Source organism: Apium graveolens, chromosome 5, assembly GCF_009905375.1.
Source record: "Apium graveolens cultivar Ventura chromosome 5, ASM990537v1, whole genome shotgun sequence".
NCBI classification, from domain to species: domain Eukaryota; kingdom Viridiplantae; phylum Streptophyta; class Magnoliopsida; order Apiales; family Apiaceae; genus Apium; species Apium graveolens.
The window spans coordinates 253,570,393-253,642,481 of NC_133651.1; the positions used below are offsets into that span (position 1 = coordinate 253,570,393).

The following is a 72,089-nucleotide window of genomic DNA, read 5'->3' on the forward strand; positions in this document are numbered from 1 at the left end:
GTTTTAAAGGTCAAATGTTCAGTCATTGAGAATGTTGAGAATAGTGAAATTAAGAATGTTGTTTTGCCTGATAAAGGCCAATTTTACAAGTATGCCGGACCCAGCCAAGCTTGGGTTCCGAAGAAGTTCTAATCCATTTGTATTGCAGGGCATTAAACAGGTACAACCGGTAGTGTGGATTCTTGACAGTGGATCGTCAAGACATATGACCGGAGATAGAGCCCTGCTATCAAATGTGGTTGAGAAAGCTGGCCCAGTGGTTACCTTTGGAGATAACAGCAAAGGTTTAACGGAGGGATATGGCTGTTTGCAAGCTGGAAATGTTATCATTGAAAATGTATATCTTGTGCAAGGACTTGAACACAATCTGCTTAGCATTAGTCAGTTCTGTGACAACGGCTACAATGTTTTATTCGACAAGCTGAAGTGTCAGATTCTGCACAAGAAAAGTGAAAAACCCTCCTTAATGGGAATACGGAAAGGAAATCTATTCGTAGCTGACATGAACTCTGGAAGCAATCTTGAAGTCAATTGTTTCTATGCAAAAGCATCGTCAAATGAGAGTTGGCTATGGCACAAGAGACTTTCCCATCTCAATTTCAAGACAATGAATTCTCTTGTCAAAAGAGAATTGGTAAGAGGTCTGCCTCAGCTGGAATTCTCTCCAGAAGGACTATGTGAGGCTTGCCAGAAAGGAAAGTCAAAGAAAGCAAGTCACAAAGGCACTGACACATCTTCCATAACTGGTGTTCTGCAATTATTACACATGGATTTATTTGGTCCAGTTAATATCCTTTCTATGTCAAAGAAGTGTTACTGTCTTGTGATAGTTGATGACTATTCCAAGTATACGTGGGTTTTATTTCTTCACTCTAAGGATGAAACACCACAAGTTGTGATTGATCATATCAAGATGATTGAGTTAGATTCTAACGTCCCTGTTAGAGCAATAAGGTCAGATAATGGAACAGAATTCAAGAATGCACTTCTAAATGGATTCTGTACAGACAAAGGGATTACCAGACAATTTTCAGCTCCTAGAACCCCTCAGCAAAATGGAGTGGTAGAAAGGAAGAATCGTACATTGATTGAAGCTGCAAGAACGATGTTAAATGAATCAGGTCTTCCAATGTACTTTTGGGCTGAAGCTGTCAATACTGCATGTTATACTCAGAATCGAACTCTAATCAACAAAGACTTCATGAAAACTCCTTATGAGATTTTGAATGAACAGAAACCTTCTATCAAATACTTTCATGTATTTGGTGCCAGATGCTTCGTGCTCAAGGATGGAGATGATCGCCGTGGTAAGTTCGAGGCAAAGGCATATGAGGGTATTTTTGTTGGATATGGAAGAAGATCATATAGAGTGTATATCATTGATCAACACAAAGTAAATGAAAGTGTCAATGTTACATTTGATGACACTAAACTCCCTAGTATCCAAACTGAAGATCCTTCTGAGAAACTGAAGTTTGATGATACGTCAGATTCAGAGTCAGAACATGGTCAAGAACCTGAGGTTGTTGCTGTTGAAGAACCTGTTAATCCTGATAATACTCAAGGTAATAGTGATGGAAACTCTGGAAACAATGGAGATACCACTGCTACTGACGGAGAATCTTCAAGTCAACATGGCAACAACTCAGGGGGAGATGCTGAAGGATCATCTAGTAGGACACAACATCACAATGAATTTCAAGGCGAATCATCAAGATCAAATCTTCCAAGACAGACTGTCTGGAATAAAGCTCACCCTTTTGAGTTGATTATTGGTGATCCAGATGTTGGAGTCAGAACTAGACGTGCTACTCAAAATGAGTGTCTGTTCTCAGGATTTCTTTCTGAGATGGAACCTAAGAAAATTGAAGAAGCACTAACTGATCCAGATTGGGTGATTGCTATGCAAGATGAACTCAATCAGTTTGAAAGTCAACAAGTCTGGAAACTGGTACCTAGACCTGTACACAAGAAAGCTGTTGGTACAAGGTGGGTATTCAGGAATAAACTAGATGAAGATGGTGTGGTTACAAGAAACAAGGCAAGACTGGTAGCTAAAGGGTATTCTCAAGCTGAAGGTATTGATTATGATGAAACCTATGCTCCAGTGGCTAGACTTGAGGCCATCAGGATATTTCTGGCATTCGCAGCATTTTCAAACTTTAAAGTTTATCAAATGGATGTCAAGAGCGCCTTTCTGAATGGAAAGCTGGATGAAGAGGTATATGTAGAGCAACCTCCTGGTTTTGAAGATCCAGATCATATGGATTTTGTCTTCTTTCTTTTCAAGGCTATCTATGGGCTAAAACAGTCACCAAGAAAATGGTATGACACTCTCTCTGAATTTCTTATTGAAAATAGCTTTATTAGAGGTGTCATAGACAAAACTCTCTTTTCTAAAAAACATAAGAATGATACTATATTAGTCCAAGTCTATGTGGATGATATAATATTTGGGTCTACTAATGATAATCTCTGTAAGAGATTTGCTAAGTTAATGCACAGCAAGTTTGAAATGAGCATGATGGGAGAGCTGAAGTTCTTTCTTGGATTACAAGTAAATCAAAGGTTAGATGGAACATTTATTTGTCAATCCAAGTATCTCAAGGAACTCTTCAAAAAATACAATCTAGAGGATTCTGCATCAGCAAGGACTCCATCAACTACAGCTGTCAAGCTTGGACCATGTGAAAACTCCATTAAGGTAGATGTCACAAGCTACAGAGGTATGATTGGCTCGTTACTCTATCTTACTGCAAGTAGACCAGATATTATGTATGCTACATGCCTATGTGCAAGGTTCCAAGCGGATCCTAGAGATATTCATCTCGTTGCTGTTAAACGAATCTTAAGATATCTTAAGGGAACACCAAATCTAGGTATTTGGTACCCTAAAGAATCTGGTTTTAACCTTGTCGGATATACAGATTCAGATTATGCAGGAAGTGTTGTTGATAGGAAAAGCACCTCAGGAAGTTGTCAATTCTTAGGAAGCAGGCTAGTCTCATGGTACAGCAAGAAACAGCAAACAGTTTCCAACTCAACGGCCGAGGCTGAATATATTGCTGCTGGAAGCTGCTGTGCTCAGATCTTGTGGATTAGGAACCAACTACGAGACTATGGCTCTGTATTGAACAAGATTCCTATTTTATGTGACAACACAAGTGCAATAGCCATCACCAACAACCCTGTGCAGCACTCGAGGACAAAGCACATTGACATCAGGTATCATTTTATTAGAGAGCACGTCATGAATGGTACTGTTGAACTATTTTTTGTTCCAACAGAAGAACAAATAGCAGATATTTTCACTAAACCACTTGACGAATCCACATTTACCAGATTAGTTGGTAAATTGGGCATGTTAAATAGTTTTTGTGATTAATTTAATTAATATCTGGAATCTGTTCTTGAATGAATTTACAAATGAATTTTTCATAAATGAAAAATTCATTTGCAAATTTATTTTATCATTTTATCATATTTCTTACTTATTTCTATGTAATATATATTATCTTATCTATGTTATTTACTCTACTTGTTAATTTAAAATATCTCAGAATATTGTATTTCCTCTAAAAATATTTTTCTATGAATTTTATTTGCTAAAATTCAACAGAAATCTATTTTTGGAATAAAAATAATTAATTCTGAAATATTGTCTTTATTTTCTGTAAAAATTTTAAGTATTTATTTCAGTTTTACTATTTTGTAATAAAGTTTCAGTACATTAATAGTTGTCTGTACATATTCATTTTGTTTTTCTACTGCAAAGACAATCGACAAGACAATTAAAATTGTCTTGCTGAAAATCATTTCAGTAAACATGTAAATATAAATCTGTTAATGCTTATTTTATCTTATTCTAGAAAGACAATCGGCAAGACAATTGAAATTGTCTTGCTGAAAGTCATTTTAGTAATATTGATTGCTTATTTTAATATCAGATTAATTTTATATCTGGCAAGACAATCGGTAGGACTATTGATTGTCATGCCAGTAATAAAATTAATATCAGAATTATATTGTTTTATTTTGTACTGGTATGACAATCGGTATGACTATCAGATTGTCATACCAGTTGTTTATTTTTATTTGTTTCTTTTCCTTCTTTTGCCTGGTATGACAATCGGTATGACAATCCCGGATTGTCATACCAGCTGTTATATAAGGCTTTTGCTGTGTTATGTTAAATCATTTTCAACATAACAGTTCATTTTCAAGAATTTTGAACAGTTTTTTCACTCTCTTTTTCTCTCTTCTCTCTCCTCGAACAAGAACCAAACCAAAAACCTGTTATTTCCTTGCTCGAGTTTTTACTCAGCAAACTTCATCATCACTTTAGTGATATATACATATAAGTATATACATAAAGAAGTGCTGTTGAATTTTCTGAAAAATAAAAGTTATTATAAAAAACGCAAAAATCAAATTAAAATCAGTTTGCCCCTTCAAATTCCATTTTAATTTTAATTTCTTATTTGTGTCTTTTGGTGTGTCAAAACTGTGTTAGTGATTTAAGAATTTTAACGAGATACATTTCGGTCTAAATTTTTCGATTATAATTAATTTAATTCGAATTATTAAATTAATTTAATTAATTCGAATTTTCTTAATATTATTCTTAAAATTCTGAAAAGCTTGTGTCTTATTATTATTTTATAAAAAATGGCTCTCAATTTCCAAATTGTCGCGCATAATCAAGTTGGTTATTTCAATCCGGAAAAATGTGATGTTGAAAAATTTAAGCCTTGGATTAGATTTTTAAATGATCATTCGATTGTTAGCTCTGCTATTAAATCAAATGTGATTTTAAACGTCGATCTACTTAGACTGATTTGCACAACTTCTACTGTGGCCGATGATTCAAAATCTTTTTCATTCACCATCGCAAACACACAGTATGTAGTTGATGAAACAGTCGTCAATCGTGCTTTAAATTTTCCACTAGACAATTTCTGTAATTTACCCTCTGAAAATGATATCACAAATTTTTTCAATGCCATTCACTATCAGGGGGTGATCAATTTAACCAAACTTTCTAAATCGAATTTGGTGTCTGAATGGGATATATTCTTCGATACACTTTCCAAAGTGTTTGCCAACTGCACAAAATCTAATTTTCATAACATTACTTCCACCCTGCAGTATATTGGTCTTGCGGTTGTTTTCAATCAAAGGATCAATTTTGGCAAACTACTTTTTCCCATTCTCTTGAGACGTCTAACTTCTGCTTTACGTGATCATTCTACAAATCGTAGGGTATCATGTTACTATGCTCGTTTTCTTATGCTCATAGCAGATCATCTACTCACCCCTGAACACAAAGCACTTTTTGCTAACTCTGCTGTAACCGAACCCCCACCAGTTAGCAAAAAGATTTACACTCGCCAAGACACAACCTTCAAATTTATGCAAGTACCAGTACTTGTATCTGCTTTCATGGCCAATTATATTCCCTTGCCTATTTTTAATCTTCCCGGCCATGAACAGCAACCTCAACCTCCAGTGGTTCAAGCCACCCAGGCTCTTCCATTACAGGTAGTAACTCCTCACTCTCACTCTCTTCCTACTTCTGTTAACAGACCCTCAGTGGTTGATAGGGCTGACCATGAAGTTGTAGAACCACAGCTTCAATCCCAGGTCATAGAGCCAAACACAGAGTCTCATTCTATCTCACCCTCTCCCCCACTGTCTAAAATGTTACCCAGAAGATTACTAGGAAGTAGTACAATGTCAAATATGAGTGAACCCTCAGCTCTGCCTCCTCCTAAGAAAAGAAAAACCTATTCTGAGGCATCTGAAAGCCCATCCTTGTCCTCCCAACAGGACATGGACTTTGAAATGGCCAATGAACAGTTACTAGAGGCATTCTCTCAACAGGATGCATCTATTGAAATTCGCCATCGGGCCATGGCATCTTGTACTGAGTCAAGCACAATTCCATTACTCACAATGGAACCATACACTTCCCCAGATAATACTCAGGACACCCAGCGAGGAGTGCACGTAGAGTCGGTTACAGTGCCTGCCATAGTTACGGCAGAAGAGCAGTCACATGCTTCAGAGGGAAAATCTGACTCTCCGCCATCTTTAATAGAGTCATTTTCTCCCCTCCCAGATCCAACAACTCTGGCTCCCTTATGGGATTCTCCACTCGCAGATTTATCTGGAGAAAGTGGAGGGCAACTCGGTCAATCTATCCCTGAAGCAATTCAACATCTATTCCAAAAGATTTGATAGCATTGACTGAGGATCGGGACTCGCGAATTCCCATTGCACCACCACTGACCTCTCTTGAAGAGGCTAGGGTGATTTTTAATGCAGGTACACAAGAACAGCAATTGGAAGACTCCTCACGAGCAATCATATTGAGAGAAACACATGCACGAGAGATGAGTGAACCAAATACGAGTGAACTTCAGGTGAGAGCACACACAGACACTGATACTGTCAACCTGTTAGCTCAGATTGCTGCCCTGAAAGAAGAACTTGCTAAAAGTCAAGCTGAAGCTCAAGCATTCAAAGCACAAGTGGTTGAACGGTCTTCTTCTTCCACCTCTGTCGACAATCAGCTTGCAATCATAAGGAATGACATCTCAGATTTAAAGACTACTGTAATACCAAAGCTCAATTCTATTCAGGACACTCCAAATTTATCAGCTGATGACATATCCAACTTCTGCTCCCTACATACAAGAATGACTTCTCTTGAAGACCTCGTTGAGATGAATCATTCACTGGACAACTCAAGATTTGTAAAGATAGAGACGGGCATGGAACATCTAAATGAAGGCATGAAGCACTTATATTACATGATCAAGAATTCTCATTGCCCTAATGAAGATCAAAGAGCTTATTTTGAAGGACCGTCTGGTGGAGGATCAGGCTCTGGAGGTGGTGGAGGTTTCAGAGGAAAGTCAGCAGAGGATCCCTCAACTAAGGGGGAGAAGAAAGGGAGTAGTTCCAAAGGGAAAGAAAAAGATACTTCTGCTGGAGATAAAGGAAAGGCTGATGATGCCTACTACAGTGGAGAACAGGATGACTTCGATATTTTTGACATTCCCACTGAACCAGTTCAGGAAGATAAAGATGGGTTATTTGAAGCTGAAGAAGAAAGTGATTTTGAAGATTGGGAAGAAGAAGATACAGTGGATCCTAGGTTTGAGAAAGAATTTCAGAAAGAGCAGTCAGAGATGCAAAGAAAAGAAGCTGAACTCAAGAAGGTCTCACAGATCATTGATAGGAGAAAAGACATACAAAGAACAGAAACTCTTCAAAAGCAACGTCTTCATGACATTAAAGCTCAAGAAAGGAGAAGAGATGTCAGACTGAAGATTGGTGGAAAGTGGGATGAAGCTAGGAGAGTACTCGATATGCCTCAGCTATGCACTAACAATGATAGGCAGTTCTTACATCTTCTTGACAAGCTGGAAATCTCAAATCCTAACAATGACATGTACATGAATGCTATCAAGACTGAAGTCTCAAGGATCACAGCTGCTTTTGATAGATCCCTAAATGAGATGAGCATTTTTGTATATTGTCAGAGTGAAGGATCATTCAAGGTGTCACTTCATCTATTTGAGAATCGTTCGTTGTCAGAGATTTGGGTTCTTTTAAACAAAGTGAAAAGAAGCTCAGAGTTGAATGAAGTTCTTCGGGAAAGGCTTAAAGAGTTTGCCAGCAGGGCTAGTCCTCAAGTGGTCAACAATCCTCATCAAGTGAGATTCTTTAAGTCTGATTGTCTTCAAATCTGTCAGCTAGATGTACAATCTCTTAAAGACTACTCAGCTAAGCATCTGGTCTGGATGGAACATCATTTGAGAACTGCTGGATATTCATCCATGTTGAAGACTCAAGCTGCTGACTTGATTCAAGCTTATTGTGAGAAGAATGTTAAAAGGTACAATCAACTCAAGAATAAGTTGAAGACAGTTGGAGTTCAACCAGTCAGACCTGCAAGCTTCACTTCAGAAAAAGATCGTATCTTTGACAAGGAATTGCTTCAAGATTTAGAAGAAGGTGAAGTCAGAAGAGAAGACAACTAAAGTCAATTAGCTCAAAACTCAATGTAATATGATTAGAGCGTTATGAATCAAGATAGTCTAATGTAGTTATATGTTCAGGCTAGAGGAACATCTATCTTGTATTCACTTGTAAATTTCATTTGGAATCTGGAAAATGTTAAATATAATCCAGAACTTTTCTGCTATTTACTTTACATTACTGTTTATATCTTTTTCTTATTTGTTAGTTGAGTTATCCTCTAGGTATTTGTTGTTATTGTCTAACAAGCAAATAGGGGGAGATTGAAAGGCATATGTCATAGCCTACTCGTTTATTCGAGTATTTAACTCAACTCAAATAAGAATGTAATAAGTAAATAGTGGATCAAGCATCAGAGAGATCTCACAAAGTAACATCTGTCAAAGAATAAAGAAACATTGTTCATCTGCAGACTTGAAGATTCACTGGAAGAAGTTCAAGAATTTGATCATGCCTCAGTGATATAAATCAAGATCGTGGATTTAATCAAGTGACAGAGATCTCGTCAAGGTATCATTTATTACAAGGATTCAATCAGAACAACAAAGTCAAGACATGAAGAAACGTCACGAAAGTTAGTCACTCATGAACCAGACAGTACATCGAGTGTCAGCATTGAAGTGACGGAATTGATTCATAAGTCTCAGAGACTTTCAGAAGATTGTCAGAAGAATGGATGTTGCTCAGGGATAGTATTAATTCACTATTAATTAATTAAGTCATATAATTTAATTAAGAGAATAAATTAAATCTGCAAGGATTAATTTATTGATTAATTGAATTAAATTGATTAATTAATTTAGAATTAATAATGAGGATTTTCAGAATGTTAATTGATTAAAATCTGTGATAATTCTAAAAAGACAACTGATTGTACTAGTATGACAATCGGTATGACAATTGATGGTCATACCGAATGTCTTGCTAATTCAGTTGATTGTATTGATAGAATTTTCAATTAGATTAAAATCAATTATGTATTCAGAAAAACAATTTCAATTGTACTACTATGACAATCGGTATGACAATCAATAGTCATACCGAAAGTCTTGCTAGTTCATTTTAATTGTCTTCCTAGCTCTAATAGATTGTCTCACCGAAAGTCTTTCAAGCTCAAATAGATTGTCACACCAGTTCAACAACTTAGGCTGTGATTGATTAAAAGAAAGCAGAAGACAATATCAACTTACAACTCAGAAAAAACAGAGCAGCACATACAGAACAAGAAAACACAGCAGAAAACAAAAGAAAATATTTCATCATTCATCTGCTTATTCAAGATCAAATATTCTAGTTTGTTAATGTTAAATCCAAACCACTAGAATTACTTATCTTGTTCTTGTATATCAATCTAGCGGATTAAAATCCCTAGAACTTAATCTCAAATCGCTTTTAGCATTTGATCTTTTAATTACAAAAATAGAAAAAGTTCATGTCGAATTTATTCTAAATTTGTAATAATTGATTTGAGATTAATCCCTTGTAATCGATACCGTAGTTGTAACACCTTTCAAGTTTAATAAAAGTTTTATTTAACTTGAATTTTGTTTCACAATTTTATTCCGCATTTTATTCGACGAAACGGTATTGTTTGCATTCAACCCCCCCTTCTACAAACAAATTGGGACCTAACAATTTCATATTTAGGACTTAAAAAAAGAATTAATGCATTTTACCCCTTAAATTGATTAAATCTTGCATTTTTAGGAATAAAATGCCTAATTATTTCATATTTAGGAGTTAAAAAAAGAATTAATGCATTTTACCCCTTAAATTGATTAAATCTTGCATTTTAGGAATAAAATGGATAATTATTTCATATTTAGGACTTAAAAAAGAATTAATGTATTTTACCCTTAAATTGATTAAATCTTGCATTTTTAGGAATAGAATCCCTAATTATTTCATATCGAGGACTTAAAAAAAGAATTAATGCATTTTACCCCTTAAATTAATTAAATCTTGCATTTTTAGGAATAAAATGCCTAATTATTTCATATTTAGGACTTAAAAAAAGAATTAATGTATTTTACCCCCTAAATTGATTAAATCTTGCATTTTTAGGAATAAAATGCCTAATCATTTCATATTTAGGACTTAAAAAAGAATTAATGCATTTTACCCCTTAAATTGATTAAATCTTGCATTTTTAGGAATAAAATGCCAAATTATTTCATATTTAGGACTTAAAAAAAGAATTAATGCATTTTACCCCTTACATTGATTAAATCTTGCATTTTTAGGAATAAAATGCCTTATTATTTCATATTTAGGACTTAAAAAAAGAATTAATGCATCTTACCCCTTAAATTGATTAAATCTTGCATTTTTAGGAATAAAATGCCTAATTATTTCATATTTAGGACTTAAAAGGAATTAATGCATTTTACCCCTTAAATTGATTAAATCTTGCATTTTTAGGAATAAAATGCCTAATTATTTCATATTTAGGACTTAAAAAAAAGAATTAATGCATTTTACCCCTTAAATTGATTAAATCTTGCATTTTTAGGAATAAAATGCCTAATTATTTCATATTTAGGAGTTAAAAAAAAGAATTAATGCATTTTACCCCTTAAATTGATTTAATCTTGCATTTTTAGGAATAAAATGCCTAATTATTTCATATTTAGGACTTAAAAAAAAGAATTAATGCATTTTACCCCTTAAATTGATTAAATCTTGCATTTTTGGAATAGAATCCCTAATTATTTCATATTTAGGACTTAAAAAAGAATTAATGCATTTTACCCCTTAAATTGATTAAATCTTGCATTTTTAGGAATAAAATACCTAATTATTTCATATTTAGGACTTAAAAAAAGAATTAATGTATTTTACCCCTTAAATTGATTAAATCTTGCATTTTTAGGAATAAAATGCCTAATTATTTATCATTTTTTTTATATTTTAGTTGGAGAGTGCTATGAGGTTGGCTCAGGTGGTACACAGTCATGATGTTGGAGACTGGTTTTATGAGGCGGTTCCTGATTTTTTGACTCGATATGATCGAGTCATGACCGAGTGGAGGGGTCATTTGGTTGATAGACCCTTCTTTAAAAGACCTGATCATGGCACTGTATCTCATAAACGTGCACGCGAGGTAGTATTATTTATTTGTCAGAAATTTCACGATAAACTTGTTTACAATTGATAATGTATTGAAATGTTATAAATGTTACCGCAGGCTGAGACTAGTGATGCACAGTCTTCCGATGACCCACTTCATGTCTCCCAGAAACGCTTACGCCAAGTACTCTTTGATAAACTTCTTAAATAATGCATGATATGGTACTCTCTTCTTAAATAATGCATTGATATGTATTAACATATTATTGTAGGGTGAGACTGTTGATGTTCATACTACCCATCCTGTCGGTAGTACAACACCTCCTCCCTCCCAGCAGACCCCTCATACATCGGCTCCCCCTCCCACATCTGTTCCACCTCCTACATCCACTACCCCTCCTACATCTGTTCCACCTCCTACATCATCTCCCATTTCTACCTCTGTTCAAGTCGGTGTTGAGGTAGTGTATTAATTTGGTTCTTTAAAATTGCATTTGTGCATTATGTGCATTGTGTGTGATTATTATTTTTTATTATTTTAGGAGGTTGAGACTGGTACTCCTCCGACACAGCTGACCACTCCTGTCACTCATCCTCCCGGCGTTCAGGTACTAATCAGTATATTTAATCACAACCACCACTTAGTTAGTATTTCTTATGTGGGACTAAATTGTTTTGCTGATTCATATTTATTGCAGATTGATAGTGCTACACCTGCTTCTGCTACACCATCTCTCCCGATTGCTTTTCATCCTGTTGATATGGAGGTATCATTTATTTCTCAGTGTTGAGTTAAAATTCATCATGTATAACTACTCTTGAATGGTTGCATGATGTTTGTTGATTTAATTGCAGCTTGCTAGTGCTACTCCTGTTACACGAGGATTTGTTGATTTTCGTGGTAATGTTACCAGTGTTCCTGCTAAGTTAGCCTCCATATTCGAGGTACAATTTAAAAGAATTAATGCATTTTGACATGTTTAGTTACTCCTGTTACATGTGTTCATTGTTTTGACATGTATTTGCAGATCGACAGAAGTGAAGACTTTTATAAAGATAAGGAGAGGCGTGGTGGTGAGGACAGACAGGGTGATTTGACTATGCCAATTAAGAACCGAAAGATCGACTGGATTTTTACACATTGGTGGGCTGGTAATCTGCCATATGTTTTTGAAAGACACACAGATATTACCATGTTCCTTAGTAAGAAGCAAGTGCAGACCCTGACACCCAGGAATGAATTGGAGGATGATGTTGTCAATGCTTATATGGAGTTGGTAAGGCTTCGAGAGAGGTATATGTGGCAAAACGGGGATCTACATCCGGCAAAGAGGTTTTTCATTGCTCCTAGTTTCCTCATGTACCAGTCTCAGAGATTAAGCACAAATCTGAATGTACTAACATCTAATACCTACATCTCTTTAATTACAAATGTCTATTATTTCTTGAATTATGTTGTTACTGACGTCTATTTTACAGATGGATCCATACAAGAAGACAGGAGCGGAGCTTGCTGATCAGATTGACTTCTTTAAGACCTACCATAGGCAATTTCAAGGGGCAGATATCCAATTATGTGATTATGCTTTATTTCCTACATACACTGGAGGTCATTGGATCTTGTTTATTGTGGACCTGAACAAGATGAAAGTTCTATTAGTTGATCCACTTCGTGAGGATGGTCCCCACAGTAATTTCAAGATGCTTTACTCCGTCCAGTATTACTTCATGGTAACCTCTAATCTTTGCATATTTAGACTTATAAAAAGAGTTGATGCTTAATAAAGAGTTATGCAAATAATTCATGTCTTTTAGCCCTTAATTTGATTTATTATTTGCATATTTAGGATAAAATGCTTAATAAAGACTTATAGAAAAGAATTCATGTCTTTTAGCCCTGAATTTGATTTATTATTTGCATATTTAGGATATAATGCATAATAAAGACTTATAAAAAAGAATTCATGTCTTTTAGCCCTTAATTTGATTTATTATTTGCATATTTAGGATAAAATGCTTAATAAAGACTTATAAAAAAGAATTCATGTCTTTTAGCCCTAAATTTGATTTATTATTTGCATATTTAGGATAAAATGCATAATAAAGACCTATAAAAAAAATTCATATTTTTTAGCCCTTAATTTGATTTATTATTTGCATATTTAGGATAAAATGCTTAATAAAGACTTATAAAAAATAATTCATGTCTTTTAGCCCTAAATTTGATTTACTATTTGCATATTTATGATAAAATGCTTAATAAAGACTTACAAAAAGAATTCATGCTTAATTATTTCATATTTGTTACTAATTATTTGAAATTGTAGGAGAAAGTCCTCCCGTGCTGGCTAAATTACTTGGACCCCCAGAGATTTACAAAGAAATTCATGAAGATGGCTATAGTTACGGCTCGGCCGAAGCAAGATACTGGAGTTGATTGCGGCGTCTTTCTATGCAAGTATGTGGATGCCATTCTTAATGGGATTAGATTGGAGCATGTTGTCTGGCATCCATATGATGATGTAGAGACATTTCGTTATCGCATTACTTGGGAACTGCGTAGGGGACGTGCTCGTCATCTTTCAACATGGGGATTGACCCAAAGAAATTTGGGTTTATGATTTATTTCTTGAATTTGTATTAGAAGATTTATTGGACTTGTATTTGTATACTTATGTTGGTTCTTGTGGTAGTTTTTCGATTGTTCATGTTGGTATGAACTTATTTAGAATGGTTAAATTGTTCGTATGGATTTGGTTTGCATTTTTGATTTGGATTTGGTTTGGATTTTTGATTTGGTTAGCTTTTGAATGTTAGAATAAATGGTTAGAATGTTTATCATTTTCGATGAGGATTGGTGTTTAATTTGTTGGATTGGTGTTTGATTTGTTGGAATGGTTATGTCTTTTTATTGTTGAGTTTGTAGCGTAGAAACAGGGAAAGGAAAACTAGGAATTGCAGGAAACTGCAGGCTGCAGAAACAGCAAAACCTGCAGTCTGCAGGTTTCAGTACCCTTCCGCAATGAATCATTGCGGAAGCAAGTCCAATCCGCAATGAATCATTACGGAAGCTTGAAACTTCTGCAAAAATCACACTATGGTCACCTTGTTTCATCTTTTTATAAATTGGTCACTGCTTATGAATAAATTCGAATTAAATAATAAAAACTCTTACAATTATTGCAAAAAATGCCTGGAACACTGAAAATTTTAAAAAATAATTTCTGTATTTTTTTCACCATTTCTCATTTTTTTCCATTTTATTTTGATTTTTTCCTTTAATAATATGTAATAATTCGAATTAAAAATAAAGAAAAAATAAAAAAAAACTTTTCTAAAAAATTAAATAAAAATTAGAGAAGAGACTGAAATTATTAAAAAAGAGTGTCACTAATTTATTTTCACCATTTCCCATTTTTTCCACTTTATTTTGATTTTTCTCCTTGAATAATGTGTAATAATTCAAATTAAAAATAAAGAAAAAATAAAAATAATGGACATTTCTTAAAAATTAATTAAAAATTAGAGGAGACACTGAAATTATGAAAAAATAGTGTCACTATTTTTCTTAACAAATCTGGACTTTTTTCCATTTTATTTTGATTTTTTCCCTTTAATAATATGTAATAATTCGAATTAAAAATAAAGAAAAAATAAAAATAATGGACTTTTCTTAAAAATTAATTAAAAATTAGAGGAGATACTGAAATTATGAAAAAATAATGTCACTAATTTTCTTTCACCATTTCTGACTTTTTTCTTTTTTTTTTGAATTTTTTCCTTTAATAATTTGTAATATTTCGAATTAAATAGTAATAAAAAAGAAAAAATAGAAATTTGTTTAAAATAATTATAAAAAATACACCAAACACACAATATTTGCACTAATTTTTCCAGTATTTTTTTTTACAAAATTACACTTATTCGCATAAATATTCATCGTGTGATTCAATACACGTCTCAAGTACCACACACGTGTCTTGGTATCCAGACACCGTGACCCGCTTTTTAAAATACCGCTCACGTGGTTCCAAAATCATCTTTGACTTTTTGGTACCAACATCCTAACTGATATTTTCTGTATTTTTTTTAAAAAAAAATTACAATTTTTTCAATTTGATTTTTCATTTTATTAATTCATATAAATTCGAATTAAATAATAAAAATTCTTAAAAATTAATCAAAAATTAGAGGAGACACTGAAATTATCAAAAAATAGTGTCACTAATTTTTTTCACCATTTCTCATTTTTTTCCTTGAATAATATGTAATAATTCGAATTAAAAATAAAGAAAAAATAAAAAAAGGACTTTTCTTAAAAATTAATTAAAAATTAGAGGAGAGACTGAAATTATCAAAAAATAGTGTCACTAATTTTTTTTTTTTTTGATTTTTCTCCTTGAATAATATGTATTAATTCAAATTAAAAATAAAGAAAAAAAATAAAAAAATGGACTTTTCTTAAAAATTAATCAAAAATTAGAGGAGACACTGAAATTATCAAAAAATAGTGTCACTAATTTTGTTTTACCATTTCTGACTTTTTTCCTTTTTTTGATTTTTTTCCTTTAATAATATGTATTAATTCGAATTAAAAATAAAAAAAATGAACTTTTCTTAAAAATTAATCAAAAATTAGAGGAGACACTGAAATTATCAAAAAATAGTGTCACTAATTTTTTTCACCATTTTTGACTTTTTTCCATTTAATATTGATTTTTAAAAAAAAATTAAAATTGAGTTATTTCTCAAAAATTCGAAGCTAAGCAAAAACAGGGGAAAACAGGGGAGAAACTAGGGACCTTCCGCAATGAATCATTTTGGAAGCAAAACACTTCCGCAATGAATCATTGCGGAAGTGGGCCCTTGGACCAGGTTTTAGCAGTTGACTTTCTACTGCTCCCCTGTTTTTTCCCTGGTTTTTTCAGCTTCGAATTTTTTAAAATTTGTACTTATAAGAAAAGTAAATAATAGCTCAAATACATACCAAATAATATTTAAAATCCAAATTCAAATATTACATTCCAAATTCAAATATTACATTCCAAATTTAAATTTCTACATTCAAATAAATTGCGAATTAAATCATTTAAAATTTCTATTTGGGTTTTTTAGACAACGCCTCCTATCATGTCCGGCCACACCACAAAAGCCGCAATAACGGATTTTTTCAGTTGACGTCTCAATACCACTTTTAGACCTTCTCGACTTCTTCTTTGTTGTTGACGTCTCAATGCCACTTTTATACCTTGCTGAATCCTTCTTTCTTCCCTTTGTTTGTGACATTGGAGGATTGAATATTGGATCATGTTCATCGTAACTTGGAACTCCTCCTCCAATCTTGAATTATTTTCTTCTTCACGAAACTTTTCAATCACGTAACACTTTCCTTTCTCAATCAAATCCATCACGTAATTGTATCGTGGTTTTGAACAACTTCCAAGAGCACCCAAACCTTGGAAAGATTTACACAAAACACTATACCTTGCCGTTGTTGAATCACCAACATCAACAAGAACGGGAGGATTATAAGGCGAAAAACCATCAATTTTATTTGCGCTCGCCGTCCATCTTGATTTGATAAAAATTGTTGGTATCATAGTTTTTTTGTTTCTTGTCAAGATAACGTAGGATATGTTTGCAAAGCATCCGGGAATGTTCAAATTTTTTACATTCACAATCAATATTTCCTTCCAAAGAAACCATTACCCGATACCTTCTTCTAAGATTCTCCGGCACATTATACTTCTCAACTAAATACAACTTCCACATATAATTGGAACCATCTTTGCAATTATTTACCACATAAGATGTGCTTTTTCTAAGCTCATTTTGAAATTGCCTAAATATTTCTTTTATGTAAATAGAAGAAGCATGATTTTCCAAGGCAGAATTAAATATCAATCTCCTTTTCTTATACTCGATCTCGTAGTCGGCTTTAACCTCATTAATATTTTGTGTTTCCAAAGCCTTTTGTGAATTCTCAATGAATTCTTTCAACCCAGTTGAAGCTTTCACATACTCGTCAAAAAATGAATTCATGGACTCGCTTCTTGAGGTGATGGTCATACCGACGGAGAAATGTTGTTTTGTATAAGCACGAATCCATTTATCTTTTATGGCATACATATCGTTTAGCCAAACATGATCCTCGAGTCCATACTTATCAACCAAAACCTCCCACTTACCAAAAAATTTCGTGGGTGACAACGACTTGTGCAAACAATCATTAAAATCCCCTTTAAATTCCGGATATTGTGTGTACAAAGCCGACAATTTTTCGGGAAATTTATTACTTATGTGCCACGAACATAATATGTGCTTGGTATCCGGCAAAATCTCGGCAATAACATTTTCCAATGCCATATCTTGATCCATAATAATAGTGAGGGGAGGTTTGTTTCCGACGGCTTCCAACCATGTCTTCAAAACTCATTTATATGAAATCTCCGTCTCATCCTGCATGAGTGCAAACCCGAACAAGATATTTTAGTAATGGTGATTGACCCCGGTTATTGGTATAAACGGCATACAATACCTATTGGTCCTATATGTGGAGTCAAATGAAACAACATCTCTAAAATTCGTGTATGCGTTCAATGATCGACGATCAACCCAAAACAAACCTCTAACTCTATTTTCTTCATCCAAATCAACTCGATAGAAAAAGTTTCCAAAACTTTTTTCTTTCAACTGTCGTAGCAATGCCATCCCACTCTCTGCATCACCGGAATCGAACACCCGTCTCCGATTATCACGAATTACGTTACGAACATCTTGATTAGAAAATCCAAGTTTTTCCACACCACCCCATGTTTCACCAAGAAATCTCATCGCTTTAGCGGTTTCAATGCCCGATTTATCAAATAACTCAAGCAATGCTCGGGTAATCGGATCTATATTTTTGGACCTTTGCATGAATTGTACTTTATCCGAGATTACCATATCATGATCATGCTCTAATTTAACCAAAGTTACTTCCCATTTATCATTTTAAACTCTATGAGTGACACACATTCGAGCACTACAATTTATTCTCGGAATTACATCTCTAATCCTTCTTTTTTCCTTTCTTTCATCACCAACATCCAATTTCGTACTAGAACCTAGTCTTCCACCCTTACGACAAATATACAAACAAGAGGAGATACCATTACCCCATGAATGTCTATGAGTACTTCTAATAATAATCTCAAATCCAACACTTGTACCATAATCTCTATAAAAATTTTCGGCTTCATCCAAAGTGTTAAAAAATGTACCAACGCAAGGCACAACACTATTCATATTTGATTTTGAAAAACCGTAACTTTTTTTTGTCAAAACTCATATCATCATCAACATCATCATCACTTATATTCATTTTCTCTTCTCTACAAAAATCATCATCATTCATTTTTCCTTTTCCCTTACAATCTCCCTCTTCTTTTTTATAATATTTCTCTTTTTCCATATACTCAATATCATCATTATCCATATTCTTTTTTTCCATATACTCAATATCATCATCATCCATATCCAATTTTTTCTTACATTTATAATTATCAACATCTATCAATTCATTAACATCATCTACAATAAGCTTACGATAAACCGGATTTTTCCCAACGGGTGTAAAATAATCAAAATCGTCATACTCACTAGATGAACTTGAATAATTAAATAAATGAGATGCCATTAAAAATAGTAAAGAAAAACTAACCTCTTTTTGGCTCCAAATTGAAAAATGATAGAGAAAAATGGTGAAATTGGGTTTACAAAGCAAAAAAACGAAGCTGGTAAGGCAAAATTAATGCACACTTCCGCAATGAATTATTGCGGAAGGTGTATTTAATGCTTCAACCAACCCACGCGCTAAAACGCGCAGAAACTGTCAAAACATTAATTCCTTCCGCAATGAATCATTGCGAAAGCAACAGCTTACGCTATGGTTCACTGCGGAAGCAGTTTGGATAATTGTTTATTTTTTGATTTCTTTTTGGTGAAGAAAATAATTAGTAAAAAAATTTAAAAATTCATAATAACATTCATGTTACTTGTCAATATTACATAAAGTTTTTATATCAATTTTTTTTAATTATTATTGTATATTTTGCCTTTTTTTGATGAAAAAAATACATTAAATATTTAAAAAAATGTCTAAACATATAATACTTAATTTTAATTTATTTTTTATAATATATAGGTATGTGAAAAAATAATTAAATATTATTTTGTTGAGAAAATATATTAAGCACTTGATAAGTATGAATGGAGTACAATGTCTATAAGTAAGTTATATCATTTCATTTGAAATTTCTAATATTGAATTATAAATATATTTAAATTAGAAACACATTTAAAGCACATATTATTTAAATAAAAAATTAAAAAACAAAACAAAACGCTTCCGCATTGTATCACTGCGGCTTCCGCAATGTATCATAACATATGTCTTCCGCATTGTTTTATTGCGGACGCACAAAACGCTTTCGCATTGTATCATTGCGGCTTACACAATGTATCATATCGACGCCTTTAACGACTGTGATTTGTTGGCTACTAGCCCCGTGGAGCCAACCGTGACTAGAGATGCACAAAAGGCCCACCGGGCCGGGCCGGGCTTTCCAAAAATATTAGAGCCCGGTATGGGCCCTTGAGGCGGGCCTAACCAGGCTTTTTTCGGACCGGATCGGATCGGACCGGGCTTTTTTCTAATTTAAATTGGATCGAGTTTTATTAGAGATTCCGAAGATTACATATGTTAGCAACTAGATCATCGTAAAAATGTATTAGTTTACATGGAATATTTTATGAAAACATTACTTCGTTGAAAACATTTAAGTTCGGTAAAAAATAAACATGTTTATTGAATAATATGTTTTATCATTATTATCCAAATATATATAGTGTATTTACTATATCTTCTTTTATTATTTATGTAATGAAATATATAAATGATATTTATTAATCACAAATATGTAAATATATGTCTGTTTAAAGTATTATTTATATTTTTGGTAAATGTGAATTTATAAATATATAAGAAAATATATTAGAATAATCATATTTTAACCGGGTTTTTTCGGGTTTTTAATCGGGTCGGGCCGGGCCGAAACCCGGGCTTTTAACTGGGCCGGGCCGGGCTTTGCCTAAAAATATAGGGTCCGTCAAGGCCCAAAACCTGGGCCGGGACCGGACCAGGCTTGGCCGAGTTTTGACCGGATCGGGCCTGACTAGATTTTCGGGCTCGAACTTTTTGTGCATATCTAAATTTAACCGTGACCGTGGAACTTTTGACTTTGGTTAAAGTTAGGAAACTTATTTAGTAGGAGTACAGTTTGGAGAGCGGTTTCAGAAAAAATTAGTTGAAATAATTAAATCTCAGTGGGGTCTATTATTTGAACATGCTGCCTCCATTATTGATCCACAAATCTCTCTCGTCCACCCTCTCTCTCTCGCATTATAAAAAATTCCACTGTACTAGTTGCAGTTCCAGTGGGCTCAACTTTACCATCCCTATCTTCTACTTTCTACTTCCCCCGCCCCTCATCCCTCAATTATTATTTTACTGCCTCACCTCTTAATCTTTCTTCTTTCCCAAAATCTTTAGGTAAATTTAGCAATTATTTACCAACAAGATCTTGTTTTTTGAGTTGTTTATGCGAAATTAAGGCACCCCTTTATGTTTTCTCTCTTAACCACTAATTATTTGCTCTAAAGTTTCTTGCTTTATACTTTTCATGCTCTTATAGTACAGTAGTTGTGTAAAGGTCAGACATTTTTGAGTAATTATGATAAAAGTTCGATTTTTTTCCTCTTTTTTTCTTTATCTGTTATGTGATTGTTTTGATTTGACAATGAGGTTATCTATAGATTTATATTTGTATAGTTGAAATGTTGTGTGTATAGTTTATGCACCACAGTAGAAAACATAGCACATGTTTAGGCCTTGTTTGTTTGCCATTTTTTAAGTTTTCTTTTTGTCCTCATCTTGATCTGCTTATATAATTTTTTATATTTTGGTGTATATAATTTATGCATGCTTGTCTCAGGGAGTGATGTGCATCTTTTGTATTAAAGTCTTGAAGATTTGAGATAGTTCAACTTTGTTGTCAAGACAATCTATGGGTGAATCTGTGGTGAATGCACCAGATGTCCAAACTAAGGTACACTTTCTTGTCCTATGGCGTGTTAAATTTTGTCAATTATTAGTTTTGTTCATAAGTGGTAAATCTGAATTTTCCTTGATTGTTTAAGGTTTTTGTTAATTACGAATAGGTGTCGGATATTCGTGATGTGTTGTTATTAATTGTCATACTGTTTCTTGCTTGGATTATTGGTTTTATTTGGGATTTTGTTATTTAAACAGAAGCGAGGCTTGTTGCTAAAATTTTTATTTTGTTTACAAGTGTTAAATATAAATTTTACATGTTTTTATAAGTTTCTTGTTCATATGTAACAAGTGTGCAGATATTCATGATGTGTTGTCATACTGTATCTTGGTTGAATTACTGTGTTTTATTCAAAATTTTGTTAATTTATCAGATGGGAGGCTCAGTTAGCCCTCATGGTGCTTTGGAAGTATCGATTTCATTTGGTAGATTTGAAAACGATTCACTTTCATGGGAAAAATGGTCGACTTTCTCGCCGAATAAGTACTTGGAAGAAGTAGAGAAATGTTCAACCCCTGGATCTGTTGCTCAGAAGAAGGCATATTTCGAAGCCCACTATAAGAAGATTGCTGCTCGGAAGGCAGAACTCTTAGAGCAGGAGAACATGATGAGAACTGATTCTCTGAGATCGAATGACCTGAACTGCACAGATTATTCCACGAGCACATCTGGGACCGAAGCTGAACATGGTACATTAAATGGTCAGAACCTTGCTGAAGAAGTTGAGCTAGACACGAATTCAGTTAGTGAGGAGAGTAGCAGCCTTGTTAATGAGTCAGCAGAAGCAGATAGAAATGGGAATGCTATAGAATGTCAAAACTCACTGGTTGAGACTGCTGGTGCAGAAATAGAGAGATTACAGTTCAAAGAAGTTGATTATTCAGGAAAAGCTGATTTGATTACGGATAAGATTTTAAAAATATCAGAGGAAGTTCAAGACACAGATGAGAAGCCTGTGAAATCAGAAAACGAGACGATAAGCATGGTGGAGGGTCAAGTGGAAAAATCTGAATTCAATGCGGACAATACAGATCAAAAGGTGATTCTGGACCGTTTTACCAAACTACTTCTAGTTGTCAGTTGTACTGGACCTCTTAATTTCTTCTCATAAACATGAGTTAATTTGCTTGTATGTGCCTTCTCAAGTTGATAAATATTTTGTCATTAGGTACCTCAGGCCAAAAAGGAGCAGAATTCAGCTTTAATTATGAAGAAGAAACCAGTTTTACCTACAACAAAATCAACGGGGCCCTCAACTCCTACAAACCCTAGATTGCCCATGTCTGTGTCAACCTCCACCCCAAGATCGTCTAAGCTGGGATCAACCTCTACCTCAAAATCGTCTAAGCTGGCGGCAACCTCCACTTCAAGATCGTCTAAGCCAATGTCAGCCTCCACCCCAAGATCGTCTAAACCAGTAACAGCCTCCACTCCAAGATCGTCTAAGCCGGTATCAGCCTCCACCCCAAGATCGTCTAAGCCGGTATCAGCCTCCACCCCGAGATCGTCTAAGCTGATATCAGCCTCAACTCCAAGATCATCAAAGCCAGTATCAACCTCTACTCCAAGATTGTCAAAGACGGAATCAACCTCCACACCAGGATCGTCCAAAACAGGGTCAGCAGCCACCTCCGGATTGCGTAAGCCACTTTCGACGTCCAGTCCGATATTGTCGAAGCCGACATCCGCTCCAAGATTATCAAGGCCGGCATCAGCTTCCAGTTCTAGGTTGTCAAAGCCGACGTCAAACTCATTAGTGAGGCCTGCATCTCAATCTTCAACAAGAAAGACAAATGTGTCATCGCCAAAGAGCAAAATTTCATCTAGAGCAGAAATCAAGGTAGCAGCTCCTACAGCACTTAATAAGTCTGTTGATACAATTTCTTTTAATCCGTCTAGACAGTCTTCAATTATGGAGCATATGGGGGACAAAGACATCGTGAAACGAGCTTTCAAGTCATTCCAGAACAATTTCAACCAGTTACACCCATCCCGTGTTGAAAATCCACGTGGCCCAAGGCCGGTTAGTCCTAAATGTTATTTTTCTTGTTAAGATACGTAAGATTATATTACAGATTTTTAGTCTTCCTAATATGCTAGCTTCGTGTTTTCTTTTCCTTCTTTGGCAATCTAAATTGAGAGGTGTTGTGATTTTTTACCATTTTGGGCAGAAATCAGCAAGGGGATCATCAGAGCATCAAGATTCAAGTTCTGTAACTTTTCAAAAGGAGAATGAGAGGTAGTCTTAGAGTCTTGTCTTATCTAATGACATGCCATTGATTTTCTAAATCTTTTACTTTGAAAAACAGAGTGTTAAAGCCCTTGATGTATTTATAAGGTCACCTATCATTGTTATTATGTTGCCTTCTCAATTAGTTGCTGCTAGCTTATCTGCATTTAAACTTTGCTTGTCCTTTCATATCCCAAAAGCCAAAAGTACACAAACATCTTCCTAACACCAATATTTCAAAGAGTTCTTCAACGAACGGGTGATTAATGCAGTAGAGCCGAGAATATGTCTTCAGACCCGTGCATTACCTTATTACCGGTTTCTATCAAAGCCTAGCACTTCATTGCATGAATATCCATTTTATGGAGTTCCTTTCGCTGCCAAGTTTATTTTAGCTTATGATGAGTAGGCAACATTATTAATCATTCCTAGAACAAATGTATCTATTTGGTGTCTACATCGGTAATATTAGTTGCTGAACCATGTAAAACAATGATTTTTTTTTATATCATATATGCTCATATGTATACTAGCTTTATTCACTAATCCCATAATAACTACTCATCTGTAGAACAAGGAAGGCAACAGGGAAGATGAATGCTCAAAGAATCAATGTTGGAACTAAATGGAGTACTGCATCATCAAGGTAATATATGTAACTTGTTACTCATTCATTAGTTTAAAAAAATTGTTACTCTCGAAGTCATGGAGGAATCAAGGTAATATATGTATTTTGTTACTCAATTATTTAAAAAAATGTTATTCCCAAAGTCATGGAGAATCATCGTTGTTCAAGCGCTCTGCAAGTCTTTTGCTGGTTTCTTCTTTGTTTATACGTCGAGCTGTTCAGCAATTTTATCTTTTACCCACTATTCAAATTATATGTAGAATTATATTTTAACTTAAGTTCCTTGTTTTGGTGACAAGCTTCCAAAAATATATGTACAGTGTACTCGCAAATGTGAAAAAGTGGTGCATGTTGCACCAATTGTTTCCTGATATTAAGTTGATAGACATTATTATCAATGACCTGATCTCTAGCTACGCTTTGAAACAAACCTTGAATGTCAGACGTACTATATTCATCAAATCCTGTCAATGTTTAGAAACATGCGAAGAAGCAGTTATGCTCATTTATGATCTACACATATAACCAGTATGATAATTATTATACGTGCCTAATGATTTCGGTAAAATCATAATGTATCTGGAAATCATTCACATTAATGAAGTAGACCTTTTATTCTTTTTAACTTTTTCAAACTTGCATCCTTATCATGTACTATATAAACTAAATTTTATTTCAGTAATTTGCTTGATATAGTATTTAATTACTTGCTCATTTTGAATAATTTGAAGCAGGTCACATATAGAAACCGGAGCAGGAATATATATGAAGCCTGATACATCTTCTCCGGGCCCAATAAGTGAAGAGAGAGCCGAAAAGCGGAAAGCGGTTACACCCCTGACCCCTTTATTAATAATCTTCTTCACTATCTTCTATTAGCAAGAATGCACCTTTCTATATTTTCTCTATTTTTCTACAGTTCCTCAAGAATCTGGAGGAGAAGTCATATGCCAGGGAAGAAGAGAAAAGACGTCTTAGCTCAAAACCACAGGTCTCAAATACTTGCAAAGTTGCAAACCTGGACGAACTTCTTTATCTTTACCATTAACTATTTATGTTTAGGGAACAAACTTTATATCCTTAAAAAGAAAAGAAAAATTCTATTTGACAAGGCAAATTTGACTTTAGACTTTAGAGGAGAAAGATGCTGAGATTGTGATAAAGATGCACATGCTGAACCTCAACCTCAAATCTGAATTATTAGGATGGCGACCCAACTCGAAGCCACAAGTCCTTGATAAATATATTAGTGTTTTCCTTTTCTCCCTTTCCCCTGTCTGACATTAGTATCCTTGACTAAAGGAAAGTTTAAAATATACAGGGACTCGTAAATAAAAACATCTGCGAAACTTAAAAGCTTTCTGCAATTAACATATCTTGTTTTTTCATTTTGTGTCTTACAGTTATACAAAGGCAGATGCTTCAAATGTTGTGACATAAAGCATTTGTCTTATACTAATCCATTGCCATATAAACAGTCAGTGGAATTGACAGGCACCTTCATGTTATAATCTATAAAATTATGAATCATTTCTTATATTTAATTTTGGTGATGTGGAGAAAAGTGGATAATATGACCTATCTGTTTCAAGTTAGACTAATGTTTAAATACATAGGCTATAGGCAGTTTATAAATCATGTCTCTTGACTAACACAATCTGTATTCAACTTTTGGCACTTATTATCCGTGAAAAGAGGGTAGACCTAGTGTTTTTTTTCCGTAAGAGCAAGGGGGAGGGGTGGTATGCATAAAAAAATGAAGTATAAATCCCTTCCACATATAATAAGCGCGGAAAAATTGGCTGTGTATTTCATTTGTTTAGGACCCGGACCCATATATTTATGTATGTGTATGTGTATGTGTATATATACTCGTTGCATAAAGCCAATTGTTTGGTGATGATGCATCCATACTGGTATGATTTATGGAATGCAAAAGGTACAAGATGCAATGGTTATGTGCAAACTCTCTGCACCAAGGTCATGAAAGAATCATCTGGTTGCTGTGCTAATTGGAGTGCAGGGGACTTGTATGCCCAAGTGCCTTAGAAATCTCTCTTTTTTAATGAATGAACCTTGTTGTCTGGACCTAGTGTTGTTCGCATTCATTCACAGACAGACAGTATAGTCATTATAACTTCTAATAGTTTCTTATTAAATAGAGTTTCTTTAGACATCCCATGGTCCTGTCAGTTATTTATTGAACTGCTTAGCCTGTTGGTGTCCTGCAATTGAAAATTTTGGCACGCACCACCACCAACCTTGACCAAGGTTCTGAGCTGTCTCAATATGAAAAAAAGGTCAATTAATTTATATATTTTTTTCATGTAATTTTGTTGAACATGAAACATTAGATTTCTTTTTCTCAGTAACTGATATCGGTTATTAGATCATGTCATATAATGTTTATAAAGATGTGATGTACGTGTACCTGTCTTTCGTTTACAGTTCCTACTCTTTTTCTCTTTAATTATGTTCATAATTTTGTGGCTTTGCATATGACGGTGCAGGATGCAGTGGAGAACAAATAAACCTGTATGACATGCAAATCATTGCTATATGTAAATTCCAGCCTTTGTGAGATAAGATGTACTATACATGTGAAGTAGCATGAAAATACCCCGAGACAACTCAAGTTGACGGAAAAAGATGCACGTATGCAGGAAATTGATTCAACTCATGTTCTAGCGCATTATGACATACATGCTAAATAGCAAGACGACTGTCAAGTACCATGAACTACCCGCTGATACGGACAATGCCCAACTGATTTTTGGTCAATGGGTCGGGTTTTCATAATGTCAGCATATAATGGAAGGGGGCTGCTAGGGTCACCGGACTTCCGAGTTCACCTTTTAGAATCATAGAAATTCCACTTTTCGAAATGTTTGAAGCTATACAATTCAGTACATCATTGCAATAATAGTGCTAGCATAGATATTTAGTAAATTGGGGATAAGCTTTCTTTTTGTGCAAATATTGAAACATATCTTAGAAATTGTAATTTCTAGACTGGATAGCAAGTAAAGCCTTTTTCTCTATTGCATATCCTACGGAATTTCTTCCTTCAGTGGATAGTATTAAAAGCCTTTTTCTTTCTTGAATATCCTCCGGAATTTCATATTGTTTTTCTTCCGATCTTGAAGTATAAATTTGAGATGATGCAGGGAGAATCCAGTTGGAACATATTATTTATAAGACTTTTTTGCACTTTGGTGGCTTGTACTAATTAGTTTTTTTACTTTGATGGCCGAATTTAGAAACTGAGCAACTGTGTGGCTATAAAAATAATTTTAAGCCATTTGCATGGCTCCGCGTATGGGCCTTTAACGTCGTTAACGGTGAGGCAGGGCATATTGGTCGGTTCATATTTCAACGGCTCTATTGTGTGTATATATGTGAGTATAACCCTCAGTTTTGCATACCCAAATCAGATAATCTCCAAAATTGAAGCAGATCTAAACCAAGAATGAACCACCAATGTTTATGCAGAAATTGGGCAGTGGAGAAAACGTCATGGACTGAGTATAATCTGAGTCGTCGATTTCTAACATGTGCTACCCAAACCTGCAACTTCTTCAAATGGGCTGAGCCGGAGTTCAATGGTCGAAGCAGAGGTGTGATTAATGGTCTGTTGAGGAATATAGGGAGGAAGGATAATGATCATATCATGGAGTTGGTGGCAGCTCGAAATGAGTATAGTGAGGAGATCAAGCAGTTGAGAAATGAAGTCACGAAATGGCGTGCATTTGCTGTGTTGCTCATGTTGTATGTTTTTCATACATGGTTTAGCTCAGTTGCTGAGGAAAAAGGTGATATTTAGTGTTGCTCCTGTTGTATGTTTACCTGTTGTAATATGGATTTTAAGGAAGGATGTTATGTTATTGTATTAGGACTAGTCTTGTATTAGTAATGTAGTGATGTACTTTGGTTTCTGTTATTAAAGCTGTTGTCTGTGTTATTTTAGTAGTGATGTTATGTTAGTAAAATATTATGCCAAAAGAGCAACATTGCCATAATCTTCAACTCAGTCATACAAAATAAGTCATACAAAGAAAAACAGTCACTAACAAAATGATCATAGACATTTTTGATCATCAACCATAATCTAAAGTTTTGATCACTAACATAATGCACAAACATAAGTACTCATACAAAGAAACTTAAATCCTCCATCCTGGTTTTGCAGCCATATTATCTTTCTTGCCAACCTTCTTTCTTTTTGCTGCTTCAAGTTGTTTTAAAGTAGTTACTTCATCTCTTTTACTGCCATCAGCTCCATCATTTTGACCTTGTTGTCTGGTCATTCTTCTTGTTTTAAGTTTCTGCACAGGACCTTCAACCCTGTCATTTACAGCTGTAGCAGTGTTGACAAGATTGGTTGTTTTCTACAAAAAAATCATTGATTAGTTGTAAACAATCAAATGGTACAACTAGAGTTTTCCACTAAATTTTTAGTACCTTTGCAGAACAAGTCCTTGAGTTATGGCCTGTCTTTTTGCAAGTTTTGCAACTAACTGTTGTCTTGGCAATATTTGGCTCTCTTCCTTCCTCTGCAGCCTTCTTTATTTCATCACTTTTCTATTTAAATAATTTTATACATTTGATTAGCAAAAATACTAAAAATATGTAAATGCACAAAGAAGAAGAGTATACCTTGGCAGGACATGTTCTTGTGTTATGGCTTTCTGCCTTGCAATATTTACAATTCATCTTCATTCCAGTCCTTGGCAATTTGGTTGCATTTGCAGGTATATCATTCTTGGTATTTCTTTTCTTCTTGGGCCTACCAATCTGAGGCCTTATAGTTGGTGGTAGAGGCATTGGTTCAGGGGCCTCTTCCCAAAATTCAGGACCAGCTATTGGTTCTAGTGTGTAACTGTAAAGCTGTTAAATTCAAGAAGTTAGTAATGTAGTATAGAGAAATTACTAATGTAGTATAGAGAAATTAGTAAAGAATTTGAAGGAAATATATTACCTTCATGTACTGAGGTTTTTTGTAATGATCACTAACATGAATTTCCCAAGGGTCATTCCTAAATGTTATACATGCACATGCATGATAACAAGGAATCCCTGTCAGATCCCATTTCCTGCATGAACAAGTTTTATTATGTAGGTCCACCACTAATTCATGCCCCCCCTCAGAGCATATTACACTGTATTTGGTTCCTCCAGACCATGTTACCACACAACCAGGAGAATAATGTAGGGCCCTAAAAAACCATATTTTAAGTCATAAACATATAGAGTCATATGTAAGACAAATAAAGTCATAAAGAATTTTACATACTTGTTCAATTTTTTTTGTGCACTGGGACATATAACTAGTTCCTTTTCCATCATTTTATCCCTTCTCACTTGTATCCTTCTCATCACTGCTTTATGAATCTCTCTCAACATTGTTAACACTGGTAGGTCCCTGTACTTTCTAATACTGCTATTGAACACCTCACAATGATTGTTAACAAACATATCACTGCAAGGTGTTGTTCTAAAAGCAGACCTAGTCCATTGTTGTCTAGGTTTTTGATTCAGCCACTCATAACACTTGCTAGATACCTTCATTAATTATAGACATAAATGCATAGCTCAGTGACATTGCATATAAATTATATTTATAAATAGATGGTGATTGACCATACCTCCTTCATCGTATCCATGTGTAGGTTAAACTCCCATGCAGTGCTTGCCCTTGCAGCCTTCCATAACAAATCTTTCTGTGCAGCACTTTTGTGCTCTTTGAGCATATTTTGGAAAAGATGCATTACACAAAATCTGTGTTCAGCATTTGGCACAACAGATTCCAAAGCATTAATTAATCCCTGCATAAGACCATTACACATTAGTGCTACTACAAATAGTGGAAGAAATTAAAATGGAATACAATTACAAATACCTTTTGCCTATCTGAAATAAAAGTCCACTCCTTGTCATTCAAAATTTTAATATCCTGGCAAAAGTACTGCAAGAACCAGTTCCAAGCATCTGTATTTTCAGCCTCCACAATTGCCCATGCAATTGGATACATTCCATCATTTGCATCCACTCCAACAGCTGCTAGAAGCTGTCCACCATAGGGCCCTTTCAGGTGACAACCATCCAACCCAATAATCCTTCTACAATGTTGACTGAATGCTTCTTTGAGTGGTCCCAGACAAACATAAAATCTCATAAACCTACCTCTATCTGTTTCTGGTTCAGGGTTCTCAGTCAGAATCTTAATGGTTGAAGATGGTAGCACTCTTTTCACCTCATGAGCATACTTCCAAACCTGTGTGTACTGCTCCTCATGTGTTCCACTAATTTTCATCAAAGCCCTCCTTTTAGCTCTATAAACAGCATGCTTGCTTACATCACATTTCAAATCATTCACAATTTTTCTATGAAAAGCATTCACAGGCCATGTTGGGTTCATTCTGAGCTCAGTCTCATAATAATCAGCTATCCAAGTTGAATTGATTTGTTTCTGCTTAAATGTGGGTGAGCAACTGTGTTTGTTATTTAAGGTCTTGATCTGAAATGTGGGGCTTCCTTTATGCATTGCTGAAGCATAAAGCTTCCATTCACAGGGCTTTTCACACACATACTGCACTTTCTTTCCAAAATTCCTACAATTATTGACTGGCCTTCTTTCTATAATTGCATGTTTCTTTACTGCTTGTCTAAGTAGTTTGGAATCCCTAAAGCACATTCCTAATTGGAAGACAGGTTTTATCATGTCAATCTTTTCATTAAAAACAGGATAACTTAATTCATCCTCATCAGTTGAATTACCTACCATTCTCTCATCTTCACTATCAGCATACACACTTGAATTACCATCAGAAGCACTATCTACCTTATCATAATAGATATCATCCACATTTTGCTCAAAGATTAAATCATCATCTGATTCATCTATATTGGAACTGTCTGAATGAAATGTTTCATCACTACTTTCCTTTTCTCTAATTTCATAATCCTCGTCACTGTCAAGATCTGAAAAGTCTTTGACTAAGCCCTCTAATTCCCTAAACTCTTGTTCAGTGTCAATTTCTTGTTGTGTAGTGCAAGGGAACTGAGTACCATTCAAATCAATTTCATCATGTTCAGGGGGTATGGGTTCCCTAAATTCTAAGTTTTGTGAAGAAGATAGTGGAGCTTCAAATTTCACAAAGATGTCAACATATCTTTCCTTAGGCATCAGTTCACACATTAACATTACCTCCTCATCTGAATCTAATACAAAGCATCCTCTTTCCATATTTGTACTAGGTAATTTATACCATAACTGCGCAAATCCACCAATGCATCCTATTTCTTTTAACATATTCTTGGTGATTTCAATTAAACTTATTTGATCTGAACTCACATAATCAATATAATCAACTTCACCCCCAACATAAGACCTAGGGTTTTCAGTCATTTCACCACCATGATGGAATTTAATAGTAAAATACTCAATTTCTGCAAATTGACAAACAATAGAAAATAATTTACACTTTAAACAAGTATGCAAAGACATGTAGTGGGGCATTTAAAAAGTAAAAGAGTTCGATTAGGGCAAACTAAACTATAATCTACCACTTAAACAAATACTTCGAAGTTCAAAGCAACTTAAACATTTACCCAATTGCATGCAAAGAACAAAGATTTCAGACATACCACTGTAATCAGGACATTCACGAGGAGCGTATACGTGTTCATCTTCCTTCAATCGCTTATACCAACTCATCTTCACACGATCGCCTCTTGAATAGGGTTTTGATCGGCTCTTCTGAAAAGGGGGCAAACCAGCAATGGGTTTTGGAGGCAAAATGATGTGTCTTTGTCTGGTTTTTTAGTTTTTCTATTAATAATTCAAGGAAAAACAGTAAACGCCGTTAACGGCGTTAACGGCCCATACGCGGAGCCATGCAAATGGCTTAAAATTATTTTTATAGCCACACAGTTGCTCAGTTTCTAAATTCGGCCACCAAAGTGAAAAAAATAATTAGTACAAGCCACCAAAGTGCAAAAAGGTCTATTTATAAAAAAGATCAGCCGGGATTTGGGAACAATATTGTTGATGTTCTTTTTCTGGATTGATTGGAGCCGAGTAATTTGATAAGAGAAATGTTAGAGTTCTCAAAATGGTTTGCTAGATCGAATTTAGATCGAATTCATGTATGCTCCACAAATTAAACGTGACAAGCGAAAGATTTTGGGAACAGATTCCGGTAACTAGTTAAGAGAAATTATACACATCGGTACTACGTTTAGATATACTCTAACAAAGAAAAAATAATACTCGAAAATAGAATGTTGAAAAACATAGGAAAAGAACGTATTTGTGGACGGAAGCCCCGACGGCTGAGTAAAGAACTCATCACGGAGCATTGCTAACAGATACATTTAAAATCAAAGAATAGAAGAAAAGCTGACCAGATTACTTGGGTGTAGTTTAACATCTTTCTGAAAGAAATTTAGAAGCAAGAATCATTAAAGTGACAATCCCTATATGCAAAAACAGATAAAATGAAAAAGAATGAACACTTGAATAATCCTAATATTGCACTCTTTTGGCCCTTTTCACCTCTGCAGTATGTACAATCATATCTTTCTCTGCTGTAGAACTTAGTAAAAGAACAAGTACAAGGCTCCCGCATCAGGAAAGCGCCTAAAGTATTCAACTGAAGATCCAACCTATGTAGCCGTATCGTTATATCTGAAGTATGCAACAAAGAAAGGATGTACGTAGGACAACATTCCCATTGAAACTTGAGCACTAGAGAAGATTTTAATCATCATCTGAATCACTAGAACTGCTCTTTGACTTATCTGACATGAAGTTTGGTGGCAATAAAGGGAACTTTACAGAATTTTTATAAGCAGGTGAATTTGCTGTCAATGCAGTTTTCCTCTTCTGCATATTTCTGGTTATGTCAATACAGACTTGATCAACCATTCCAAGAAAATCTTTGACTACAACAAACAGTTGAAGAGGTTGTGCCCCTTTGTCCTTTGATGCTCCTGCTTGGTAATATTCTGTTGTTTTTTTTACGAGCTCCATCACAGTTGTGAACTCCTTCTTTACTATTCTTAATTCTCCTTCAGCAGAATCTAGAAAGATTTTCATCTCTTTAATAAAACCTTCTCCTCCACCACTAATTGCAGATTCACCCACAAGTTTTCGTATTTCTGCAACATCATCCGATAAAGTTGAACAAGCTTTGTGCAAGGCATCATAGTCCAGCGTTGCAGCTTTTTTTACATCAGAGAACTGAGAACTAATTCCACCTACAATTGGCAAGCCAAGCATTATGTACTCATTTTCTTTTTTCTCCTTGTCCTCTTTTGGCTTAGAATTGTCCATCATTTGGCCATCAGAATTTCGGCTATTTCTGCTTCTGCTGTTCAGGCTGGAATTTCTATTGATCACACAACGCTTGCCTTCTGCTCGGACTACTTCTTCCACAACAAAATGAAGCAGTGTAGTTTTCCCATCCGTGCTCTTCACATCAGAGAGTTTTCCGAGAGAAGTTAAGTTAAAAGCTTGTGCATTCCCTCTTGAAGTTCCTGCATTCATTCGATTTCCTGCCTTTAAAACAGCTTCAAGAAGTTTTAGTAATAGCCCACGAGTTCTCAGCTCCTTACAACCAGATTCCAGTGTTTGTAAAGATTGTTTAAGATGGAGAATCTCAGAATCATAATTTGATCTAAACAACATCGCATTAAATCGAGTGAATGCAGATGGAACAGCCTTAAGGACATGGTAGAGAAATGATTCCGCATCAGCAAGTCTTGTGTGATCATCATCAAATGCAAGAATATCTGATTCTTCTTCTTTGGTAGGAGCAATTCTGTTGAGCTTTTCAAGAATTTCTATTTCTAAATCCTGGCCTTCAATAAGAGCATCAACTATTTCTTTACGTGAAACAGATAGTGATCGGAGTATAATCGATATGTTTTGAGACTTTCTGGCATCGAGAATGAAAATTTGAGAGGGAGGGCCAGTTCTATCCCCTTTTGGACTTGACATGTTGTTACCTTTCTTGGGAGAATTTCGGCTAGTTGCCACTGATCCGAAAAGGGCTTCCATAAGATCACCATCAACCCTGAATTTAGTTAAAAAAAAAGATTCAAGAAATTTGTTAGATAAAATAGATAACAAGTATCATAAATATAACCTCAAATAAAGAAAAAGATTGGTACCTAAAAGAACCACCCTTGACTTTGTCCCAGACCATTGAATGCTCAACATTAGGATTCACTTTGTCCCAGTGCAGAGGCTTAAATTTCACCTGACCTTTTTCATTATCTGTAACTTTCAACTGTGAAGATGGAACAGGAGGGGGTGGCTTAGATGATGTAGTGAAGCCACCTGTTTTAGGGGGTGGAGGTGGTGGTGCAGACGGAGTCTTCTTTGGCAGCGGTGGAGGTGGTGGCAGTGGCAATGCTGATAATGAAACAACAGCAGGAGGTGGCGGTGGAGGAGGAGGGGCAGGAGGCGAAGTTGGTGGTGGAGATCGGGATGTTAATTGAACTGATGACTCTTGTTTCACCACAGTTTTGATTTGACTTTTTTCGACCTCTGCTGGCCAAATATGAGAAGAGGAAGACTTGCCTCTAAGCAAAGGAGTTTCTTGAATTGCAGGTTTTACATTCTTGTTTTTTTCCACTCTGCTACTAATAACATTTTTCTCCTCTTCTGTATCATAAAACTCGTTCTTGTTAAACACTTCCTTTTCCTTCTTATTTTCCTCTTCCAATTTTCTCCAGTACAAAACATCCAACCCTTCCTCATCAACAATCACTCCTTTCAAGTTACCATTCACTCTCACAAACTCCTCACCTCTACGCGTCTCAATAGAATTAGCATTCTTAAAACTAGTGTTAGCAATAACGCGATTTTTCTTGCGATGCATGTATCTCTGCACCATAAAGAAAAACAATCCAGATATAACAATAGTACTTACTGCTGTTGCAACAACTGCTTTAACAACAGCCTTTTTCGACGAAGACTTTGATGCTGGTGGTGGCACGTGAGGCTGCTCTGCTCGCGTATCCGGTGAAGAAGTAGATGGTGGCTGATTATCAGTAAAATTTGGTGTTGAAAAAATAGGAGGAAGTCCAAATGGATAAAAAGCCTCAATATTTTGAGAATTGGATTGGCAGGAACATTGAGGTATAGTGGAGATATTGTAACAAAGAATGGAAATGTAAAGAATAAATGTACATGATTGAAGCTTAATCATATTTTCATGCAACTTTGAATAGAGCTCTATAGAGATTTTGATATGTTTGTGTTGTGTCTAACATAATTTTGGTCATGGCTGATTAGTGATTAGATTACTCTATTGCTTACAGCTATTGTGGTTTGGTTTTTTGTGCTGACAAAATCAAGAAAAGCAGTTGAAAAGGTTGGTTATTTCTGGTTCCCGGGCACTTCATATCTTGATGAAATGACAAATAAAGCCATTGTTCTTTATTTCTACAATATCTTGGTTTGGGTAATATGGTAATTTAGCACTTGCATTTGAATTAGATTCATACTTTTATCCAGAAATAGATTGGTTTTGAGGTGGTTGTGGTTGTTTTATCTGAATTCCTACTATTTGAATCATTCTTGCAAGTTACATGGTTGATTTGGTAACAATTCAGAATTTTAAAATTTTGTATTATCTATATTATTATGATGCAAATGCAAATTTAATATCCAATGATTAACATATTTTATGAATAATGTCACATCACAAATGTGAAATTATCAATTAAAACGGCCGGCTAGAATAACAGACGTATCGTACAAAACAAAGTCAAATGTCTGACTTAGTCAACAAGGATACGATTGTTTTGTTTCAAGGATGGATTTAGGATTTCAGGTCAGCTAGCCATCCACATCCTATATCTGCGGAGGGTGTACGGATGAACCGCTCAACCGCATCTAACCGCTCGCAACCGAACCGTATTTTACGGATAATCGCAAAATGCGGGTTGATTGTGGATATAAATTTTAAAAATCGCTCATTCGCGATTTGGATGCGGTTTTAAATTCTTGAAAATCGCTAACTCGCAACCGAAACTCGCAACATATATTTATAATAAAATATATTTCAAATAATGTAGTTATATGCCTCCACACAGAATATAAGTACATGTATCCAAACTATTTTTGTATGTTTTTAATATACTTGCTCCACACGGATCATTAGTTTGTATCTTATTTTTTTAATCTAAATTTATCACGTAACTTAAACTTGAATTTATTAATATTCCGAATTTATTTTTTTTGTAAATTATTAATTATTTTAAAATAAGTGGTTGAACCGCAAACCGATCCGCAATAACCGCAAATTCGCAACCGCAATTGACGCGGTTAACCGCAACCGCAAATGCGGTTGCTGATGACAATTTTCAAAAACCGCACTTCGCGGTTTGGTTCGACTTTTAACCCTAAACCGATCCGATCCGAACTGCGTACACCTCTAACAGAAACTTAACAATTTTAGGCAGTGTTCTAAAAAACGCAAATCGAGATTGTTCGATAAAAGCGGAAATCGGGATTGTTCGGTAAAGGGATCTTTGAGTGATTAATCTGATTGATTAATCGGAGTATCGGAAGCAATTTATTTAATAAATAATAATAACTATTTTAATTTAAATGACCTTTCATAAGATTTATAAAAACAAAATTACATATTATTAATTCAAGATTTTTATAGTTAGAAAATTAATACTTACTAGTTCAAACCTTAAGATTTAAAATAAATCGAGTGAGTGTAGGACAAAACAATACAAATATGAAAGATTTAATCATTGTTGAATAAATTTAGAATACATTAAAATTGTGAATCGATCGAGCAAACGAATCGAGTGTTAAGATTTGAGAATAATTCAATTAGGAATTTGTGTAGAGGATATAGGGATATAAGAATATACGATTGTTTTCGTACGTAAAAGAGTCAATGTATTATTATTATTATTAATTATTAAATGTTAAATGTTAATATTATTTTCAAAAAACTATAAATTTTCTTAAAAAATATATATATTTTATTATTTTTGAACTTTGACCGATTCGACGGATTTTTACCCGATTCGACTGATTTTTCCCTGACTGCCCGACTTTTGACCGATTTTTTAAAAAACCGTACTTTGAACCGATTAATAATTAATCAAGACATGATCTATCCAAACTCCGATTAATCGGTTAATCGGCCAATTTTTAGAACACTGATTCTAGGTGCCTATAATTTTAGATAACATCCTTGTTCACTACAAACTCGTTACGGATAAAGTAGGAATCTGTTGCATACCCTAAGGGCAAATCCAACGGTGATCCGAATGATGATCCAAATTTGGACCAGTAAGATCACTACTGATCCAAATTTGGATCATTTGATTTAATATAAAATAATGATTTTGTTATTTGTAATTTATGAGATTTTAAATTGATTTTTAATTATTTAATTATATAATTAATAACAAAATATAATTAATAGTTAACAAAATTTATTATTAAAATAAACTTAAAATAATGAGAAAAAATAATTTTATTAAAATTTAAAAATTAAAAATAAAGAGCCACATATTGCATTTAGAGATTCATTAATTGAACATTTATGGGAATAATATACTAATTCGAAAAATTAGTGTGTATCAATGATATTTTGTATGTTAATTATTGCAATAAATGTGTTTTCCGTAAATTAAGTGCACAATTTTAATATTTTATGTGTATTAATTTTGTTTGATTTAATTAATTCATGAAATGTTATATAAATCGTTAATAATGATTAAATGATAAATTTAAGAAAAAATTGCTTAATATAATATCTATATATTATTATATGTAAAAAGTAATTTAGATCAAATATTTGGATCACACTTTTGGAGTTGTTCAGAAATTTGGATCAGTATTTTGATCAGTTGGTGATCCAAATTTGGATTTTTGGATCACAACTGTTGGAGATGGCCTAACGTTAATGTGAAAATATAGTATAACTATATAAGGCGAGTTTTATACTAATAACTTGATTAAATTATTTATATCTCGAGCATGAGTATTTGTTTACGTTATTTTTATCATAAAGCAAAACATTAATAATATATTATTAACACTTATAAAATATGGATTACTTTATTTCACTTTTTGTATTATATTAAATTTTATAAAATTATTTGTTTTAAAAACAACAACATTTATGTTCTATGTGTGTAAGTATCTTATAAATTTATATTTATATTTTAATTGAATACTATTTTATTTATAGTAAATATTTTAATATTTAATTATATATGTTCATATTCAAATTTCGAGTTTTTAATTCAAAAATATAGCTAAATTTGATTAAAATAACTAGAAGTTTTTTTGTTATGTATAAATAACAACCACAGAAAGTATAAGAATTATAGCTTAGTATAGAAAATATAGGTTGAATAGATGTAACTGTTTCCTAAACTATTGGTCGTGAATTTATAGTGAATAATGATGTACGCTAACATTTACTCATAATTTTACATTTACCCTATATAATCTATGTCTTTTTTAAGAGAGAGAATCTCTTTTATACAAACAAGTAACAACCATAGAGAACCTTGATTTTATAAAATTTTATTAAAAATTGTAAAGTTTTATTTTAAAAAATATAAAATTAATTGTTAATATCGAATAGTAATTATATTTGGATATCATAAAAAGGTTTAACAATTAAAATTTGAAACAAATGTTTTTAAATTCGAATTTACTGTGGAATTTTTTCGAATAATTGTAATTTTAATGTGATTCTAGTGGAAAATCATTTTAAACTATTTAATTAAATTTTAATAATTTTTAAATAAAAAAATTGTGCAAGTTCATTTTAAATTTGATAATTAAAATTTGTAATTATATACGATAGAAAATAAAATAAATTACGTATTTATACTTTTAAATAATGATTCTCTCAGAAAATATATAAGGGAGTTCGATGGTCACCATCCCTAGTAAGGTAAGGGAGCCTTCCATGAAATCTAGGTATTTCTTACAAACTATAAACAACGTTACGTAAGTGTCACTCTACTATTAAAAGAGAATACTCATTATTCTCTTAATTAATCTAAATATAATTTCAATTAGTTGACATGCTAATATTTATCACACTAGTATTAATGAAATTCTTCTCTCTCATTCTATTAATTCTCTATTTTTTTTCAATTTTGTAATTTTATTTCAACAGTTTTGGAACAATACTATCAAATTCGAATTCTAACTTATATATATTTTATAAATCAAGTGACTCTCACTACTTAAAATTAGTAACCAACAACTATCCAAAATAACTATCCCAAATGATACTAAAATAAATTATATACTAAGTGATATTACAGTAAAATCTTCGTTTAGATATATTTACATGTGTATCGTATATATTTCCGTATGTGAAAAGTTTATTATAAACTTACACTACAACGAACTTAGTGTTGCAAACATTTTGTTGCGATAGTTAATTTTTTTTTATCTGTATTATAACACATAACTTAGTGTTATTAGCAGCAAAACTAGTATTACAAGAGAGTAACAATGTTGCATGTAATACCTGGTGTGACATTATGATGGCCTTAATTTTTATCATGTTTTACTTTTATATTGTTTAATAATTATAAAATCTATTTCTAAATATTAGTAAGTTATAAATTTTGATAAATATGTGTTGGAAATAGAGATGCAATCCGAGTCGAGTTAAATCAGGATAATCAACAAGAAAATTTGTGTTCAAGTATTTTTTCTAACCAACTGAGCCCCTATTCTAAGTTAAATGAGCTCAATGCTTAAAATATTATTAAAATTTAAATAAAATTTAATTTGTGAAATGATAAAAATATATTTTTAAGTTATTTATGTGTAAATTTTAAATAAGTTCGAATCAAACTGGCTAATTGAGTTTTTGAATTTCGAACCGAACTGTAATCAAATATGACATAGATGAAGTAGTTGAGAACTTGAGGAAGGCATTAAGTATTTCGTATTAGGATCACAAGTTGTACGAACTAACATGAACTTTAAATGTATCTATACGATCCAATGAATTATAGTTCATGTCCCTTTTTTGTTTATATTTTGGAGTGAGTGTTCGACACGTATTATAAAGTACATGTAAAATGTAATTTTTTAATTTTTTAATTTTTTTATTAATAAAAATTTAAACATTTAATTTTATTTAAAATTATAAAAACTAAGTTATGTAACTATATTTTTATATACATTTTAACCTTAAAATTGGTATCAAACACTCTCTCCAAAATATAAAAAACTAGGAAGACGGAAGGAGTGATTTATAAGTTAATGTTCAGAGTGTATAGAGGAGGGAGGTGCATTTAGAGCCGGCCATCCGAACGGGCCGTGCGTGCCGGGCCGAATAATTAACGGGCCGGTTAATGTTGAATAAAATTCGTGAACAGCCCGTATAAATTTACGTTCCGGGCCGTGCCGGGCCGGTCCTGGAAAGCGTTCAACCGTGAACGGCACGCGATTTAGCCGAGCTATACGGTTTAGGCGGTTAGGCGAATAACTAACGAATAAACCGGTTTCACCATGTTGTTTAGCACGTGCACTTTACATAGTTCACAAATCACACTGCTTGTTTGTTTTTTACACGTTTTTCTCATTATATTTTATTACTTTGTTTTTTTTGTTTTTTTTCCTTTTTTTATACACATGTACGCAAATTTTATATAATGTATGTTTTGTTTTTACTTTTTTTTTTATCTTAATTTTTTCTGTTAAATTATTTTTTCGATTTTGAAAAACTAATATGTATTAAAATATAATATATATTAAAATAAGAAAAAAGAGGACGGTACCTCTATAAATTTTATTAATTAAAAAAATGTTAAAATTAATTTGAGAGAACTCCTCTCTAAAAAAAGGAACAAACCATATTTACAATTTAAATAAAATATAAAACATAACAAATTCATTATCTGATTGATTTTTAGTTGTAAGCAAATAGTGTGACATAAAAGTAATGAAGTTTTGAATTCTTAATTCACAAAGTCAGAAGCTAACTATTCCTAATATATCTGATTCACAAAGAGAACAAGGCAACAGATGACTCGTGAATAACCACGAGCTGGCGGGCCTGGCGAATAACGGGCCGGTTAATTCGTTTTTTATTCGTTTTTTCTGCTGTTTATTCGTCTGCAGCTCTGGCGAGCGGTTCCGGTCCGGTTACGGGCCGGTTCCGGTTTCCCAAAATACAAATCGTACTCGGCTCGTGTGCATATCCGAATAGTGCCGAATAACGAACCGGACCGTGACGAGGCGAGTTAGGCGAATATTAGACGAGCCGAATTACGTTCGTGCCGAGCTAAACCGCCCGTTTGGCCGGCTCTAGGTGCATTGTTAAATGTTGATAATTTGCGCGTAACAATTGGATGGATGAATCAGGAGAGATGAGAGGATTATAATATCATAAATTGATGAACAAAAAAAAAGGGCGTATTGTTGATATATATATATATATATATAATAGAGTCCCCTTCCCCAACCATGGTTGGTTGGAGTTTTTTTAGAGCCAACCCTTAGATAATGGTTCATTGCGGAATTGCGGAAGGGTATTAAATTATCTTTTTATCCTGGCTTGTGCTATGATTCAGTGCGAAAGGACTGAAAATACTCTTTTTCTGTTGTCTTCCTACCTCGTGTAGCCAATCGTGGCTGTGGAATTTTCCCCATATAATAGTATATGAATATATGTAGGTTTCAGTTGTGAGAGTGATGTGTGAAGAGTGACCGTGTTAGTGGAGAGATTGTGTGGGTTATTACCAACTTCATGTAACAGCGTAAATGAAGTAGTTGGAAAATACTCTAACATTCTGACTTTTGTACCCCAAGAAAATTGAAGAGGGGTTTGATGACTTTTGAAGATTTTATCGGCCAACTATATATAGAATGTTCTCTCTTACTCAACCCACATTTACGATTGTAAGGCCTCCTTTTCTCCAAGCAGATCATCCACATTTGAAATTCGCCGCATATCATGATCAGTCAATACTCCCTTGAAAATATAACCTAGCCTCATTTAAATTTAATTCTGCCTGCCGACCACCTTACATCGCAACAAAAAAGAAATCTTAAGAACAAGTTTAGATCGATTCATATAGTAGCCAATTACTAATTTACAATGCTTCCTAATTACCAAATGTTCTTCTCCGAACGATAATAGCTCATAAAAATTATGCCAGTTGCAATGTTTCTGGCACGACTAAACCTTTTTTTTTATAGTTATCTACACTCACTCATGTGTCTTATTATATTTAATAAAATTCAAATTTTTGATATCCGGTAAAAGAAGTGAGCTAGACACTATTATATATCAAAAAATGTTGATTTACACAACTAAACATGATGGATAAATATACGGGGTCAAATTCTAATACATATGAGAATGTAGATTAATTCACAGACTTTACAACAATAAACTAATATAGTCAAATTTAACATCATGGTCACGTTAAGTTGAACATGAAAATTTAGATATTGCACGAACAATCATAGACAAATGAATCTCTCAATTAAGTTGCAATCGGCGCAAATATGAGATGCTTAAAAACCAAAAAAGGTTAACGCTGTTAATCTTTTTTATTATAATATGGCGGAGATAAAGATTTTGTTCCCGTGATTTCTTAAGCAAAAGAAGTACAGTAAAGATTTTAAAACGAAGTTTGATAAAATTATCGTTATTGTAATCTTGTTAAGAATAGAGCTGAATTCGCAATCAGTTGGTCAACTAGAAAAGGTTTACTATTTGTATTACCCTTTGTGATTATTTAGGAGGAGTATTTTGACATTACTGGTGAAGTCAACATAATTTAAGTCAAATTTCGATGCACCAAATGCTAAGCAAATGACACGCATTTGCCATTTCAGGGAGGGGGACTTTGGACTGGAGTTGACTGACCTACCCAAATTCATCTATATATATATATATATATATATATTTATTTAAAATTTTATTTTTTATTACCATCATAAATATATTATTCGTATATCGTATTTTTCCAGTTCTTTACCTCAATTTTCGTCGAAGTCCCTGCTTGCAAGAACTTTATTCCAGAATATATAATGACATGTCACCGTATTTATATATTATAAATTGCTGGATAACCCTTTCCTAAAGTTTGATATCCATATTTTGGTTCAGATATGATTTTTAACTTTAATTTAATCCAGTGGACTATCCATTTTTAGGTTTGGTATGGTTTATAAATGATCCATGTACTTATTATAACCCATTTTAATTATAGAAACTTTGCAATACAATTTTAAATATGAATTGTGTTATTTATGGCAAGTTTTTAATACAAATTTGAAATAAAGTTTAAATTTTAACAGATCTATTTATAGAAATAATCTCATAAAATATATAACATAAAAATAACATATGTGACGAAAGTAGTTCTTAAATAAATTTATCATCATATGTAGATGCAATACACTTATTATATAGATAATTTAATCTTTCATAATCATATTATTCAATTTGAATTATAAATTTATTTATTTATTTTATTAAATAATTTTTGAGATCCCCGTGTACAAAGCACGGGCTATAAACTAGTTCTATTGAATAACGTAGGGATGTCGGTGGCCGGGTTCAAACGGAATTTATAAAATCCAAATTTCTATTCAAAAATTTTCGGATTTTAAGAATGAACTCAAATATGTAATGTTTTGGATCGAGTTTTTTCGAGTATTCTAAAATTTAAAATAATACAGTCCAATCTATTACTATTTTTAGTGCGTGAAAGTAGGGATTGCAAAATAATCCGATCCGATAGATACCCAATTCGAAACCCGAAATTTTGGAGATACAGAACCCGAAATTTTGGATTTCAATGATACCAAACCGATACCCAATCCGATATCCAAAACACAATTCAAACCCGATCCAAACCCGAAATCTGATAAAAACAAAATATATATTATATAATGTTTGCATAATATATTGTATATAATATTTTAGATGTGAGACATATAATTTACATATTTTTATTCTATTATTTGAGTAGAAATAAATTAATGTCAACATTATCAACACATATTTAGTCAATTATAACTTTTTTTTTAATCTCAACTTCTATTATTTAAGATGTATTATATATATATATATATATATATATATATATACCACTTTATGTAGACCACTTTATTATCGAAGACCCCGGACACCACCTATGTTCTACAATCAAAACACTATGAAATATATTATTTTGTGAAGTATATTCAACGAATATCACTAATTCATTAAAGTTGTTGAAGATCATTTAAGTTTAACGAGGATGATGTAAAAGTTCTGCAATTTAAACAAATGTCCTGCAAACTAAATATGTTTTATAGAAAAAAATATTTTATAATGTTCTACATGCAGTACATGCATTATGTTCAAGATTTTGAATTAAATAATGATCTTTATAGAACATAAATCGGAAAATAATACGTTTTGCAATATTTTTATGCAAGATTTTAGTTGCAGAATATAAGTGGTCTTTAAAGTCTCCAACATAAACGTGATCTCCATAAAATTTGACTATATATATATTTACAAAAAATATACTCACTTGTGATAAGATACTAAATATTATATTAATAACATTTCTTAAATTTCACCAATCATGTGAACCATTGGCAATATAATTTGTTTGACTATATAATAATTTATTTATCTTAATTTTAATTATTATATTAATATAATTAATGGTATTTACATGTATCAATGATATTAAATTTAACTACATTATTCATAATTTTGAATACCCGAAAAATATCTGATCCGATCCGAAACCCGACGGATCTGAATTTGGATAACTCGAAAATATTTGAATTTGGATTTGAATTTTACAATACCCGATCCAAACCCGACCCGTAGCCATCCCTATGTGACGTAACATTAAATTACACTTATACAATAGCTAAATTAAAAAAAAACTCGATAAGTAATCAAATGTAGCATATTTGACGGATTGAAATATTGAGTCAAACCTAAAATATATTAATACAATGATATTTAATATGTCGACACAAATGAAATTCTTTTCTAACTATATATGGTTTATTTATTTTTTTGAAAAAGACATAATCAATTGTATAATTTTATTTTGCCTGCCCCATGTGAATACTATATATTATTTTATTTAAAGTACAAAACCATTAGACATATTGTAATTGTATTTGTATTTATAGAATTTTTATTATGAATATTAATCTATTTTTCGATAGTATTTTATTTAAATATCATTATACTCACGGTGACCAGATCGACTATCAACCGAATTTTCATTATTTCGTCTTTAATATGATAATATAGATATACGATACAATATGCCTAATATGATAAATGTATAAGATTTTTATTAGTTTTGGGTTGGGATCGGGTTTGAACTTCGTATTTCAGATATAATCTATGTCCGGTATAATTGAAATTCAAATGTAATCCAAAATTTCTAATACGATAAATCAATATTTCAGATTTCACATTAAGAATCTATCGATTGGATTAACTTATGACCCTGAATAAGGCACCATTAAAAGTTTAAGGTGTATACCTTATATTGGAAATTTATTGACCATGTACTTTTTTACTGAAAATTATCGACCACCTAAATACCATTTCATAACCGAATTTACGTTTTTTTACCAATAAGACTCATAAATTTAAATTAAGTATATGTTTTAAGAAATATTTCAAATTATGAACTTAAGTTGGTTCCAGGAGATATAAAACTCTTAACCTAATAGAGATTTCTCTCTAAATTTATGTTTTAGATGCACGAAAAAACCCGAAGATGATGTTTCATGTATGAATTTACGTTTTGAATAAACAAAATACATACTAATTGAAAAGATGTGCATCATAATTTTATTAAAGTCTACTGTACCCATCCCAGACTTCATTCTACATATATGATTAGTTTTTTTGAAATAACTCGTACTTGCATTACTTAACAAATATCAGTTTGGAGTACATGATAAAGAAAATCCGGAGGAGTGACATGTCACTCTCCAAGACCCGACATAGAATGTGCAGCACTCGCAAGCAAGTGAGCCACACAATTAGCATATCTATACACAAAACTCACTAGTACGTAATCAAAGTACTTAAATTCCTGAGTACATTCGTTAACTAAAGTATGAAAGTAAACTCCGCCTTCATTCTCCTTGCAAGCCATAGCCACCACCTTTGAATCTGTCTCAAATTTACATTGTTTTAATGTTAGGGTGAAAACACGCACTAATATTCACGCAAGTATACGCGTTCGCAAGTAATATAGAATACTTTCTAGTTCGTTCCCACAGAGACTCAAACTAATTATGTTCAATTAAACTCACTCACCAATATATGATTACTTCTCAATGTTAAGACAATAACACTTACATTTAAGTAACTAATTATTAACTACAATTAACTACTAAAATTAATCACTTAATTAACACTTCGAATTAACAATATTAAAACACTCATGAGATCACAACTTCATTACTACTTACTTCAATAGTCATTGTTATTACCCTTAGCATGCAACATTGATGATATTAATCGAATAACACGAAACTGATAAAAGCCAACTTTCATTGTACTAATACCATTCTACCAAACATCCACAATTAAGATAGAAGTTGAATAGGCATCAATTATGTTGAGTCCCTATATGTCTACATAAATTGACAACATAATGATTTAAGAACAAGTTATTCCTTTTGATTACACAGGGCGAATAAAACGGTTAGAGTTACCCACTAATCATGCAGACTCGTACATGAACCTATGCTAGCATGGCAAATTCTAAATCTCGAGATCCACCGTCGCTTCACAAGAGATTAACACCCTATCTTATATGTTCGCGACACACATAAGAATAAATACGCACAACCAATACTAGATATCATACAATCATCACAAACTAAGGTATTAAACAACTAACTAAAGAATTCCATAGTAAATCCGTTACGACCCTATGATCACGATTAGCCCATCCTAGCACTTATCGTCATCATGGGTTCATATGAAAACATGATAAATAAACATAAAAGAATAATAACTAAACTAATTATATTAAATCAGAGTACGTCACAAGAGTAAATAGGTTCAAAACAAAGAAAACTAGCATCCAACGTTACAACGAAATAAAGAATCACAAGAAAATATGCTTCCTCTTCGTTGCGGTGTGCTAAAACGGTCTTCTTTCTTATCTCCTTCGCTCCTTGATTAATACAACGATCCAACACACGTGAAATGTCTCTGAAATCTACTTATATAGGAGTCCCATAAAACTCAGATTACTCAGAAGTTGGAAGCCAAACAGAAATAGGAGTCTAAAATAATAAACCTAATTTTCCGTCCCTGCGCGGCCGCTCAGCATAACTGAGCGGACGCTCAGCTTCCTGCGCGACCGCTCAGCATAGCTGAGCGGGCGCTCAGACCCCTACTGGAAAATGGTCTATTTTTGCTCCGTTTCTTCGCTGTAATCTGCTCCTCTCTTCCCTCTTACAATGCTAGACACATGCCAAGGCTTATTTTTGATGAATTCTCCCCCGAAATGCAACTAAAACCCTGAAATGCACAAACACTACAAAAACGCATCAAATACATAAAATACTTGATTTCAAGACACCAATTTAAGCTATTATAAGACGTTCTAAGTGGTATAAAATGCCACTTATCATACCCCCAAACTGAAATCGATGCTTGTCCTCAAGTGTCACAGACTCAAAAATAAAATAAAAACATGCATGAATGCAATCTATATGAAATGCAGCGATCCCCCTTACTACGACCAAACCAACCAACTTACGACATCTCAACAAATGCAATTAAGCGACCAAAGATCAATCAAATCATGCAAACTAACATACAGCCAGAAACGTGGTGTGTGCAGATGCTTAACAGATATACTTCGGAACTAGATCAATTATTATGACTCAACTATCATCAAGGCAATCACATGATTATACAAAGAATAAAAATTCTAGGCACAAAGTGACTTATAATACTACAAGAATCCTGGAGCTTATTACGAAATCATGCTTTTTATTCATAACAATAATGCTTATTTGACCGTGCAATGGGTGAGGTCCACAAAAGACTTATACAATGGTATCCATGTAGCGAGCGTTAGGTTAGCGGATCCCAGACTCTAAAAGCCTTAGGTCACTAGGCACAAAGTCCCCTAAGAACTTAATAACTCGAATACCAAAGAGCCCACTCGTGATCAATTATGCATTAACTCTTTATCTTTCTTTTTTTTCTTCTTCTTTTTTTTTCTTCTTTTTTTTTTCTCTTTTTTTTTCAAAATTTCTGAGCAAGTGCGTTTCGCTCCATCTTGCTCAACCCTAGACTACTCGCATAAACATACGAGCCGGCTACTAGCCATTTGACGCCTAGCCACAATTAGCAACAAATTCCATTTTTTACTCCATTTTTTTTCTTTTCATGCCTTTATCACTAAGAACCTATTATAAAATTCTAAGCATAATAAATAGATTATCCTCGAAAACAATCAGACCATAACAACAATCTAGTCCTTAAGCATTCTCTAAGACTTAGTGAAAATACAAGTGTTTCTAGCATGCATATCAACCTACACGACTCAACATCACTTTAATGCTATCACTACACTCGTATCAACATCACAAATCAGTCGGCAAATCATCGCAAAAGAGATCATGGCATATGCATGAGCTACATGACATGATAAACAAATAATGCTATAAATAAATAAAAAAAAGTATATGGCAAAAATTATGCAATTATATGAACTAAACTATCATGACTATGCAACTATATGACACACACACAAAATATTCCTTAACTACCACCCCCAAACTTAAAATCTTCACTGTCCCCAGTGAAGGTAGTAGAAAGGAACATAGGGTATACCTACTCGGAGAGATCATCATCATCATCACCCTCAGTGGGTGGTGTATCAGGAGGCGGATATGCAGAGTCCTCACCAAAAACTGGCCACTGGATGTCAGCTCCAAGGCCTCGAAAAGCGGTCCCTAGCGCAAGGGTGAGCTCCTGAGCAAACCTGCTCTGCGTCTCGTACATAGCATCCATCCTCCGTGACAGCCTCCTATACTGGGCATCAGCCATCCCAGCACCCTCCTGAGCTCTAGAAGAACCAGCCTCATCACGCCTTGGCCTCGCCATAGTAGTACCTCATGCCGGACGCCCTCCTGGAAGACGATAACCCAACCCATGCTCCTCGGGCTCACCACCGGTCCACTCCTGCATCGCATTCAGAGTCCCGAAATCAATAGGAGCGTCCGGCAACTGCAACTGCTCATGAGACGACCACTGAACTCCTACCGCTCGACAAAGCTTAGTAACCGTGGATGCATAAGGGATGTTCATGTGCTTAGCTCCCCTCAAAAACTTCAGAATTCCTTGGTAGATGAACTCACCAAGGTCTACATAGTACTCCTCATTCAAAATTCCCCACAACAACTGTGCTCTCTCAACTGTGACCTCATGTGCATGCAAAGAAGGTAGAATATTAGCACAAATAAACACATTCCATGCACGGGCATACCTGTTCATCGCGATTGCCGGAAAGTGACGATACTCATTACAGTAGTTCCAGTCTTGAAAGTCCATACTGTGCCCGACCTACAGAGAGTAGCACAAATCAAATCCAAGTCAAAATCCTCAGCAGTCTTCTCATTCCAGTTCTCCTCCGTGGGCTTCCTCTGTCTCTACCCAATCACACAGCGAATCGCCGCTGGGTGATAATCAACCGTCACCCCCGGACCACAGAATACCCATTCTTCTCGGCCTTCGCGTTCGCATAAAACTTGCGAACCATGCTCATCGGCACTGCTTCAGGCGACTCACAAAAAGCTATCCACCCCTTCTCAGCAATCATAGGCAACAACTCACCATCCTTCCCCGATGGTAAAAATCCCCTCTCCTTCAGAATTGGCTTCCCCAGAAGCCTAGTATACTCCTCCTCAGCAGCCCTATCATTCAAACGAGGCCTCGCAGCAGTACCCCTCGAAGAATCAGCAATAGGGACAGTGCTGCTGCTATCAATAGTCCTTGCTCTCTTGGGTGCCATCGAATCTGAATAAAAGTGCTTGAGATTTGTGTTTTTGTGTTTGGGAGAGAGTTGAAGTGTAAGAAGTGTATGGGAGATATATGGGATAGGTGTATGTATATATAGGGTATGGATTAGGGTAGAATTTGATTAGGAGTGGGTTTAAGGGTTGAAATCATGGGATAATGGGGAATAGGTCGTGGGTTTATGGGCTGTATTTTGTTTTTTTATTTTTTTATTTTTCTGATTTTTTTTTTGGATTTTTATTGAACTAAATTTTTTTTGGGAAATCCCAATTCATTGGGCCCCCCGGACCGCCCGGATCCCACGAGTGAATCGAAAGTTGGTCGGATTTTCCATCTCCAAGGAAAAACACTGCTGAGCGGGCGCTCAGGAGGCTACTGGATTTTTTTTTCTAGCCCGGTTTTTCTGATTTTTTTGTGGTTTTGGATAGGTTATTAACTTCTAAGGGTTCCTGTAACAACAAATCATGGGTTGCCTTCCACGAAGCGCTTCTTTTTCGTCATTAGCTTGACGTTGCGTACCTTCCTCAAGTTGACAATAAAACGACACTAACCACTTCTCGATTTGCCGTGTCCCCATAGTAGTGCTTCAAACGCTGACCATTAACCTTGAATGCTTGGTCCAGATCATTCTCAAAAATCTCCACTGCTCCATGTGGAAACACAGTTTTGACAATAAAAGGTCCCGACCACCTTGATTTCAACTTCCCAGGAAAAGGTCGGAGACGAGAGTTGAATAAGAGAACTTGTTGCCCCGACACGAATAACTTAGGATGTAGCTTCCTATCATGCCACCTTTTCATCTTTTCCTTATACATTTTGTTGTTCTCGTACGCTTGGAGTCGAAATTCATCAAGTTCATTAAGCTGAAGCATTCGCTTCTTTCCAGCTGTATCTAGATCTAGGTTCAACTTTTTCAACGCCCAATAGGCCTTATGCTCAAGCTCCGCAGGTAAATGACATCCCTTACCATACACCAGTATAAACGGGGACATACCAAGTGGAGTTTTGTATGCTGTTCTGTAAGCCCAAACAGCTTCATCGAGCTTTAAAGACCAATCCTTCCTTGACGGACAAACAACCTTCTCTAGAATGCGCTTGATCTCTCTGTTAGACACTTCCGCTTGACCATTTGTTTGCGGATGATAGGCAGTAGCAACTCGATGATTCACATTATAACGCTGCATCATAGAAGTGAACTTACGGTTGCAGAAATGTGACCCTTCATCACTTATGATTACTCGTGGCATTCCAAACCTTGTGAAAATCTGCTTATGAAGAAAATTCAACACTGTCTTTGCATCATTTGTTGGTAGAGCTTTGACTCTACCCATTTTGAGACATAATCGATTGCCAGCAAGATGTACTGATTGTTGCAGGACGAGACAAAAGGTCCCATGAAATCGATTCCCCAAATATCAAAGACCTCGACTTCAAGCATCACATTTAACGACATCTCATCCTTTCTCGTCAAATTTCCCACTCTTTGGCAACGATCACACCTTAAAACAAACTGATGAGCATCCTTAAATAAAGTAGGCCAGAAAAAACCTGCTTGCAGGATACGAGCTGCTGTCTTCTCACCACCATAGTGTCCTCCATAAACTGTGGAGTGGCAGTCTCGTAATATCCCCTCCGTCACAGAATGGGATACATCTCCTGATGATCTGGTCAGCTCCCTGTCTAAATAAATACGGTTCATCCCACATATACCACTTCACCTCATGCAAAAACTTCTTCTTTTGAGCTGTGGTCAAATTAGGAGGCATTATATTGCTGACAAGATAATTCACAATATCTGTGAACCATGGCTCTTCCTCCTGAACTGCGAACAACTGCTCATCCGAAAAAGATTCGTTGATCAATGTCTTATCATGTGAAGTAGACTCGGGATTCTCCAATCCAGAGAGATGGTCAACTACTTGATTCTCAGTACCTTTTCGATCCTTGATCTCTAACTCAAATTCCTGTAGTAAGAGCACCCAACGAACGAGTCTCGGCTTCGAATCCTTCTTGGAAACCAAATAGCGAATGGCCGCATAATCAGTGAATACTGTCACTTTTGTCCCAAGCAGATAAGATCGAAATTTCTCGAAACCAAAGACTATAGCCAAGAGCTCCTTCTCAGTAGTGGTGTAGTTCATTTGGGGCCCATTTAAGGTCTTGCTAGCATAGTAGACCACATGAAAGAGATTATTCTTACGCTGCCCAAGAACTGCGCCTACCGTATAATCACTCGCATCACACATCATCTCAAAAGGCTCTGTCCAATCCGGTGCTGTAATAACTGGTGCAGTGATTAAACTCTTCTTAAGAGTCTCGAATGCCGTCAAACATTCATCATCAAATTTGAAAGGCACATCCTTCTCAAGCAAGTTGCACAGCGGCTTAGATATCTTCGAAAAGTCCTTGATGAAACGCCGATAAAAACCCGCATGACCAAGAAAACTACGGATTCCTTTCACATAATTAGGTGGTGGAAGATTTTCAATGACTCCCACCTTGGCTTTATCCACCTCAAGACCCTTGCTAGAGACCTTATGCCCAAGAATAATGCCTTCATACACCATAAAATGACATTTTTCCCAATTGAGCACCAAATTAGTTTCCACACACCTTTTGAGCACGACACGAAGATTATTCAAACATTCATCATACGAATGTCCAAAGACGGAGAAGTCGTCCATGAACACCTCAACATTACTCCCAATCATGTCAGAGAATATAGCCATCATACATCTCTGAAAAGTGGCCGGTACGCCACATAACCCAAACGAAACTCTACGAAAAGCAAACGTGCCAAATGGACAAGTGAAGGTAGTCTTTTCTTGATCCTATGGTGCAATACAAATCTGATTATACCCCGAGTAGCCATCCAGAAGACAATAATACTCATGACCAGCCAACATGTCAAGCATCTGATCAATAAACGGAAGAGGGAAGTGATCCTTCCTCGTGGCCTTGTTCAACTTTCGGTAGTCCATGCATACTCTCCATCCCGTGACTGTTCGAGTGGGGATGAGCTCGTTCTTCTCATTTGCTACCACAGTAATACCTCCTTTCTTAGGCACACATTGCACGGGGCTCACCCAAGAACTGTGAGAAATAGGATAAATGATTCCTGCATCCAGCCACTTCAGAATTTCTTTCTTCACCACCTCTTTCATGATAGGATTAAGTCTGCGCTGTTGCTCAACAGTTGGCTTACTACCTTCCTCTAGCAGAATCTTATGCATGCAATATGAAGGGCTGATCCCCTTGATATCTGCTATGGTCCATCCAATAGCCGATTTGAATTCTCTCAAAATCCTTAAGAGTTTGTCCTCCTCACTACCTGAAAGGTCAGATGCAATAATAACAGGTAATGTAGACGCATCACCTAAAAAATCATACCTCAAGTGTTCAGGCAATGGCTTAAGCTCCAAGGTGGGTGCCTCCTCAATTGATGGTTTGAGCTTTCCTTCAGCATTTTTGAGGTCAGAAGTACCAAGAGATTCAAACGACATGTCCAGCTTTTGCCTCCAGGGAGAAGCATTAAGATATTGTAATTGCTCGTTGCCATCTTCATCATCACTGTCAAAATCCCCCACTAAGGCCTTTTCTAATGCATCAAACATTAGCATATGATCGAGTTCTGAAGTAACCGCGGAATCAATCGCATCCACTTTTAAACACTCCTCATCTTCTGTAGGAAATTTCATTGCTTTGAATACATTGAAGTTCACATCCTGATCCTGCACCCGCATTGTAAGTTCACCTTTCTGCACATCTATCAAGGTACGGCCAATGGCCAAGAAAGGTCTTCCCAAGATTATGAGAATCTTCTTATCTTCCTTGAAATCCAGAATAACAAAGTCTGCAGGAAATAAGAGCTTATCCACCTTGACTAACATATCTTCCACTATGCCTCTTGGGTAAGTAATAGAACGATCAACCAATTGTAGAGACATGTAAGTGGGCTTTGGATCAGGCAAATCCAACTTTTTAAAGATCGACAACGGCATCAGATTTATGCTTGCTCCCAAATCGCAAAGGCACTTGTCGAAAAACAACTTGCCAATAGTGCAAGGAGTGGTGAAGCTACCTGGATCTTTAAGCTTTGGAGGTAACTTTTGTTGCAGCACAACACTGCATTCTTCCGTTAGAGCAACGGTCTCAAGGTCATCCAGTTTCACCTTTCTTGAAAGAATACTCTTCATAAACTTCGCATAACTAGGCATTTGCTCCAGTGCCTCAGCGAAAGGTATATTGATGTGAAGTTTCTTGAACACCTCCAGAAATTACCGAACTGCTTATCCAGCTTTTGTTGTTGCAATCTCTTAGGGAAGGTGGAGGAGGATAGAGTTGTTTCTCCCCTGTATTACCCTCAGACAGAGTGTGTTCAACAGTAGTCTTCCTTGGTTCCGCCGCTTTCTCCTTTTGCCTAGCTTCTTCATCTCCAACTTCAGCTTCTCCTTCTTTTGCCTTTTCAGCATCAGCAACTTTCCCAGACCTTAAGGTAATAGCCTTGACTTGCTCTTTAGCTTCCTTCCTGCCTGGCACTTCCATGTCACTGGGAAGTGTGCCAGGTTGATGATTGAGCACTACATTGGCTATTTGACCGATTTAATTTTCCAAGGTCTTGATCGACACCGCCTGACTCTTGCACAACAACTTAAGTTCCTCAAAATCAGCACTAGTGGGTGCAACTGCACCTCTCTGTTGAGGATATGATTGCCTTTGAGCATACTGCTGTGGGTGCTGGAATCAAGGTGGATTGAACTGTTTACTCACACCTTGCTGATATGGTGGCTGAATAGCATTCTGATTAATACCCCAGCTGAAATTTGGATGATTTCTGTTGTTAGGATGATAAGTAGCTGACACAGGCTGCTGTTGTCGCTGATAATTGTTCACATACTGAACAGATTCGTTAACAAGAGAACACTGATCCATAGCATGAGAACCTGCACAAAGCTCACAGACCATAGCTATTTGATTGACTCCATAGGTAGCTAGAGAATCGACCTTCATAGACAGCGCTTAGAGCTGCGCTGCAATAACGGTGGCTGCATCGACTTCCAGAATACCTGCTACCTCCCCAGGCATCATCCTTTGAGTTGGGTTTTGATGCTCATTTGCAGCCATAGTCTTAATAAGATTATAAGCCTCAGTATAGCTTTTGGCCCACAAGGCGCCTCCAGCTGCTGCATCGAGCATGGGCCGAGATTGGGCCCCTAAACCATTATAGAAACCAATGATCACCATCCAATCGGGCATTCCATGATGTGGACATTTTCTCAACATTTCCTTGTAGCGCTCCTAAGCTTCGCATATAGATTCTGTAGGTTTCTGCGCAAATTGAGTAAGAGCACTCCTCATAGCAGCAGTCTTTGCCATTGGATAAAACTTCACCAGAAACTTTTGCGCAAGATCTTGCCAAGTAGTGATGGACCCAGCTGGTTCAGAATGTAACCAGTCCTTAGCTTTATCCCTCAGTGAGAATGGGAAAAGCCTCAGCTTGATAGCCTCATCAGTCACACCATTATATTTGAAAGTACTGCAGATCTCGACAAAATTCCTTATGTGCATGTTGGGGTCTTCAGTCGCAGCTCCTCCGAAAGAAACAGAGTTCTGCACCATCTTAATAGTGCCCGACTTGATTTCAAAGGTGTTAGCTTGGATAGCCGGATGAAGAATGCTTGACTGAATGTCATCATTTTTAGGCCGAGAAAAGTCCATAAGAGCTGGATCTGCCGGAACAATACGATCACCCATGATTACTCGCTCCTTCTGCTCACTTCCTGAATCCGAATCTTCAAAATCTATCTTCTCCGGAATATCAAGAACTTCTTCTGTCTACTCAGCTGTATCTAAAGTCCTCTTGCGAGTACGAGAACGAGTTTGCGTAAACGCTCGCTAAAGTACCTGAAACACAACCGAAAACAATAAGTAACACGTCTTAATCACTGAGTCCTAACGACCAATGATGGTAAGTACATAAACTAAACAAATACGTCGAGTCCCCGGAAGCGGCGCCAAAAACTTGTTAGGGCGAAAACACGCGCTAATATTCACGCAAGTATACGCGTTCGCAAGTAATATAGATTACTTTCTAGTTCGTTCCCACAGAGACTCAGACTAATTATGTTCAATTAAACACACTCACCAATGTATGATTACTTCTCAATGTTAAGACAATAACACTTAGATTTAAGTAACTAATTATTAACTACAATTAACTACTAAAATTAATCACTTAATTAATACTTCGAATTAACAATATTAAAACACTCATGAGATCACAACTTCATTACTACTTCCTTCAATAGTCATTGTTATTACCCTTAGCATGCAACATTGATGATATTAATCGAATAACACGAAACTGATAAAAGCCAACTTTTATTGTACTAATACCATTCTACCAAACATCCACAATTAAGATAGAAGTTGAATAGGCATCAATTATGTTGAGTCCCTATATGTCTTTAGAAATTGACAACATAATGATTTAAGAACAAGTTATTCCTTTTGATTATACAGGGCGAATAAAACGGTTAGAGTTACCCACTAATCATGCAGACTCGTACATGAACCTATGCTAGCATGGCAAGTTTTAAATCTTGAGATCCACCGTCGCTTCACAAGAGATTAACACCCTATCTTATATGTTCGCGACGCACATAAGACGAATACGCACAACCAATACTAGATATCATACAATCATCACACACTAAGGTATTAAACAACTAACTAAAGAATTCCATAGTAAATCCGTTACGACCCCATGATCACGATTAGCCCATGCTAGCACTTATCGTCATCATGGGTTCATATGAAAACATGATAAATAAACACAAAAGAATAATAACTAAACTAATTATATTAAATCAGAGTACGTCACAAGAGTAAATAGGTTCAAAACAAAGAAAACTAGCATCCAACGTTACAATGAAATAAAGAATCACAAGAAAATATGCTTCCTCTTCGTTGCGGTGTGCTAAAACGGTCTTCTTCCTTATCTCCTTCGCTCCTTGATTAATACAACGATCCAACACACGTGAAACGTCTCTGAAATCTACTTATATAGGAGTCCCATAAAACTCAGATTACTCAGAAGTTGGAAGCCAAATAGAAATAGGAGTCTAAAATAATAAATCTGATATTCCGTCCCTGCGCGGCCGCTCAGCATAACTGAGCGGGCGCTCAGACCCCTACTGGAAAATGGTCTGTTTTTGCTCCGTTTCTTCGCTGTAATCTGCTCCTCTCTCCCCTCTTGCAATGCTAGACACATGCCAAGGCTTATTTTTGATGAATTCTCCCCCGAAATGCAACTAATACCCTGAAATGCACAAACACTAGAAAAACGCATCAAATACACAAAATACTTGATTTCAAGACACCAATTTAAGCTATTATAAGACGTTCTAAGTGGTATAAAATGCCAGTTATCATTTAATCCGAGTGCTTTAACCCAAGATAATGCTTCTGTAAGGCTGATAGCTTCAACCTCCCTTGATTGCCAATTTTCATCAATACGCGAGCACCTTACTGCAACAATTGACCCATATGAATCACGAATAATACATCCAATGCCCACCCCTCTATTAACCATCCCAGACACATCACAATTCACCTTGAAGAGTCCCATATGAGGTTTAATATACCTCCTTGTCGATACTGCTCTTTCTTGGTTCATCACTATGTTTGTTAGTTTCTAGGATTCATTTCGGTCATTTAGTTATAAGTAGCTGCCAATACACCAAACGCCGACCCATTAACCTTATCCCACACCCACATATTTATTATATTCCATAAATTCCAACAAATCATCCCAATAAGCACGCACTTATCTAATGAACAAATAGAGAAACATTAGGTAAAAAAGTCAAAAACTGAGGCACATGTGTTAGGTCCCGAATTATCGTAGAAGGACGGGTTGAATACGATAATCACTAAATTAAAAATTCTTTCGAATCTTTAGCGGATATAGATTTAGTGCTCGGTTAGTGGTTTCATGTTCTTGGGAGGAATAGTGTTTGGAACGATGAAAATAAGAAACAAAAGATATTCCGGGAAATATATATTCGTATATAAATCCTTGAGGGGTGTTGCTACACTCCGGTAATTAAATTAACCCGCTACAATCTAAGAACAATAAAGTTCCTAGCTTCTTCAAAGATTAACAAATCAAATCCTATACAATGATCTAGCTTTTGTTTGTACTAGGATTTAATTACCGGGTAACGATTATAATGCCCCTAAGAATATACAAGAATTAAATCAGGCATTATAACGTTACTCCGGTGAGAAGTTAAACGGATATACAAAAAGTTTGAGCTTCTTTGTAAATCATTGCTGCCATTTTCACTTCTCTTTTGGGAGAGAAGATGAACAGAACTTGATCCAAAAAATGAATGGCTCTCATTTTTTTCTGCTGCAAAATGTAGACTTTATCCAATAAAATGTGTGGCTGAGGATAGAGGAGTTTCTGTGGCGATCAATAACTTTTCTGTGGCGACAGGAAGCTCTGTGGCGACAGGGAGCTCTGCGGTGACAGAGGGATGTTTAGTTTATTTGTTTACATCTGTGTAGCGACGACTACACACCAAAACAAACTGACTTGAACTTTGTTATTTCATTCCCTGTTGTTTGTTTTGATTTTCTTTTTATTTTTCTTTTTTTCTTTTCTTTTTCCTTTTGTTTTCTTTTTGTTTTCTCTTTATTTTTTTTCTTTTTAAGTTAAATTGTAATAAAATTAATTTATAAAATAAACTTAAATATAACTTATATAAATAAACTAATTTAGATTTATAAAATAAACTTATTTAAAATTTATAAAATAAATCATTTTAAGTTTATTAAATATATTATATTAAAGTCCACTAAATAAATTTATTTAATTTACCAATTAAACTTTGAGCTTCGCCAGTCCCCTGTTTAGCTGTATACCTCGCGCGCCTCTTCTCGTACTTTAACAGATAAACGTTCAATCCAAGTACGTTCCTCAACTTAAAAATTTTTCTAAAAATAATACCCAGATTCCTTTCACGAGCTGTTTATGCCTAATGCAACTGGTCTGGTTCACAGACGACTAACCCCGATTCTGGTCTTCGTATTATGACCTTGATTAAATTATTAAGTTTGCCTCGACTTTATTGCTTCAGACACTGACTGTCAATAAACAACTGTACTTTCACTGTAATCCTTTCTGGTACTTTAGACAACGTCTTCATTAACCTCTGTCTATATCCTGTCTTCAATTCTTCAGATTCTTATGCTTCGAACACTGTTTATCTTCAATCAATTCCAATACATTGAAATCTTCCGGTAGCACTTGTATACTGAATCTTCAACATTTCTGAAACTCTGAAAGTCTTTAACCTTTGTTCTTCACTGAGGCATGAACATATGAATGAACTTCTTTCAGTGACCTGTAAACAGACTTCCAGCCTTCTTCTAATCTCCTGATTCTTTGTATTTGCCTTGTCTTCATTCTTCCTGATTTCTTGTGTAGACGTAGTATTATTAACCTGATAGTTCTAGTGTTGTTATTGTGTTGAGTTATCACGTAACTGTTCATACAGTTACGCAGTCTCACCAACAATCTCCCCCTATTTGATTGTTAAACATAACAAACTAATTAAATAGAGATGATAACTCAACTAACAACTAGAAAAAGTAATGTACCGGAACTTGTAAATAATGCTACTGGTTTTCTGGATCAAATACTGCATTTTTAGATTTCTTGAGTAACTGAAATGAGAGATACTTGTTCCTCTAGCACTGAACTGATGTTCAAGTAGTTTCATCTTCATTTCTTTGGTTCTTCAAATCTCTGCCAGATAATACTTCTCAGTCTTGAAGTAATCATCAACAACTTCTTTTGTACAACCATATTTTCTGTTAAGAAGCGCATATCTCTCTTGCTTCTCCCCCTATAAGAATCAACTGCTTAAAGGAGATCACCTTCGTCTACCACCTCTCCCGTACAATAGGATCCGCAGTTAAAACCAATGGTACTCCCCTTTTGGAAAACAACTTCTCCTCTTATGAAGAATAGTGATAAACCAAACCACTTCTTCTGATTACTAGGAAATCACCTTGTGTTTTACCACCTCTCCCGTACAATAGGATCCGTAGTTACAAACAACAATGGTGTGGTGTAGTGTACATGTGCTTTACCTTTTTCCTCCTCCCTGCTATTTCTCCCCCTTAGTTGAGGAATCCTCCAAACTATTATATAAGCTTTTATCTCCCCCTTAGAGAAGGAATGCATGCTGTTGTCTGAAGGAGTTCTTGTATGTTACTTGGTTGGAAAAGAAATAACAAGTCAGAGTCTGATCAACCATGTCCCGTTAAATGCTACAAGAATGACTTCACTGTTGATCATCATGTTCACCGATCTTCCCAACTCCTTATACCTCCCAACTGTGAGATCACCAATTGTTATCAGTTGTTAGCTCCCAACTTGTTAGGTCTCAAAGTATTCTAATCCAATCTGTAAATTTTAGGTTCCTAAGAGTTAAGTTCCAATCATAAACAGAATCGAGACCCGAAGTATCAAGAACCATGTTTAGGGATAGGGAATGGGATATGATGTTTCTTTTTCTTCCTCACTGTGAATGTGTGAGTGTGTTTGGTGTACCTCACATGTGTTTCACTCTTCTCTCCACTCGTGTTTATACTCATTTTCACAAGTGTATCACTCCTCTCATAGCTCCAAAATCCAACTGTACCTGCAAGGAAAATCACCTTAGCCATCCTTAAGGAGGTCACAGGTGGTGCAATGGGAGTTCACAAATCCCCATCCTTGTTAAACTCGTCAGATAAATCTGAGTCATAATCTACAAGTTGCTAGTTTACCTTTTACGGTTCCAGATTTGAACTCTGGGAAGGTAAACAATGATCCAAAGAATTTAGCATAAAGATCAAAGTTTCCTTCTAATGTCTGTGAAGACATTTCCTTGTGACTCATCAGGTAATATCTGAATCATTGTCAACAAGTTGCCGATCTGCACCTATGTCAGATCCACTATCCGCAGATACATCCAGGTTTATTAGTCCTGGGGAGGTAGACACTGACCACTGACATATGACTATTGGATCAGTATCCTCTCCTAACACCTGTAAAGGCAATTGGTCCATTAAAGAACCTTGAACAATCGAATCTGACCGTAAAATGGTCGAAACTCTTGTTTCCATCAACTCATCCTTCGTGTGTGTAACCTTTCCTTGTGCATCAAGAATTGCTTATGTTTGAGGTGGTGACATTAAATCGGATACCCCGGCCGACAGGCGAATTTCGATAGACGCACCCTGTTGAGAAGATGAATCTAGTAACTGTTTTTGTGCCTTTTTAGCCATTACATCTTTTTGAGAAGATGAATGGGGGCTATCAGTTGTCTCAGTTTCGATACTACTCATCTTTATAGGAGACAGAGCTGCTGGGTTGACTTAAGGACCTTCCTTATATGGTGTATTAATGCACTTTCTCCCTCACGCTCATTCATACTTCATTTTAGGGTAAGAGAGTGTTGGTTGGTTTTATTTATGTGTTTATCTTTACAGTCTGGGATAGAACTTGTGGGTATTCAACCTCATGACTATCAAATAAAAGAATGCCATTGGAGGCTGAATCTGCATCACATAGCATATGGAAATATAGAGATAAAATGCACTTAAGATCTATAAAGAATGAAAATTATGCATTTAATCTTTTGAGAGAAATAATGTACAATAGTGATTTCAAAAGATTTTAATGAAATAAGCAATCACCACTGTAGAAAGAAGTTTGATTTTTTCTCTTAAAACTGTTAGATTGCACAAGTCTGTTTTTATGCCTAAAAAGATAAATGATTTGATAAGACACAGATTGATGACCTAGTAGTATTAAGAAGAAAAATAAAGATTTTGTCTTTCAATATGAATGAGTTTTTATAAAAGCATTGATCACTTAGGGTAAAGTCTAAGCGATTCTCATTCATGTCAAACGCTCCATAATCTATCTTTATAAGATTATAATCAACAAAATTGTTTATTGATAAATATCCTTAATAAAACTGACTATGCTACTGATTTCAAATAGTAGTGAATCTTTCAGATATAGAAAAACATATAAATCCACTAGAACTTAAAATCTCACAATTATCTGCAAAAAATATTAACAATATATCATTGTCTGATACTTGTCAAGTACTTTAGATACCAAAAATTATGTTGCATCTTATTTTAAATATTAAAATAAGATATCAATGAATTAAATACCAATTATCTATCAAAAAGATATCATCATTCAATTTCATATATCATACAATTGTTAACTCCTAACAACTGTAATATCTCAAACAATACCGGTTCGATAAATAAAGCAATATTAACCAATATTATCTTGTTTGCAATTTTAGAAAAATATTCTAAGTTCCATATACTTTGATCCATTGAGTATTGCCTCTATTATCAGAGTGTTTAGGAATTTGAAAATAAGTATAAAAATTATTCTAACTTGACAACATATGGTTACTACTAATAAAGCAATCAAACATTTTTACCATAGTTGTATGTAAGAAAAATTTCTACACTTTCTATATTAGTATAAGTGACTGAAGATAAGCATTGATTACTTAGAGGAGTTCTAAGTAATGTCACAAATACTAATACTTCACAATTAGTTCATAATTAAACTCTTAACTAAATATCATTAACTGATATAAGTCAAGAAATTACACACAACTAATCATGCTACAATCATATTCTGATTTCAGTGAATTCTTGAGATATAAGCATTGCTAAATTCACTAAAACCAAAATCTCATAATTAACTTATAACACATAAGTTACAATCAATATACTAGATATCAATTGTTGACAAATTTAGTTATAATCAATCATGCTGCTTATTTATTTTAAGTTAGTTTGAATTATGGACCAAATAACATCATTGAATTGCTACAATTTCCATAATCCAAACTAACCAAAATAAATATTAAATAAACAAATACTAAATATCTATGAGTTAGATACTAGCACTTAAATATTTTCATAATTATCCTTGAATAATCACCAATATGATATATGACTTATATACATGGCAATCACTATCTGGATAATTAGTAATTTTAGAAATACTTTCTAAGCATATAAAGTAATGAGAATTTTATACACATTGCTTAGAAAATACTTTAACTTTCAATATTAGTGATTTTAGAAATAAGCATTAAATACTTAAAACAAAAATTCTAAATAATATCAGTAATACTAAAAGTGTCACAATTATTCGTACATGATACTAATAACTACGTTGCATATTATTTTAATATAATTTAAGTTATGAGACTGATATAGAATGGAATTGTCTACAATCATAATTTAAATCAATTAAAATAATATTCAAACTTAATGCAATAATACTTAACTACCACAAATGTATCTGACATTGTAATCATGATAATCAAGATAGTAGCACTAAGTACGATGTACTGGTTTACTGATAAATTCACAAGTCCTTTAAATATTGAAGATTTAATACTTGTGAACTTATATGAATAATTCTTTACATATGAGATTTCCAACTAATATGCAATGAATGGTATCCCACACTTACAGACCAGTCTTGAAAATTAACTTTAAAAAGTGATTTAATAAGTGTTTCTGCAAATGACTCTTTGACTAAAAGACATGCTCTCTAAAGTAATGATACCTAGTGTGAAGGTGCCTTTTCATAGAGTGTTCCACAAAGTTGTTGGATTTCAGGTTGTTTCTTATCATAACAAGAAATCAATCTTCTTCCAAGAAGTTGACAGCTTCCTGAGATGCTTCTCCTGTCACTTAAGTTGACAGCTTCAGAGATGCTTCTCCTGTCTTTCTTACAACCTGCGTAATCTATATCTATATAGCCAAAATGTTAAGCACAATATCTTTAGGGTACTTTACTCCAAGAGTTGGTAGTCCCTTAAGATATCTAATAATCTTGTTGATAGCTATAAGATTGGATTCTCTAGGATCTACTTAGAACCTTGCACTTTGGCATCTTGAGAACATTACATGTTGTCTATTAGCATTTGAGTAAAACAGTGAGCTCGTCATACCTCTATAGCTTGTCATTATACCTGAGTTGCACTGATCAAGCTTTAGTGGTTTCTGTTGGTAAGTAGTCTTGGCATGTTTAGAATCTTCCAAATTTTACATCTTCAAAAGATCCTTAACTTACTTGTATTGCCATCATTCTTTTGGTTTACTTGTGCTCCTAAAAGAATTGTTCTTTTTGTCTGCTTGAGCTCCTAAAAGAATTATTCTAATGGCTTGCTTAAAGTAATCCCAACAAGAATTACAACACGCTCCTCCATACCTACTCTGCAATTACTTAACAAATAATCTTGTACAAGTTTTTGTTAGTAGACCAACATATAACATTATCATTATATCACTGCACATATAACTTAATATGTTTGTGCCTAGTGATAAAGAGAGTTATTAATATGACGACTCTACTAGTTCATATTAAACTGTAACTTCAGTTAGAGTGCCATACCATGTCCTTAACGATTGCTTGAGTAGTACACTAGTTCATACCAACCTGAAGTGAGCTTGTGAAGAAGAGATATACAGAGTTCAATTGATCTGCTATTGCAAAGTCCATGAACTGTTTTGCATTGACTTCCTCTTTTGACTCACCAACCAGGAGTGCACTTGTACACATCTACTAGAGTCCAATTCCAAGTTTAATGTGCATCAGGTGCCTGATATGTCGTAATATCCTCAAGTCTCGTCACTGGTGCTTTCTGTCAGATACTGCTTCCTGATAATAACCCAGCATCCAGTTTGGCCTTGTCCCTCGTAACAATGCCATTGTCATCCAGTTTGACTTCTGGTTATCCTTGTACCAATTACAGTATTGTCATTTGGTTTGGATACCGGCTTCCCTTCAATCTGCTTGCTGACTGATTGAGTTCATCTTGCTTTGTAATCACCCAATCAATCCGGATCTATCAGAGCTTCTGTAACTTTCTTAGTTTCTTCTTCAGATAAAAAACTAGTGAAATAATCATTCGCACTCAGTAGCCCTGCTAATCATTACTCCACCATCTGGATCACTTAAGAACTAGACTCCGGGAGTAATATTGACATCAAACCCTTTGTCTCAGCAGATATGTTCTTGTTGTGTCCTCTGAATTTTCAATATGGTGTTGTGTCTGACTACTTGATGCTTCTATTGCTCCCCCTAAGCTGTTGCTGGGATTTCCTGAAAATCCTTACCCTTACTGACTGGCTTTATTGAAATAATGAGTTGTGTTATACACTACCATTCCACTGCTTGGATATGAATCATCAATACCATTAATTTTTCCTGTAACAGCTTGGAGCATTGAGTTGTTGAACTGTGCACTTAGACTGTCTATCATCTTCTGTTGATCAACCAAAAATACCCTATAGATTGTATACTCCACTGAGTAGCCATGGAAAATATCCTAACTTGTCTTAGCTGCAAATGCCAAGATCTTCAAACAACTAAAAACAATTCATTGTTTGCTTCTGTTGGCCATTAATTTATTAGTGGTCTTCATGTATACATCCAGATCAATGCTTGATCTTACTTGTTATAAACTGTTTTGACTGCTCCAGCCCTTTGGTATTTAGAAAGTCTTGATTAGCTTGATATTTCCCTTGTAGCTTTAATCAAGTTCCGGTTCTTTCTTTGCACTACTCCATTCTGACACAGAGTTCCTAGTTCTGAATATGTCTCTACAGTTGCTTCCAGTTTGATCTCCTGATATGATCAATCACCATCTTGGATGTCTTGTCTTGAGAATGCACGAACAACAACTTTGTTTCATAAGAGTAGTCAACCACCATCACTAAGGTATATCTTTACTTTGATGTGATGTTGTCTTTGACTTCTCTTTCTGACATGCCTCACATTTTTCATCTTCTGAATTCCAGATGAGGCAGTCCTCTCACTAACCACTTTTCACAAAAGGGTTCCTTGAGTTGATGTTCAAGGGTGAGAGCTTCCAACTTACTCTTAATCAGAGCAAGATTCTCAACCTTCCTGCTTTAGATGAGACACTAATCCTTCTTTGAATTGACATTTTGTCCTTTGATGCAGAACTGTCTGATAAGAGGATTTGTGCCTTAATTTTCCAGCAAGGAAGATGCTTCAATTGTTATCAATGACTCCAATGATTAATTGTTATCAGTGATAGAAATTGTTGAGTTCATGATGACATTCTTTTTTCTTCATAGCTTGTCCCGTGATGAAAACCTTTGCTGTCATCTCCAAAGATTATTGATGGAATAGCTTTTGTTAATCATATTTGATTGTGAGGCTCTTTCTTTGATCATATGCCTTGAGTATGAATTACCAAGAATACATATGAATCAATTAACCTGTTATGTCCTGCAATCACAAATGGATTAACATTTCTTGGTACCCAACTTATCAGTTTGGGTCCAGGTGGATTAGAGATTTTACTATAAATAGAGATAACAACAGCTGCAACCTTATCATGCTAATTTTTATCTTTGATTGACCATTTTCTCCAGTTTAATACCCTTGACAGATTTGTCTCTAGGATAGGGGAAAATGGTTCCAGCCTTACATAAGGAGGACTAGCAGTCTTTGCCCTATTGTGATCCTAAACATGCTTTCTACAATTGATGCAAATTCTAGGAAATGCATTCATGGCATAAACTTAAGCAAGCATTGTATTAAGAATACATGGCATTCATTCAGAAACATTACATATAAGAATTAAGCAAGACAGGTATGATGCGGAACAAACAGAATTAACAAATAAATCACTAATTCTATCTAGTCCAATCCTGTTGATGAATCCTATTTAGCTATCTCAATCCAATTATAAACTAATACATCTTAACAAATAATTCAGATTAAATGAATAAATCACATTGTAATAGGATACAGAAGATTAAGCATAAACAAAGGTTTATATGCTGGAAAAACATATACCTTACTAAAGCAATAATCATGTTCAACAAATATTCAAAAAATTATTTAAGATCATCTAATGTAACATGCACAAGTTAAACATCAATCCTAATTACCAGAAAACAATCTAGTGAACTAGTTCAGCATTATCTATGTGTGATGCTATCATGCTTGTGTGAGTGTTAAACATTTGAACACTATGATCTTATCATGCATTGAATATTGAGAGCAAAATATTGCAGTGGTTCAAGAATTTGAAACCTGAGATATGTGAGTTGGACCATCTTCAGAGATTGCTGTGAAAGCAAGATATTCATGATTCTCGTCATCTGATCCATCCCAACTCTTTCCCGTGCACTATAAGTTTTGACTGGATGATTCCCTAAGAAAACATTCCACATTTGTCTCAACTCTTCAACTGAATCCCTACTCATCCTTGTTTGTCAAACTTTTTATTCTATTATAGCAAAAACCCTGACAGTTACTTGACAGATATTGCTTGTCAAACCTGTAGCTATCAAATCTTGTATATGTCCCAACCTCAGTCTTGTAATCACCCCTTGAACTGAATCTGTAAGAATCTCTGCTTCGGAATAGATAGGATTGATCTTTGGATATAGCTTATGTATTCCTTGTGAATCTGATGCGACTAAACTTCCCTAACAAGTGAAACACTGCCCTGACGTCCAGTCCCTCAAGTACTTCTACCTGAGCTTCTTCCGATTCAGCTATCAGTAACTCTTACATTTTGTCCTGAGGTTTCAACTATACTACATGTAACTGAGATGTTTGTTTGTCCTTACTATTCTCTCTGACCTCCACAATTCCTGCCTGTATGATCTCATTGATTCCTGGATAAATATAGCATTGGTACAAAGCACTGTGTAACTGTATAATATGGAATCATAGAGTTGTCTTAAAGTCTCCGAGAAAAATTGTACTCGTAGAAATTTCATTCATTTCCTGCGTCTGAAAACCCAGTGGTATCCTATGGAGTAAGCCTTTGAGGAAAATCTACAATTTTCGTCTGTAGGTCTTGAAATCAGTTCCATTGGAGTAATAAAACCATTATCTATAACTTCCATGTTCGGAAATTTTCCGTCTAAACAGCACATGGTCTTCGTTTTCTTCAAAAGATTAAAATCCACTTTAAAAGCCCGGAGGAAGCCGAGTCTACCAATCCTTTGAGTACCCTTAATTTAATATTTAAGAAAAATTAAATTTCCAGTATTTTTAATTTTCTTAGAAAATAAATTTATCAAAAATAAATATTTACATAAAATTTAATTTTCAAGAATTTTGATTTTTCTTAAAAATTAAATAAAATGTAAATTATTGTTTAAGAAAAATTTAAATTTAAGAATTTTAAATTTTATGGAAAATTTAATAAATAAGAAATAATTAATTTTAGGGGTTACAGAATTTTTCTGTGGCGACTAGGGACAACAGACAATTATGAACGCCGTCTTTGCCTTGAATAAAAACATGTGTGGTGACCTGTTTTACTTCTATGCGCCGTCCTTTTTTATTCTATTGCGATCATTCCTGTGCAGCCTTAGGAAAATTAGTTAACCTCCTACGGTGATCATCTATTGCGACCTCCTGAGTGTTTATGGCGACCTTGTCTTTTGCATGTGACAGAGTGGCTCGAGTGCAAGTTTTTCTGCGCGTTCATAATCGCGCGAGTCACTCCATTCCAATTCCTTTCCCGCGCATGTAAACACAACATGTATAGCTGCCAACCAAACAAACTAATGTTTGTTTTGTTTACAGGAGGCTGCCAATTCCAGTAAACAAATATACTAGCTGCCATTCAACTTGTACATCAAATGAATTGAATAAATAGGCAGCTAATTTGTCTTGTAAAATTATGTACAGAAACTGGATTGCCGAGACAAAAACAAAGTAGCAGTTGATAATACTGAAAAATGTACCAAAAAAATAATTTATATTAATAATTTTATTTACTAAAATTTAAATAATATATTTATTTAAGTTAAATTTATAAAATAAATTTATTTAAATTGAGTTCATAAAATAAACTTATTCAAGCTTAAATAATAAACTCATATCAAATTTATAAAATAAATTTATATAAAATCAAATTAATAAAATAAATTTATTTAAGGATCCTGATTTGTGTATCAATCAGTCAGCTCTGATACCAATTGTTAGGTCCCGAATTATCGTAGAAAGGGGGGGGGGGTGAATACAATAATTACTAAATTAAAAATTCTTTCGAATCTTTAGCGGATATAGATTTAGTGCTCGGTTAGCGGTTTCGTGTTCTTGGGAGGAATAGTGTTTGGAATAATAAAAATAAGGAACACAAGATATTCGGGGAAATATATATTCGTATATAAATCCTCGAGGGGTGTTGCTACACTTCGGTAAATAAATTAACCGGCTAAAATCTAAGAACAATAAAGTTCCTAGCTTCTTCAAAGATTTACAAATCAAATCCTATACAATGATCTAGCTTTTATTTGTACTAGGATTTAATTACCAGGTAACGATTATAATGCCCCTAAGAATATACAAGAATTAAATCGGGCATTATAACGTTACTCCGGTGAGAAGTTAAATGGATATACAAAAAGCTTAAGCTTCTCTGTAAATCATTGCTGCCATTTTCACTTTTCTTTTGGGAGAGAAGATGAATAGAACTTGATCCAAAAAATGAATGGCTCTCATTTTTTTTCTAGCTGCAAAGTGTAGACTTTATCCAATAAAATGTGTGGCTGAGGATATAGGAGCTTCTGTGGCGATCAATAACTTTTCTGTGGCGACATGAAGCTTTGTGGCGACAGGGAGCTCTGTGGGGACATGGGGATGTTTAGTTTATTTGTTTAAATCTGTATGGCGATGACTACACACCAAAACAAACTGACTTGAACTTTGTTATTTCATTCCCTGTTATTTATTTTGATTTTATTTTTGTTTTTGTTTTTGTTTTTTTCTTTTCTTTTTCCTTTTGTTTTCTCTTTATTTTTTATTTTTTTTCTTTTTAAGTTTAAGTTGTAATTAAATTAATTTATAAAATAAACTTAAATATAACTTATATAAATAAACTAATTTAGATTATAAAATAAACTTATTTAAAGTTTATAAAATAAATCATTTTAAGTTTATTAAATAAATTATATTAAGGTCCACTAAATAAATTTATTGAATTTACCGATTAAACTTTGAGATTCGCCAGTCCCCTGTTTAGCTGTATACCTCGCGCACCTCTTCTCGTACTTTAACAGATAAACGTTCAATCCAAGTACGTTCCTCAACTTAACAATTCTTCTAAAAATAATACCCAAATTCCTTTCACGAGCTGTTGACGCCTAGTGCAACTGGTCTGGTTCACAGACGACTAACCCCGATTCAGGTCTTCGTATTATGGCCTCGATTAAATTGTTAAGCTTGCCTCAACTTTATTGCTTCAGACACTGACTGTCAATAAATAACTGTACTTTCACTGGAATCCTTTCTGGTACTTTAGACAACGTCTTCATTAACCTCTGCCTATACCCTGTCTTCAATTCTTCAGATTCCTATGCTTCGAACACTTTCTATCTTCAATCAATGCCAATACACTGAAATCTTCCAGTAGCACTTGTATACTGAATCTTGAACATTTCTGAAACCCTGAAAGTCTTTAACCTTTGTTCTTCACTGAGGCATGAATTGCGAAAACTCCCAACGAACTCTATTATACCTCAGGATTCCCTCTGTATCCCTTCGAAACTTGAATTTTTAAGCTCCCCTCGGCAATTCTATATCTACAATCTCATTTATTTTAACAAACCACCCCCATTCCTCCAGTATAGCACAACACCTAACCATTTTCTCCACAATATCATTAACTCCTTTTATAATCCAATAATCACGAACTATGTTTTGACATTCACTTTCTTTAACCCACGCATTCTCAAAACGAAATCTTCTCTCAAGAACTCTATAAACTAGACGATTTAAAGATGTAACGCCCCCAAATCCGGGGTCAGGAATTTGGGTCATCACGCAATCATCCAATCATATGAAACCTGTATTAACTCAATAATCCAATAAACCACATCATAGACCCCAAAATCTCACATACACAAGTTATAGCCTTAAAAATGATACAGAATATGCTATATCTGTTATTACAAACCAAATGTACATTCCGGGACCTTACACAACTACTCACAACCTCTATATGAAGTTGTAGTAATTTCTAATAATATATGGAACCTTCCTGGATAATCTGACTCACCTGAGGCAAGGCTGCAAGGAGTTTACGGAAAGCCTATGTGTTTTCACGTGTTGTAGTTGGTTAACATCCTCACCAACATATTGCTTATCTGTTATATTTTGACATTTAAAGAAAGTAAGAGCGAGCAACAATGCTCAACAATAAAATAAAAAATAGTTTAAAAATGACTGTTAAAATAACAATTCCATACTTTATCGTATAATAAGAAGATTAAAATCTCGGTGGTATACACTTTTTTCTCTTAAATCAAATAAGAAATTATATATATATATATATATATATCAAAATATCTTGTCAATGCGCTCGATAGTAATATGCACCTAGGAGAATAGCTTTCTTGGTGATATACACCTTCTCATTTTAATTTACATCAAAATTTAATTATATCAAAATATCTTGCTAATACCTTCGGTAACTAAGAACCTTGCCTTTAATTACAGTATTGCATAATAATTCAAAAATGGAAAAATAGGACATTTACCGGAGTCCCTACTATACGATGATTAGTCGCATAACAAAATATTGTTATTATTTTCTACTAGCAGAATGACGATTCCCTTTATTATCTGTTATCACCCTGGCCGCATTCGGGCCTTTTTATGTGTCCGTCCCCCTCAGGTACACATTATGCGTCCATCCCCCTCAGGTACGCATACTTCACATGTCGTTCGGTATTTATGGTACCTTCTCATACGGTAATAATTAGTAGTATCTCCA

At 34.6% G+C, this 72,089-nt stretch overlaps 3 protein-coding genes and 1 non-coding gene across 6 annotated transcripts; 2 read left to right on the forward strand and 2 right to left on the reverse strand.

Moving 5' to 3' along the window:
• Positions 1 to 16,229: 16,229 nt before the first annotated feature.
• On the reverse strand, positions 16,230 to 17,484 carry LOC141660879 (protein FAR1-RELATED SEQUENCE 5-like). Its single transcript, XM_074467860.1, has 2 exons — positions 16,835 to 17,484; positions 16,230 to 16,689 (listed from the first exon to the last, which is right to left on the reverse strand). Exons 1-2 carry the CDS (start codon positions 17,482 to 17,484, stop codon positions 16,230 to 16,232), a joined length of 1,110 nt encoding a protein of 369 aa, XP_074323961.1.
• Positions 17,485 to 20,523: 3,039 nt separating this feature from the next.
• Positions 20,524 to 27,200, forward strand: LOC141725071 (uncharacterized). 3 transcript variants are annotated; one of them, XM_074527452.1, is made up of 9 exons: positions 20,524 to 20,710; positions 21,153 to 21,266; positions 21,646 to 22,311; positions 22,450 to 23,295; positions 23,444 to 23,511; positions 24,074 to 24,148; positions 24,865 to 24,958; positions 25,050 to 25,121; positions 26,641 to 27,200. In XM_074527452.1, the coding sequence occupies exons 2-9, from the start codon at positions 21,225 to 21,227 to the stop codon at positions 26,659 to 26,661; spliced, it is 1,884 nt and encodes a 627-aa protein (XP_074383553.1). In that variant the 5' UTR covers positions 20,524 to 20,710; positions 21,153 to 21,224; the 3' UTR covers positions 26,662 to 27,200. The 3 variants fall into 3 exon arrangements, with proteins under 3 accessions (XP_074383553.1, XP_074383551.1, XP_074383552.1); XM_074527450.1 differs by having other exon boundaries at positions 20,526 to 20,710; positions 22,441 to 23,295; XM_074527451.1 differs by lacking the exon at positions 20,524 to 20,710 and adding an exon at positions 20,760 to 20,870 and having other exon boundaries at positions 22,441 to 23,295.
• A 5,390-nt stretch (positions 27,201 to 32,590) lies between these two features.
• On the reverse strand, positions 32,591 to 35,536 carry LOC141725072 (formin-like protein 4). Its single transcript, XM_074527453.1, has 2 exons — positions 34,307 to 35,536; positions 32,591 to 34,209 (listed from the first exon to the last, which is right to left on the reverse strand). The coding sequence occupies exons 1-2, from the start codon at positions 35,347 to 35,349 to the stop codon at positions 32,892 to 32,894; spliced, it is 2,361 nt and encodes a 786-aa protein (XP_074383554.1). The 5' UTR covers positions 35,350 to 35,536; the 3' UTR covers positions 32,591 to 32,891.
• Positions 35,537 to 55,450: 19,914 nt separating this feature from the next.
• Positions 55,451 to 55,557, forward strand: LOC141662483 (small nucleolar RNA R71). Its single transcript, XR_012550598.1, has one exon. It is a non-coding gene; the product is annotated as a small nucleolar RNA R71 (small nucleolar RNA).
• The last annotated feature ends 16,532 nt before the right edge of the window (positions 55,558 to 72,089 follow it).

Coding starts and splice junctions, on each gene's coding strand:
- LOC141660879 (XM_074467860.1), bottom strand. CDS start 17,484: ATGGCATTGGAAAATGTTATTGCCGAGATTTTGCCGGATACCAAGCAC. Junction 16,690..16,834: donor CCGGAGAATCTTAGAAGAAG/GTATCGGGTAAT, acceptor TATCAAATCAAG/ATGGACGGCGAGCGCAAATA.
- LOC141725071 (XM_074527450.1), top strand. CDS start 21,225: ATGGGTGAATCTGTGGTGAATGCACCAGATGTCCAAACTAAG. Junction 23,512..24,073: donor TTTCAAAAGGAGAATGAGAG/GTAGTCTTAGAG, acceptor ACTCATCTGTAG/AACAAGGAAGGCAACAGGGA. Junction 24,149..24,864: donor TGGAGTACTGCATCATCAAG/GTAATATATGTA, acceptor AATTTGAAGCAG/GTCACATATAGAAACCGGAG.
- LOC141725072 (XM_074527453.1), bottom strand. CDS start 35,349: ATGATTAAGCTTCAATCATGTACATTTATTCTTTACATTTCCATTCTT. Junction 34,210..34,306: donor GTCAAGGGTGGTTCTTTTAG/GTACCAATCTTT, acceptor AACTAAATTCAG/GGTTGATGGTGATCTTATGG.